Source organism: Lissotriton helveticus, chromosome 6 (genome assembly GCF_964261635.1).
Source record: "Lissotriton helveticus chromosome 6, aLisHel1.1, whole genome shotgun sequence".
In the NCBI taxonomy this organism is placed as follows: domain Eukaryota; kingdom Metazoa; phylum Chordata; class Amphibia; order Caudata; family Salamandridae; genus Lissotriton; species Lissotriton helveticus.
Genome location: NC_136067.1, coordinates 1,091,520,391 through 1,091,592,283, shown reverse-complemented (window position 1 = coordinate 1,091,592,283; position 71,893 = coordinate 1,091,520,391). Strand labels below are relative to the sequence as shown.

Genomic DNA, 71,893 nt, shown 5'->3' with positions numbered 1-71,893 from the left:
TTGGGGAGAAGGGACATTTTAACCGCATGAATCCTCCCCAGCAATGATATGAACATGGGCTTCCAGCGGTTCAAGTCGGCCTTGATCTTGGTTAATAATGGGGGGAAGTTGGCAGAGTAGAGTTTCTCCAGCGTGGGAGTCAGATGGATCCCCAGGTATAAATAGAGGAACTGGCCCATGGAAGGGGCGTCAGCGTCGTGAGACGGAGGACTTCATATTGGGGGAGCGTGAAGTTAAGCACGTAGGACTTATCATAGTTGACCTTGAATCCCGCAACCGCTTCAAAGCGCTCCAGTTCCGCCTGCGCATGGGGGAGGGATTGGGCCGGGTCAGAGAGGGAGAGTAGGACATCGTCCACGAAAAGAGTGATCTTATACGTCTCACCAGTAAAGGGTAGTCCGTGGATGTCGGGGTTAGCCCTCACCGCCAGTGCCATTGGTTCTATGCTTAGGGCAAAGAGCAGAGGCGAAAGGGGACACCCCTGTCTAGTGCCCCGTGAGTGTTCGAAGAAGGTGGACGTATGCCCATTCACCACCACTTTGGACCTGGGGGAGAGGTAATTCGCCCGGATCATTGTCAAAAATTTAGAGAAGAAGCCAAAGGCGGCCAGCGTCTGAAATAAAAAAAAACAATCCACCCTGTCAAATGCCTTCTCGGCGTCAAGCCCCACCAGGACCGTGGGTATTTTGAACCTATTGGCCTTTTCAATCAGGTGTATCACCCGTCTCGTGTTGTCGTGGGTCTGTCGTCCCTTGATGAACCCTTATTGGTCCGGATGTATGAGTGCCGGCATGAGGTCATTGAGCCGTTGGGCAATGATGGAGGAATAAAGTTTCGTGTCTAGATTTAGGAGGACAATCGGCCTATAAGAGGCGCACTTACTGGGGTCTTTCCCGGGTTTGGGTATGATAGATATCAGGGCTTTAGCCATCGTACCTGACGTCTCGCCTTCATCCCCCATGCTGTTAAACAATCGTACGGGTTGAGTTCAGAGGCAAAGGTTTTTATAGAAAATGGCCGTGTACCCATCCCCCCGGGGCCTTATGGGATTTCAGGGCCTTAATGGCCGCTGTAGGAGAGTGGGGTCTGCAATCCCATGGCCACCCCAGATTTTTGATTTTTGCTTCACTGGTTTACGACTTTCCCTGGCTGTGGGCCTGCTAATCAGACCCACAGCCTAGCTGTTCTCTCTCTAAATTGACAAGCATGTAACTTAGGTGCATTTACCAATTGGTACTGGGCCACCTTATCAGTCCCTGTACAGCATACCTTAGGTATCCAGGGCATAGGTGTACCCAGGGCCTACCAGGGGCTGCAGCATTTATTATGCCACCCCTGGCTGGCCACCCTCAGAGAGCCCTTGGGCTAGTCCTGTAGTTCTAGTGCCTAAACCTCACACCCAGGATGGTAAGAGAGAGATGAGGTTTTGCGTAGACTACAGGGGTCTCAATGCTGTCACTAAGACAGATGCCCATCCAATACCAAGAGCAGATGAACTCACTGACAGATTGGCTTCTGCCAAGTTCTTGAGTACATTTAACCTGACAGCTGGTTATTGGCAAATCAGGTTAGCTGAGGATGCCAAGGCCAAGACAGCATTTTCTACCCCAGGAGGCCATTACCAATTTGTGGTGATGCCCTTTGGTTTGAAAAATGCACCTGCCACTTTTCAAAGGTTGGTGAACCAAGTTCTCACTGGGTTGGATGACTTTTGTGCAGCATATCTAGATGATATTGCTGTCTTTAGCTCCACCTGGGAGGATCACCTGATCCACCTGAGGAAAGTTTTAGAGGCCCTGCAAAAGGCAGGCCTCACTATCAAGGCTACTAAGTGCCAGATAGGGCAGAGTCAAGTTGTGTACTTGGGCCACCTTGTAGGTGGAGGCCAAGTTCAACCTCTGGAGAGCAAGATACAGGCCATAAAGGACTGAGCTCCTCCAACCACCCAGACACAGGTCAGAGCTTTCTTGGGCCTGTCTGGTTATTACAGGAAATTTGTCAGAAATTATGGAACCATTGTGACTCCACTTAATGACCTGACAAGTAAGAAAATGCCAAAGAAAGTTCAGTGGACAGTTAGCTGTCAGAAGGCATTCGATGACCTAAAGCAGGCCATGTGCACTGCACCTATTCTCAAGAGTCCAGACTACTCCAAACCTTTCATTGTACAAACAGATGCTTCTGAGTTGGGTGTGGGAGCTGTTCTATCTCAGCTGAATATTGATGGTCATGACCAGCCCATTGCTTTTATAAGTAGAAGGCTGACCCCTAGAGAGAAACGTTGGTCAGCTATTGAGAGGGAGGCCTTTGCTGTGGTTTGGGCCCTGAAGAAGTTGAGGCCATACTTGTTTGGTACTCACTTCGAAGTTCAGACCGACCATAAGCCCCTCTTATGGCTAAATCAAATGAAGGGTGAAAACCCCAAACTTCTTAGGTGGTCCATTTCCCTACAGGGGATGGACTTTACAGTGGAGCACCGCCCAGGGGCTGACCATGGTAATGCAGATGGTCTCTCCAGGTACTTCCACTTAGAGCAAGAATACTCACCTGGTCAAGGTTAGTTTAATGTCCCTAAGTTTGGAGGGGGGGTTATGTAGGAGAGTGGGGTCTGCAATCCCATGGCCACCCCAGATTTTTGCGTTTTGCTTCACTGGTTTACGACTTTCCCTGGCTGTGGGCCTGCTAATCAGACCCACAGCCTAGCTGTTCTCTCTCTAAATTGACAAGCATGTACCTTAGATGCATTTACCAATTGGTACTGGGCCACCTTATCAGTCCCTGTACAGTATACCTTAGGTATCCAGGGCATAGGTGTACCCAGGGCCTACCAGGGGCTGCAGCATGCATTATGCCACCCCTGGCTGGCCACCCAAATCTGACACAACTGGCTGCACGACAGCTGGGGCAAGGTGGTGTAAACACCCTTTGCTTTAGATATAGTATTCCTATATCTAACCCTAAAATGGACACATAGATTCCTATCAGTCACTCCTATGGCAGGCCTTATCAATCCTGAAGGCAGAGTGCTTGGATTTATGTGAGATGGTGCTCTGGCATGAGCTGAGCCCATTTGCAGCTTGCGGAACCACGTCCTAATAGCTGTTCCATGATAACGCTATACCATATACTCTTAAGTGCATTATAATCCTCGCGGTTAAATGCTAACTTTGGCATAGCATTATCAAAACATGTCGAGTAAGGTGTCATACGAATTGGAATACTAACCCCTCGCCAATTCTGGCGACGGGGTTAGCATTCCACCCTTCTAGAGGGACACGACATGTAGGTAACTGTAAACCCCGGTTAAAGTTAACTCAAGCCTCAGCATCACAAAATGGATGCTGCCACCACAGACACAAGTCTGACCTCCTGCTGCTGGGAGTCCTTCCAGCGAGGGAGGCTCAGACAAAGGGTTTCCTGCCTTGGGAGGTGCTAGCACCACCCCAGACAGGATTTTGTGTATTGGGTAGGCTTAGGCTGAGAGGAATGAGACATGCCTGGGGCACATAAGGTGCCCTGTTTATACACCGGTTCCAACCCGTTGCTGGGGCACTCCAGCCCCAGCTCTGGCGGGAAACTGGACAAAGGAAAGGGGGTGTAACCACCCCCCTTCCTGGTCCCACCCAGGGGAGGGACCTAGTCGTAGTGCAGCCCCCTTTAGCCGGATAAAGGTAGGAGCTGCTCCCATTCCAAATTAGATTAATCTTGACAACCTTCCACGAAGAAACTCTTGACCTTCGACCTCCTGATCCATCAGAAGACTGAAGAATCTCCCCTATGGTCAGAGAGTGACCATCCTGCTTCGCAGGCACCATCAAGCTTCTGTGCGGTTTGCTGCAAAGTCCTTCCTTCCAGGAATCCGATGACCCAGCTCGACAAGACCCGGACCTCCAGACCTCTCTGACCTCTACCCACATCCCCAGCACAGCTGAGACCCGTGGGTGCGACGAGCAACTTGGAGATGGCCATCTTGAAGAAACCTGCACAGCGCTTCCAGCACGACCCTCGAGTGACCCTTGTGTAAGTGCATCAGGGTTTGAGAAGCCCTACACCGACGCGGCTCCTGCACCAAAGACCAGCCCCCCAGCATCCCCGTGATCTGCGTGGGGCCCTTTTGCCTGGTTGCTGCTTGTCCTGTTGTCTGGTCACTTGCCGGCTGGCTTGTGCCCTCTGAGACGACGACCCGAAGATTTCAACACTGCTAGTCTGGTCCCCCAGACTGGCCCTTGCTTCCTTGTAAAAGAGGAGCACCCCGGACCCTCCTGGTCCACTCAAGACGCCATCTTTGTTTCACCGCGTGGCTTGCATTAGCCAAGGCCTGTTGTCCAGATCGACGATCCGACACCGCCAACAGCAGCGGACTACGTGGGACAGCTCGTGCCTCCAGCCTGGTCGTGAAGAGCAGCTCCTGGTCCTCACAGCTACAGAGAGAAGCAACCCCTCCTTCACCTGAACTCGGCGACAGCTCCTCGTTCCCTCCTGGTTCCAGCACCGTCACTGGCTAGTGACCAAGACTCTGTCCCTTTCCTTTTCAGGACTTCCATCTTCTTAGTTCCATCCTTGGAACCACCGGACTCCTCCATCTGGCTGCCTGCCAGCAACTTCTTGTTTCAGGCATCACCGGGATCAACAGCAAACCCGACGCAACTTCAACCCTATGCACCCGCAGCCTGTGGGTTAGGTAACTAAAGCTTCTAGGTGCTGAAGTCTGGGTCCACTAGCCTAGTGTCCAGGTCCACTGTTGTTTTCCCTCCATCCAGCCGGGTTCGTCCGGAATCCGTAACTTTGTAAACTGTTGCATCCATAGACGTTTGTACGCATCCCGCGTGAGAGTTCCCACTCTGCACGTGAGTCCCGTGGGCCTCCTGCTCCTTACTTACCTAGTTTGTAGTGTAGTCCCAGCGATCCTCCAGCCTCTGGATCTCCTAACAGTATTTTCCTTCCTCGCATTCCATTGTTTTGAGTATATGGTTTGTCGTGCCCCTAAGGCACTTGTGTAAATATTGTGCGAACTCGTATTTCCTCTTTAGTATTGTCATGTGCTTAGCCCTCTGATCTCATAAAGAGTTCAGAGGTGTTGTTATTAATAAATAGACTGTTTATTTTCATAACAACCTGTGTGGTGTCCTTTCATTTGGTATTCAAGGGGTTATACTATGGTAAAACAGCTGGCTTCACATGCCAAAAGAGATTAGCCTAAAAGACTGCTTTTGTCCACGCTACTAGGATAGCTGGTCTATACGGTTGACTTTACAACCAATCACCATAAGGGTTGTTTGGACTGATACAAGGTGATCACTAGAACTAGTGAGCATCATATATCAGGCCAACTTCTCACATTGGTGTGCAGCGGTTGGGATTTGAGCTTGCTGTTGTTTTACCACGTATAATCTTGAAAATATCATTTGAAAAATCACAAAGGTACCTAGGTACATATAACAAGATTAGAAATACTCTGAGTTCTACTGAACCAGCTGTTGTAGTGTAACAGGGCTTAGCACACCCTGACTACAACTCTTAGCAAGGGATCAGTAGGTAAACCCATAGTGTAAGTAGGTGCATCACTTACACCACACTAGAAGCATGTCTACCCATGGAGAGTCTTCAGAGACTCCCCTTGTGGTTGTTGACCCTCCACAGGTCACTTCCAGATATGCAGCCCTCAGTTTCCAGGAGATGAGACAATTGTGTACCTCCAGGAAATTGAAACAGGGTTCTAACCCTACGACTCCTTTTCTGTTAGGTCTCTTAGAGACATATGATGCTAGAAAAGCTACTCATACAGATGGGAGCATGCCAGCCTTAGAAGGTACCCTTGGTGATCCTGACCTCCCTGAAACTGAGGAAGTAGAGGAGGAAGAGGATGAAGAGGTTATTTCTGGGGATGAGGCAGACAATGGTCCTGAGCTAGTCAGCAGACTTACTAGGGCCAACTTAGACCTACATAGGGAAGGATCTGGGGGACCCCCAGTACTGACCCTAAGCGGGCCTAACTTTGGAGTTAGAAGAGATAGGTCTCATTCTAGGGACTCCAATAGATCTGTGCACTCTCATGCCTCTGCTCAGAGGAGAATGACTTCTCCCCAGAGGAGAATGACTTCCCCTCAGAGGAGAGAACATGAAGCAAGGATGAAACAGGCTAATCTGAGGATTCAGAGGGAAGAACTTGCCCTTGCCAAGGAGAAGCTTGCCTTTGCTAGAGAGCAACAGTTGAGTGGGGCAGTCCCCACTGGTGGCAGCAATATCCCTAAGGATAAAGACAGGAGTTTTGATACTAGACACCTGAGTAAAATAGTGCCCCCCTTTAAACAAGGGGATGACATCCACAAGTGGGTGACTGCTTTGGAGAGGGCCTGCACTGTCCAGTGCATCCCCCAGAGTCAGTGGGCAGCTATATTGTGGCTCTCCTTTGAAGGTAAAGGTAGAGATAAGCTCCTCACCACTAGAGCTGAGGATGCTAACAATTACCAAGTCTTGAAGAATACACTGATTGATGGGTTTGGCTTAACCACTGAACAGTACAGGTTGCTGTTCAGAGACACCCAGAAAATTCAGTCTCAAGATTGGGCTGACTTTGTTGATTGTGCCACTAAGGCTTTTGAAGGCTGGTTACTGGGAAGTAAAGTTACTGATTACACAGGATTGTATAATCTAATTATGAGAGAACAAATCTTAAGTAATTGTCAGAATCAGTTGTTGCATCAGCACCTTATTGACTCAGATCTGACCTCTCCCCAAGATTTGGGAAAGAAGGCAGACAGATGGGTCACGACAAGGGTCAAGCAGCAGAACCAGAACCAGGGTGGTGGCCAGAAGAAAGCAGATCCCAAGGGTAATGAGAATAAGCAAAATGACCAGAAGTCTTCAACAGGGCCCCAACAATCTAAAGAGGGTGGGTCCCAGAATTCCCAGAATTCCCAAAAGAAGAAGAATAATGGTCAGAAGAAACCATGGTGCCAGTACTGCAAAAGTAATACTCACTGGTTTAGTGAGTGTACCAAGAAAGGCCCAACTCCTACCACTACTGCCCCTAAGGCACCTGCACCCCCTAGTACAGTTAGTAGTGGTAGTAATCCTCCTAAGGCTATAGTGGGGTTAACCCTGGGAACTGAGGCGGGCTCTGACTTAGTCAGAACACCTACTCAGGCTGTTCTTGTTTGTACTGGGGACATGGATATGACCCCTACAATAAGTCCCAGTACTCTGGGCAAGTACAGGCAAACGCCTTTGATTAATGGAAAAATGGCTCAGGCCTACAGGGACACTTGTGCCAGTGTCACTATGGTGACACCAAACTTTGTGGACCCTGACCAGGTAATACTGGGTTCAGACTACCTGGTGACCAATGCTAGCAATGCCACTACCTCCCATAGTATGGCACTTGTTAATTTCTCCTGGGGAGGGGTAAATGGCCTCAAAAGGGTTGTTGTTAGTTCAGACCTCCCAGTGGACTGTCTTTTGGGCAATGATTTGGAATCCTCCTTATGGTCAGATGTGGAGTATAGGACTCATGTAGAAATGTTAGGTTTGTCAGCACATGTCCTTGCTGTGACTAGGCCACAGGCCAAGAAATGCCCAGCTGAACTAGTGCTGGATCCTGGAAGAATGGACCAGACACTAACCAAGAGAAAGAGCAGTAGGGGTAAGGTTGACTCTTCCCCCCTGCCTCAGGTGGAGGATCAGCTCTCTCAGGAGACTGATCCCAAGACCCCAGAAGGAACTGTCCTAGAAGAGCTTGAGCCTGAACAGGTTGAGTTTCTTGGGACAGGGGGACCTTCCAGGGAAGACTTGAGGCAGGCACAGTTAGACTGCCCATCTCTTGAACCCCTCAGACAGCAGGCTGCTGCTGAGGCTGCAGGGAATGCTACAGGTGCCCATAAGGTATATTGGGACGATGGACTCCTATACTCTGAGGCAAGAGACCCCAAGCCTGGTGCTACCAGGAGGATGGTCATCCCCTTGTCTCTTAGAGGTTTCCTTCTCACCTTAGCCCATGAAATTCCCCTTGCAGGTCACTTAGGCCAGAACAAGACTTGAGACAGGCTTGCCCCACACTTTCACTGGCCTCACATGTCTGAGGACACTAAGGACTTTTGTCGTTCATGTATCACCTGCCAAGCCAGTGGCAAATCAGATGGCACAACAAAGGCCCCCCTTATACCACTACCTGTGGTGGGGGTTCCCTTTGAGAGAGTGGGGATTGACATTGTTGGACAATGGACCCCCCAACAGCATCTGGGCACAGATTTATACTGGTGGTAGTGGATCATGCCACCAGGTATCCAGAAGCTATTCCCCTTAGAACCACTACAGCTCCTGTTGTGGCAAGGGCCCTGGTTGGAGTTTTCTCCAGAGTGGGGTTCCCTAAGGAGGTGATCTCTGACAGAGGTGCAAACTTCATGTCAGGATACTTGACTGCTATGTGGAAGGAATGTGGTGTCAATTACAAATTCACCACACCCTATCACCCACAATGCAATGGGCTTGTTGAAAGATTCAACAAGACCCTCTAAGGGATGATAAAAGGGTTACCAGAAAAGCTTAGGCGAAGATGGGACATCCTTTTACCCTGCCTTCTGTTTGCTTACAGAGAGGTCCCACAGAAGGGGGTTGGTTACAGCCCTTTTGAGCTTTTGTTTGGACATCCTGTAAGAGGACCCCTATGTCTTGTGAAGGAAGGATGGGAGTTACCTCTCAAAAAGCCTAAACTTGACATAGTGGACTATGTACTTGGTCTCCGCTCCAGGATGGCAGAGTACATGGAGAAGGCATCTAAAAACCTGGAGGCCAGCCAAGAACTTCAAAAAGCTTGGCATGACCAAAAGGCTGTCCTAACTGTTTACCATGCAGGACAGAAGGTGTGGGTGTTGGAGCCAGTGGCCCCAGCAGCTCTCCAAGACAAATGGTCTGGGCCCCACAGCATCATTGAGCAAAAGGGAGAAGTCACCTATTTGGTGGACATGGGAACTCCCAGGAGCCCTCACAGAGTACTTCATGTGAATAGGCTCAAAGCATTTGTTGACAGGGAGGACATGGGCTTGCTCATGGCCACAGATGAGGGACAGGAGGAAGAGAGTGACCCTCTCCCAGACCTGCTCACTCAGAACCCTGATGATGGGTCAGTAGATGGTGTAGTCTTTTCTGACAGCCTCTCTGAGCATCAGCAAAAGGATTGTAAGCAAGTCCTTCAATCCTTCAGACAAATGTTTTCTCTGACCCCCAGTCAGACAAACTGGTGCACACATGAGGTGGACACTGGAGACAGTCTGCCTATAAAGAGTAAAATCTACAGGCAACCTGACCACGTCAGGGACTGCATAAAAACTGAAGTACAAAAGATGTTGGAATTGGGAGTCATTGAACCCTCAGAGAGCCCTTGGGCTAGTCCTGTAGTTCTAGTGCCTAAACCTCACACCCAGGATGGTAAGAGAGAGATGAGGTTTTGCGTAGACTACAGGGGTCTCAATGCTGTCACTAAGACAGATGCCCATCCAATACCAAGAGCAGATTAACTCATTGACAGATTGCCTTCTGCCAAGTTCTTGAGTACATTTAACCTGACAGCTGGTTATTGGCAAATCAGGTTAGCTGAGGATGCCAAGGCCAAGACAGCATTTTCTACCCCAGGAGGCCATTACCAATTTGTGGTGATGCCCTTTGGTTTGAAAAATGCACCTGCCACTTTTCAAAGGTTGGTGAACCAAGTTCTCACTGGGTTGGATGACTTTTGTGCAGCATATCTAGATGATATTGCTGTCTTTAGCTCCACCTGGGAGGATCACCTGATCCACCTGAGGAAAGTTTTAGAGGCCCTGCAAAAGGCAGGCCTCACTATCAAGGCTACTAAGTGCCAGATAGGGCAGAGTCAAGTCGTGTACTTGGGCCACCTTGTAGGTGGAGGCCAAGTTCAACCTCTGGAGAGCAAGATACAGGCCATAAAGGACTGGGCTCCTCCAACCACCCAGACACAGGTCAGAGCTTTCTTGGGCCTGTCTGGTTATTACAGGAAATTTGTCAGAAATTATGGAACCATTGTGACTCCACTTAATGACCTGACAAGTAAGAAAATGCCAAAGAAAGTTCAGTGGACAGTTAGCTGTCAGAAGGCATTCGATGACCTAAAGCAGGCCATGTGCACTGCACCTATTCTCAAGAGTCCAGACTACTCCAAACCTTTCATTGTCCAAACAGATGCTTCTGAGTTGGGTGTGGGAGCTGTTCTATCTCAGCTGAATATTGATGGTCATGACCAGCCCATTGCTTTTATAAGTAGAAGGCTGACCCCTAGAGAGAAACGTTGGTCAGCTATTGAGAGGGAGGCCTTTGCTGTGGTTTGGGCCCTGAAGAAGTTGATGCCATACTTGTTTGGTACTCACTTCAAAGTTCAGACCGACCATAAGCCCCTCTTATGGCTAAATCAAATGAAGGGTGAAAACCCCAAACTTCTTAGGTGGTCCATTTCCCTACAGGGGATGGACTTTACAGTGGAGCACCGCCCAGGGACTGACCATGGTAATGCAGATGGTCTCTGATTTTGGAAAAGGGGGGTGGTGATGGACAGAGTTTCTGAATGATGCAGAATACTCTTACCAAGTCAATAGATCATGGTTTTAATCCATCACCGTTTTTTAGCTCACTGCACCATCCCAGCTCAGAACCTGGCTATATGCAAATTAGTCTGTTCCTGTCCCAGTGCATGATGGGAACAGGGCAAACCAAACTACCAAGCCAATTCTTATACTGGGAAGGAAACAAGCTTCCGGGTCCGGTTTCTGGCATCACAGCCTTCTTCGGCCCGGCTTGCTTGAATCCTGATGGTGCAATGAGCAAGGGACTCACATCTGAGTATACCCTCCCACACATAGTGTGGATAAAACCGATTTTGGAAAAGGGGGGTGGTGATGGACAGAGTTTCTGAATGATGCAGAATACTCTTACCAAGTCAATAGATCATGGTTTTAATCCATCACCGTTTTTTAGCTCACTGCACCATCCCAGCTCAGAACCTGGCTATATGCAAATTAGTCTGTTCCTGTCCCAGTGCATGATGGGAACAGGGCAAACCAAACTACCAAGCCAATTCTTATACTGGGAAGGAAACAAGCTTCCGGGGACCGGTTTCTGGCATCACAGCCTTCTTCGGCCCGGCTTGCTTCAATCCTGATGGTGCAATGAGCAAGGGACTCACGTCTGAGTATACCCTCCCACACATAGGGGCAGATTTATGAGTTCTGGCGCATCTCTGCAAATCAGCAGGGATGCGCCAGAACTGATGCGTCACGCATTTCCCTCCTTGCGGCACCACAGATGCGCCGCATTTACAATGCGGCGCACCATGGTGCAAGGAAGGGCAGATGCGTGACGCATCTTGTGGTGTACGGGCGGCGCATTGCTGGAGTAGCGTCGCAAGTGCGACGCAACTCCTGCAATGTACAGAGGCCACCCATACATAACGTGGTGCGTCACTCCTTAAGCCTGCTTCAAGCAGGCGTAAGGATTTGACCCAGCAGCGTCGTAAGACTGACTCAGTGAAATCTTGTAGATTTCACTGCGTCAGTTTTATGGGGCTTTCCTACGAGGGAACACCCACCCTGCGACAGAACGCCCACATGAAACCTGACGCAGGTTTCATGTGGCGCAGGGCTTTACAACGTGACGCATCTGCCTAGATGCGTCACGTTGTAAATAGGTCGCAGGGATGCGCCACGTTTCCTCGCCGTTGCGTGACGCAACGGCGGCGTAAACGTGGCGCAAGCCCGACATAAATCTGCCCCATAGTGTGGATAAAACCGATTTTGGAAAAGGGGGGTGGTGATGGACAGAGTTTCTGAATGATGCAGAATACTCTTACCAAGTCAATAGATCATGGTCTCTCCAGGTACTTCCACTTAGAGCAAGAAGACTCACCTGGTCAAGGTTAGTTTAATGTCCCTAAGTTTGGAGGGGGGGTTATGTAGGAGAGTGGGGTCTGCAATCCCATGGCCACCCCAGATTTTTGCGTTTTGCTTCACTGGTTTACGACTTTCCCTGGCTGTGGGCCTGCTAATCAGACCCACAGCCTAGCTGTTCTCTCTCTAAATTGACAAGCATGTACCTTAGATGCATTTACCAATTGGTACTGGGCCACCTTATCAGTCCCTGTACAGTATACCTTAGGTATCCAGGGCATAGGTGTACCCAGGGCCTACCAGGGGCTGCAGCATGCATTATGCCACCCCTGGCTGGCCACCCAAATCTGACACAACTGGCTGCACGACAGCTGGGGCAAGGTGGTGTAAACACCCTTTGCTTTAGATATAGTATTCCTATATCTAACCCTAAAATGGACACATAGATTCCTATCAGTCACTCCTATGGCAGGCCTTATCAATCCTGAAGGCAGAGTGCTTGGATTTATGTGAGATGGTGCTCTGGCATGAGCTGAGCCCATTTGCAGCTTGCGGAACCACGTCCTAATAGCTGTTCCATGATAACGCTATACCATATACTCTTAAATGCATTATAATCCTCGCGGTTAAATGCTAACTTTGGCATAGCATTATCAAAAAAGGTCGAGTAAGGTGTCATACGAATTGGAATACTAACCCCTCGCCAATTCTGGTGACAGGGTTAGCATTCCACCCTTCTAGAGGGACACGACATGTAGGTAACTGTAAACCCCGGTTAAAGTTAACTCAAGCCTCAGCATCACAAAATGGATGCTGCCACCACAGACACAAGTCTGACCTCCTGCTGCTGGGAGTCCTTCCAGCGAGGGAGGCTCAGACAAAGGGTTTCCTGCCTTGGGAGGTGCTAGCACCACCCCATACAGGATTTTGTGTATTGGGTAGGCTCAGGCTGAAAGGAATGAGACATGCCTGGGGCACATAAGGTGCCCTGTGCATACACCGGTTCCAACCAGTTGCTGGGGCACTCCAGCCCCAGCTCTGGCGGGAAACTGGACAAAGGAAAGGGGGTGTAACCACCCCCCTTCCTGGTCCCACCCAGGGGAGGGACCTAGTCGTAGTGCAGCCCCCTTTAGCCGGATAAAGGTAGGAGCTGCTCCCATTCCAAATTAGATTAATCTTGACAACCTTCCACGAAGAAACTCTTGACCTTCGACCTCCTGATCCATCAGAAGACTGAAGAATCTCCCCTATGGTCAGGGAGTGACCATCCTGCTTCGCAGGCACCATCAAGCTTCTGTGCGGTTTGCTGCAAAGTCCTTCCTTCCAGGAATCCGACGACCCAGCTCGACAAGACCCAGACCTCCAGACCTCTCTGACCTCTACCCACATCCCCAGCACAGCTGAGACCCGTGGGTGCGACGAGCAACGTGGAGACGGCCATCTTGAAGAAACCTGCACAGCGCTTCCAGCACGACCCTCGAGTGACCCTCGTGTAAGTGCATCAGGGTTTGAGAAGCCCTACACCGACGCGGCTCCTGCACCAAAGACCAGCCCCCCAGCATCCCCGTGATCTGCGTGGGGCCCTTTTGCCTGGTTGCTGCTTGTCCTGTTGTCTGGTCACTTGCCGGCTGGCTTGTGCCCTCTGAGACGACGACCCGAAGATTTCAACACTGCTAGTCTGGTCCCCCAGACTGGCCCTTGCTTCCTTGTAAAAGAGGAGCACCCCGGACCCTCCTGGTCCACTCAAGACGCCATCTTTGTTTCACCGCGTGGCTTGCATTAGCCAAGGCCTGTTGTCCAGATCGACGATCCGACACCGCCAACAGCAGCAGAGTACGTGGGACAGCTCGTGCCTCCAGCCTGGTCGTGAAGAGCAGCTCCTGGTCCTCGCAGCTACAGAGAGAAGCGACCCCTCCTTCACCAGAACTCGGCGACAGCTCCTGGTTCCCTCCTGGTTCCAGCACCGTCACTGGCTAGTGACCAAGACTCTGTCCCTTTCCTTTTCAGGACTTCCATCTTCTTAGCTCCATCCTTGGAACCACCGGACTCCTCCATCTGGCTGCCTGCCAGCAACTTCTTGTTTCAGGCATCACCGGGATCAACAGCAAACCCGACGCAACTTCAACCCTATGCACCCGCAGCCTGTGGGTTAGGTAACTAAAGCTTCTAGGTGCTGAAGTCTGGGTCCACTCTCCTAGTGTCCAGGTCCACTGTTGTTTTCCCTCCATCCAGCCGGGTTCGTCCGGAATCCGTAACTTTGTAAACTGTTGCATCCATAGACGTTTGTACGCATCCCGCGTGAGAGTTCCCACTCTGCACGTGAGTCCCGTGGGCCTCCTGCTCCTTACTTACCTAGTTTGTAGCGTAGTCCCAGCGATCCTCCAGCCTCTGGATCTCCCAACAGTATTTTCCTTCCTCGCATTCCATTGTTTTGAGTATATGGTTTGTCGTGCCCCTAGTATTGTCATGTGCTTAGCCCTCTGATCTCATAAAGAGTTCAGAGGTGTTGTTATTAATAAATAGACTGTTTATTTTCATAACAACCTGTGTGGTGTCCTTTCATTTGGTATTCAAGGGGTTATACTATGGTAAAACAGCTAGCTTCACATGCCAAAAGAGATTAGCCTAAAAGACTGCTTTAGGCCACGCTACTAGGATAGCTGGTCTATACGGTTGACTTTACAACCAATCACCATAAGGGTTGTTTGGACTGATACAAGGTGATCACTAGAACTAGTGAGCATCATATATCAGGCCAACTTCTCACAGCCGCCATCACGTTGTCTCTAGTGATGGGAGCAGAGAGCGTCTCATTCCACTCCGCTGACACCTGGGGCAACGGTAATGCCTGCAGATACTCTTTTTGCGCGGCATCATCAAGAGAATCCCCTGAGAGTTTGGTAGAAGGAACCAAAAAGCTCGGCTTTAGAGTCGTCTTGGTGTGTCAGCACCACCTGCGTGTCCTGAATCCCCCCAATGTATTCCCGTTCTCTCTTGTCCCAGAGCTGCCTGGCAAGATGCTTCCCCACCTTGTTGCCCTGGGAGTAGGACAGACGCCGTAATTTTAGCAGAGTATATTCTGCCCTGTTATTGTAATGCGCCCGAAGCTTACCCCTAATTGCCGTGAGCTGTCGCAATGCGCGCCTGGAGGGGGTTCGCCTTGTGTGCTTCCTCCAAAGTGGAGAGTTCCTCCTCTAATTGCTCCCTTTCCCGACCTCGCTGTCTATTAAGCGCAGCATTCAGGGCCATGCACTGCCCTTGAATACAGGCTTTAAGGGCGTCCCAGGTGTTGAAGACCGAAGTGTCCCCCGTGTCATTAAGTGCAAAAAACTCCTTTATAGCTCCCTGCAAAGTGTTACAGGAGGTTTTGTCCCGGACCAAGGATGTCGGGAAGTACCACCTAGGGCTAGTCTTTTTTTTATTTTTTTAAAATTTTAAAACCTTTATTTGCAAGAGACAAATAGAAACAAAGATGTGCCTACAACCCTCCGGGCCGGCCGGTGCAGCATCTCAAAACAACGTTAAGGTACACAGCTCATCAGCCGACAACCAGGGGTCCGGCAGCCATGGTGCATGACATCGATCAATCACAAAACGACAGGATATAAAGAGGTTTTATTTTTTAAAACAGCTAAACAAACGAAGAAGAAAAAGACAAGGCTATGCCCGAATTGTTACGTCCGTTTCATAAGATGCGAGGCGAGTCAGACCTAGAACAATACGGAAAGACAGGAGAATCTTCAGAGGATAAAAGAAAAAGGGAGGGGGGGAGAGGGGGGACCCAGCGCCAGTGGTCTAAGAAAAATACAGCACGGGAAAGAGCCGAAACACACAGCGAAGGGGAACAAGGAGTATCAGGGGGATCAGTGAAAGGGGGGTCGCAGACATCCCCACGGAACGAGTTCCATTGGCCCCATATCCTACCCCATTTTTGGGGCCTGCCACGGGAGACATACACAATCTTTTCCTTGAACATGCACCAGTCCATACTATCTTCCCACCCGGAGACCGATGGAGCCCTCTGAGATCCCCACAATTGTGCAATGTCCCTCTTTGCAACCATGTTCCCCAGCGTCACCCATTGAGTCTGAGCAACAGTACAATCAGTCGGCTCCCATACATTCAAAAGACAACGCCGGGCTTCAGGCAGCAACTGAACATGCGTAACTTCACTCATCACCGCATACACTCCATTCCAAAAAGATACAACCTCCGGACACTCCCATATAATGTGGAGGAAGGTAGCAAGCATACCACAGCCCCGCCGACACAATCCATCCTCTGAAAAACCCATATGCATCAGTCTGGGACCCGTGACATAGACCCGGTGTAGAATTTTCAGCTGAACGAGTCGCAGACGCGCCGGAATCGCAACCTCCTTAGGAGAGGATATAGCGGCCTGCCAATCCTCATCATCCAGCTCCAGTCCGTCATCAGTCCAGGAAGTATGCAGATGAAGAAGCAAATCAGACCGAGTATTAATAAGTTTCTTATATATAAGAGAGATAGTGCTGTCCGGCACATGTCCGTCCAGCACCCTGTCTTCCAGGGGGGAGCTCTCCAGGATGTCAGACCCAGCCGGAAAAACCGACCCAATGGCATGACGAACCTGAAGGTACCGGAAAAACTCCGAATCAGTCAAACCATATTCCTGTTGCAGTTCAGCAAAGGACTTAACCCTGTCCTTAACCCAGAGGTCATCCAGCTTACTGATCCCGATGAGATCCCATCTATCAAACCCTTTTGAGGTCCACAACTCACCCAGCCTCTCCGCGGCAAATAGAGGGGTCGCTCTGGTCAGCCTATCTGTCCATCCGGTAGCCGCGGTCGCGCTGCCCCATACCCGCACCGCCACTCCAGTGGGTCCCGTCAAGTTCTTCCTAGCACCCTGAGAATAGAACGCCCTGTAATAGTTTCCCCCGGGCAAGAGCCACCGGTCCATTTCGTAAGCAGGATTCGGAACTGGACCATACATAGCATGATTCACAGCACTCAGTTGAGATGCCCAATAATACCGTCGTATATCAGGTAACGCAATGCCCCCATCGTACCAGGGTAGCGTGAGCTTAGCCAACGCAATACGAGGCCGGCCAGCCCATACCAGCTTCCTTTGGAGGCCCTCAATTTCGCGGAAATAGCTAGCCGGCACTAGATCAAGTGTATTTTGCAGAGCATATAAGAACCGGGGAAGAGACATCATTTTAAACAGGGCCGCCCGTCCCAGGGGGGATAAGGGCAGATTACACCAAGCCGCGACGTCCGACCGAAGTCGGGCGAGTGGAGGCAACAGATTCCGATCATAGCGCAACACAGGGTCAAGTGAAACATAGATACCCAAATATTTAAAACCCTCGGTTCGGACCGGGATCGGGCACACTCGGGGCAAAGAGAGAGGGTCACCGGTAAGCGGGAAAATACAGGATTTGGACCAATTGATAACCAACCCGGAGTTGCGTCCAAAGGAACGCAGGACATCAAAGAGGACTCCCAATGACTTACGGGGGGACGTCAAATACAACAAAATGTCGTCGGCATATAATGAAACACGATCTTCAAAATCAGGGGACCACCGAATACCCTTCAAGGAGGGTTCCCACCGGAGCCAGGCGGCCAGCGGCTCGAGCGCGAGGGCGAACAACAGCGGTGACAAAGGACATCCCTGCCTCGTGCCTCGCCCAAGAGTGAAGGGCCTTGAAGCTCTACCATTTACCACCACCTGCGCCAACGGTTGCTCATACAGGAGTTTAACCCATGCAATACATTTCGGGCCAAAACCAAACTTGGCGAGAGTAGCCCACAAATATGGCCACTCAACCGTATCAAAAGCCATCGAAGCATCAAGAGAAACCAAGATGGCCGGCTCACCAAGAGATCACGCCCTCGCTATGACGCCATGCAGTCGACGAAGATTGAGTGCAGTATTACGCCGGGGGATAAAACCGGACTGATCAGGGTGAACCAGTCCGCTAATCACCGTGGCTAGTCGGTTTGCCAGTAGTTTCGCCAATATCTTGGGTTCCGCGTTCAAAAGCGAAATTGGGCGATACGAGGAACAGCACTCACGGGGTTTGCCGTCTTTATGAATGACCACAATAGAGGCCAGCCTCTGGTCTCTAGGAAAACAGCCGAGGTCACGCGACGCCGCAAACATACGCAGCAGATACGGCGCCATTTTATCCGGGCATAGCTTATACAGCTCGACCGGTATGCCGTTAGGGCCCGAAGCCTTTCCTGAACGAAGAGAGCGAATAGCGAGCGCGACCTCATCGATGGAGAAATCAGCCTCCATTAAAACCCTGTCTGATTCCGAGAGACTGGGCAGCTCAAGATCACGAAGTAGCAAGCGCGAGTCCTCCTCCGGCAAGCCCGAAACCGGCGCATACACAACCCGAAAGTGCTGGGCAAACACCTCAACTATCTCAACCGGGTCCACGACTCGCACTCCATCAACTCTCTCAACCACAGGCACCACACGATTCAGTCTGTCTCGCTCATCCAGCCATGCGATCAACTTCCCCGCTTTGTCACCCACGTCGTACAGACGCCCCTGTTGCATACGATGCAGTGCCTCAGCCGAGGTAGTAACCAAGGCTCTGTAATCAGATTGCTTAAGAGCCAAAACATGCAGCGTCTCAGGCGTAACCTCAGCTTCCAACCGCTCCTCCAACACAGTAATCTCAGACTCCAATCTCACCACCTCTTCTTGTGTGCGCCGCTTCTTGTCAGCAATTAGGGATAAAGTCTGACCATGGATAACAGTTTTATAGGCCTCCCATAAGGAGACTGGGGAAGACACTGATCCCTCATTTTCAGCAAAATAAAAATTCATGCATTTGACCACCTCTGCTCTGATCTTAGGGTCCTGAAAATGCCATGGATTTATCAGGGCAATTCGGCCCCCATTCCCCAAACAGATATCCAAGTGGAGCCATATCGGGGAGTGGTCTGAGATCCCTCTAGCCAAGTGTTTAATTTCACGCACAGAGAGCAACTGCACCACCGGCACGAGGAAATAGTCAATTCTCGAGAGACTGCCATGAGCCCCCGAGTGGAAAGTGTACTGAAGCCGGCCAGGGTGCAGCTGCCTCCAGCAGTCGGCCAAACCAAAGGCATCCAAGAATTTCCCCAACCATAACTGCGAGGCAGGGAGGAGCCTGGGGGGGCTACGATCGCTCTCTCCATTCGCCACAGAGTTAAAGTCCCCACCCAACACCAGTAAGCCATCGGGCAAACCAAGGACAACCTCACCCAAGTCAGTGAATGTGGTAGATTGCAGCCCAGGCGGGACATAAATAGACAGTATGGAAATCAATTTCCCCTCCCATCTCCCCGTAATGCCAGCATAGCGGCCCCTGTCATCCAGCACCGTACTATCTATCTCCAGGGTAAGGGAATTCCTGACCAGGATACCAACCCCTCTTGATCCCGAAGTAAAGCCGGAATGTGCCACCAAACGATAGCCTCTTCTGTCCAATGCATGACATGTATTGCCCACCAAATGGGTCTCCTGAAGCAAGACCACATCTGGGGTGTGCCTCTTCAAATATTGTAGCACAATCCCACGTTTTATCCTGTCCCCAAGACCGTTAACATTCCAGCTCAACACCCTGAGTCCCCTACCCCCCATCCCGGAAGAAGACCGACCGCCCCTCCCATCCCGAAACAGACACATGAAAGCAATTGTAAAGCAAAGCACAGCCTCGAAACCAACAAAGAGAAAAGAACCCCACCACCACCCCCAAGGAACCCATCAAATTCAAACCCCCCTCCCTGCACCCCTGCGGTAGACCTAATAGCCACCCCAACTTGCAGTGTGCCTGTCGCCCTGTAGTGTAGTTCCTATTATCCCAATAGGCTCTGCGCATTGGAATAATAGGAACTACACTACATGGCGCCCCACGTTGGGCGCCATGTAGTGTAGTTCCTATTATCCCAATAGGCTCTGCGCATTGGAATAATACCTTCAATAGTATAGGCCTAGACCAGACGTTAACTAGGTCTACTACTGTCGATATTAGACTTAAAGTTTTGGGTTTGCCAGCTAGCTCAGAGTTCACTAGAAACTTTCTCGAATAGGCAAGGAGGAGTTGAACCTCCCTGGATAGACAAGAAGGGATTTAGTTTCTGACAACCATAGAACATGACAACTTTGCTCTCCCCTAATCAAGAGTGTATCTCTAGAGTCTTGTGAAAACAAAAGGCAATTTATTTTACTCAGTCAGTACGTGCATTCTTAGTCTCATCAGATTGTAGAGAAAAGGAAGAGACGGGCGTGTTCAATAAAAGATGTTATTTATTGATCAGTCTCTTTTCTCGTACAAGAGAAATGGATCGATATTATTGCCATACTTATGGTTAAGTAAAGTGCATACATTAAAAGCAGAAGTATAAAATAATACTGTAAAAACATTGATATGGTGTCTAGGCCATATGAAGGTTTAAAATGAATAAGATATATTACATACACATATACATTTGACTAATCGTACTCAACTGGTGTTTCTAACTACGCCTACCCCGTGTACCTGACCTAAGTCTAATGCGTGGGCGGGAATAGAAAGTTACAGTTTAAGTTAAGTTTGTTTTGCCAAGTGACTGACTAAAGAATTCTCTGCAAGGGGTTATTCAGTTCTGTACCTGGAATCTAGGATGGATGAGGGATGGTATCTCTCGTCTCTGGTCTCGATATTCCAGGCTGCCTGCGAGGGCTACCCGGAAGCGCCGGAGCTGGATTTCTCGGCAGGAGAAAAACGGCTTCTCGTTCTCAGCGCGTCAGGAAGGCGGGGCTACGCCAGCGGGGTCTGCTCTGCTCTGGGCTTCGGCAAGTCTGGCTGCTCCGTCCTCGTCACCACCGCGTGTGTTTGCATAGGGCAATATCGGTAATATTTATACCTTTAAGGTGCCGAGATTGACGTAAGGATGGACATAGATACGTCAATAAGGATGTCATACGACCAGGTCGTTAGCACATTCTTTTGCTGAAGTTCTCGGTGAAATCAAAACAATGGCCGCAGGGTTTTTCCCAAGGTGTCATAGGTTTGATTTGTTTTGAGAACTCCGTATGCCTTATCAGGGGCTGGAGGAATATCGCTTGTCTAATTAGATGGCAAGCGTTATGACCTAATCAGATAACACGCTCCTGTGCCGTAGTGTGGCTTTATCAGATAACGGTTCCTGCATCATGGGGGTTTTCTGCCTCATGGGATGGCTGCTAGTTAACTTGTTAGTTTGTTAACCAGAATAGGGTCAGGAATAGGGGGATCGATACAGAACCTATAGGAATACATCACAGCCCCATTGAACTAACCTACAGAAAGAGAGAAAAAGTCCCCAGAGGAGGAAGATCCCCGAACCCCCCCCACCCCCGGGCATTCACACAATGCTTGAAACAAAGTCTCTAAGCCACTGCAGCGGATGATGGCTCGCCGATGTAGACTCACTGCTCCTGGCCCTCCACGCCTCCCTCAGCGCCTCTCGAGTCCTCCGGCCCTCATGATGCGTCGACAAAGTGTCTAACCAGTCACTAACCGCCTCAGGGCGGTCAAAGAAGAATGCACGATCAGCATGTTCGATTCTCAGGCGGGCCGGGAAGAGCATAGCATATTTCAGTCCCAGGTCCCTGAGTCGTCTTTTCACACCCGTAAAGCCCATCCTCTGTTTCTGAACTGCCTGAGTAAAGTCAGGGTAAAAACTAATTGAAACGTTCTCAAATTTAGTGGGCCCATTGGTGCGCGAAGCTTGCAGGATAGCGTCCCTATCACGAAAGTTGAAAAGTCTAGCAATTATGGGCCGCGGAGCGGCTCCCGACTTTGGCTTGCCACCCGGAACACGGTGGGCGCGCTCCACAGCGAAGAATTTACTGAGGCCTTTCGGCACCAGATGCTTCAACACGAGGTCCTCCACCAGGATATCAACAGGCATGTCGGCAGAATTCTCCGGGACACCCACAATGCGGACGTTATTGCGCCTGGCCCGGCCCTCGAAATCTTCCAACCGATTGGCAAACAGGTCACAAGTAGTCCTAAGATGGCGGACCGTGGTCTGAAGGTCCGAGACATCCGTGGTCAAACTAGCAGTCTTGAGATCGAGAGATTTGACACGTTCATTCGTTTTCCCAAGGTCCGCTCTGATAAGGGTGACATCAATCGCCACCGTATCAATCTTAGCCGCTAGTGTTTCATATTGCTGACCCATGGCGGATTGGACACTCGCAATAGCGCCCATAACGTCCTTCAACGTTGGCTCCTCGTCATCAGGAGCACCATCCCCAGCTTCTTCCAGGGCACCACTCAATCCGCCCGGGGAGCCCCGTGGTCGAGTAAATCGATCAATGGTCTGAGATTGGGTGACCCCCCCTCGGGACGAGCCTCTATTGCCGCGCCTCTCAACGACGGTTCTGCCCGTCATGTCGTGGAAGGAGCTCCAACGGGAATTGTAGAATCAAGGCAAAGCGAACTTCGTCGTGGCAGGCTCTGAACTGCGAATGGATAAGGGCGCAGCATAAGCAGCAGGCTGGCAGCGATAGCAGAGTCGGAACTCGGATCTGGAAGTGAGCGTTCACAACAAAGAGAAGAAACGAAACCGAAAGTACACCAGGGGCAGCGGGCGTGGCTTATCCGCCGTTGTTGTTCGATTGCCACCTGGGTACCTCGGGGACTCAAGCCCCCGGCTGGCATACGATATAGGCCTCAAAGTTCAAAGCGCAGCAAATCCAGTATCCGACGGCCAAATCGATTTCTGAAAAGAACGCTGGCATCAGCAGGGCTTCAATAAAGAGCACCCAACATCAAAATCAGGATCTTGCACAGGATAGTCGCGGGAGGCGGAAGGGGTATCGGGAGCCCTTAGCTCACGCGTCCATCTTGGAATCGCGCGAAGCTCCTCCTCCACCTAGGGCTAGTCTTGCTCTTCACCCCCCATTGGAGGCACACTGCGAGCAAGCTATGATCGGACACGGATAATGGGAAAATCTTGGCCTCGCGAAGGTCGCCCCGGAGAGACTGACTCAGGAAGAAGTGATCAAGTCGGGAGTAAGAGCGATGAACGTGTGAGAAAAAGGTGTAGTCGCTAGATTGGGGGTGCAGAGACCGCCATGCATCGAAGAGGCCCATATCCAGGACCTTCTGCTGCAAATCGGGGGAAAACGAGCCCATGTCGGATCTCTGTGAATGAGTACTATCCAAATCCCTCTGCCAAACCAAATTAAAGTCCCCCATAAGAAGTAGTGGCCCCTCAGCAAAATCTATGACCTTTCCCAAGAGAGTGTGGAGGAAGCCATTCTGACCGGTGTTGGGTGCATACAGTATGACAAAGGTGCATAGTCTACCCCGCAAGAGGCCCTTCACCATGACCCAGCGCCCCTCTTTATCACTTTGTACTCCCGTAGGCTGAAAGTGCAAGGCCGAGCGGAACATAAGGGCCACTCCCCTATGTTTTGTGGAGGCCGAAGACCTATAAATAAGTGGGAATTGTTTGTGCTTAAGGCGTGAGTCTTCCGATTTAGTCAGGTGGGTCTCTTGAAGGCCCACGACATCCAGCTGATGGTCAATGATATATTTCCAAATCTTTTGACGCTTCTGGGGAGAGTTCAGCCCTTTAACATACCACGTCCCTAGAGTTAGCGGCATCATCTAGTGTGTGAGGACCCCTGTACTAGCGCTGTACCATCAAGTATCGGACCCCTGCTACCACCACTACCCCCCTTCCCCCCACCCCATAAACACCCAAGGATGCCAGTGCTCAACATCCTGAAACCGTTGTGCAGCCCCCCACCCCCTGCCCCCCGCCCCTTCCCATCCCTCCCCCTCAACACAAAACCCCCTGAAGAACATCAACCCCAACAGTGTGTCCAGAACCCCCAGCAGAATTAAAGGAGGGGGTGAACGATAGGCGGTCGAACCGGCCTTAAGGGCAGGGGAACGTGGCGTCGGCCCCCCCAGACTCCGAGTCCTGATGCAGGATAACCCCCCAAGTAAGGACTTGGAAACATTACCCAACTGGATCCTGCGGACAGTCTCCTCCGGCACCAGTTATCGGCCCGCAGGGGCCAAGCAAATGTCTCAATCATCAAGCGTCCACTGGAGCTTCTGTCACCCGAGCCACGGAAGCCCCTGCCGCTCCTCGCTCTCGCAGGCTTACAGTTAGGTCAGGTCTCTTTGTGGCTGCCGGTCTGGCCATCTTCTGCCACTCTGAGGATTGGTGCCGTTGTCTGGTAGGGGAGTCGCCTGCGTCCATCAGAGTAGTGGGGCGATCCAGGCCCAGGAGTTCCCGGGCAGCTTCAAGCGAGCGGACCTGGATCAGCTTGGTCTTCCATTTGAAAATAAGACGGAACGGGTGTCCCCATGAATAGGGGACTCCGTGGACCTTCAAAAAGTTAGTGATGGGCCGGAAACCTCTCCGCTTGGCCAAGGTGGAGGCTGCAAGATCTTGACACAACACCGGCCGGTGATCTCGGAACTCAAGGGGGGTATGATCGCGTGCCTTCCTCAAAATCCTTTCCTTGAGCTGAAAATCGTGGACACATACCAGAATGTCTGGAGGAGGGAGGGGCCTTGGGACCCCGCGGTAGGCCAACTCGATGCACCCTGTCCATTCGAATCTTTTGTAGATCTTCCTCACTCAAGACGTGCCGAAAGAGGGCCTCCACGTATTCCCGCAAGTCCACCCCCTCGCCCTTCCACGGCACTGCTCTTATCCGTATATTGTTGCGGCGCGATCTGTTCTCTAAATCCTCAGTGTGCGCCTGTAAATCTAGATTCTTCTCCATGAGGCGCAAAACATCTTGCTGGAGCCGGTGCACATCCTCTGCAGTCCCCAGATCATGTTCCTCCGACGCCAGCTGGGAGCGCAAGTACATGATGTCCTCCTTTATCGTCTTAGGCCTATTCGCCGCCATCTTGTCTCCTACTGGTAGCAAGGATGGCACGGCGTCCCCCGCTCGGTCCCCTCTGCCTGCGGCGCTGCCTCACCGAGCGCGCCCCAGATAGCGCTCAGTCGGTTACCCCTCGCACGTGGCAGACCACCTCTCACCTTCTCAAGGGCGATGGAGCCTTCCAGGCCGCTCCGGTTAGCTGACAGGTGCAGAAAGGAAAGGAGTAGCCCCCATCAGCCGGGACCCAGGTTACCAGAGTCTTTCTATGGCCGCATTACTAGGCCTCACCAGCGCTGCTCCGGCTGTAACTGCCGATATGGTGCAGGATCTCCAAGGTCGGGTCTCACATAGGTCGCCAGGTGCCTCGGAAGCCCCCCTGACGCCTCCCGGTGGTAGGCACTGCTGCACAGAAGGCGAAGGGAGGCCGCCGAGCCTCTGCAGCACCCGCCGGCCTCCGCCTGTCGCTCCACTGTAGGCCGCCTCCGAGACCTGCACGTAAGTGCTAGGGGCCCGAGACCCCCCCTCGGCCTTAAAGGAGCTGCCGGCCCCCAGCACGAGTCCCCCGCAGGGCGCAGCGCTGTCCACCGAACTGCGGACCGTTGTGCAAGGCTCTCACTTGCTGCTCGTTGCTCGGCTCACCGTCACGGTTCCGCCGCCACTGGCTGCGGGGCTAAACACCGCCTCCTCGTAGCGGAACTCCCGGAGTTCTTCTACTCTGCTGGGCCGCCTTGCCGCGGTGTCACTGTGGGGCCACCGGGTTCCCTCAATCCTGTGTTCTGGTGTGCGGGATACGCCGCCGGCGACAGGCGTTCAGTAGCACCGGCCCCGGTACCTTCCACCGCCGTTACTCTGGACGCCCAACCGGGAGCGCAGCAGGCCCGGACTGCTATCCACGCGACTCCCCGGTCTCGCAGCGTGTGCAGGCCGCACCTTGGCGCGTCTCCGTTACTGCGCGCCTCTTGAAGAAACAACGCTGCTGGGACCTGCTGGACAGCCCTAGGGCACTGGACACCACGTCTGGGCCGTGGATGGGTACCCTGCAGGGAGATATACAAGGCTATATAACAACCGGCGCCGGAGGGACTGAGAAGCACGTCCTACTCCGCCGCCATCTTAGCCACGCCCAGAAGAATGTTTCCTAAGTAGTACAGTAGGGGGAAAACAATTGGTGTTTACCATTTCGATCACTTCAGGTACTCCGAAAATAAACGAGTGGTGAAAAATGCAACAGGGGAAGAAAGGAAAAAAATATATATATATATACATATATATTTATGTGTAAGAGAAGGAAAAATCATTTTCTATGTATTGTCAACAAGATAATGACGTATGTTATGCCCAGAAGGGTGAGGTTCTCTTCAACAGTTCTCAGTTTAACTGTATTGCATATGGAAACTGGATGCTGTCTAATCTCGGGAAATATGGTCATACATTGACATGAATAAGATAATTAACCTGAGAATAGTATCAGAGAATATCTGCTGTTTGAATGATGCTCTGAGGAGGCAGAAGGTGGCCCAAGGGCTACGTTCGCTGGGGGCTGACATAGTTAGCCTCCAGGAAACCCATATCGAGGGATCACAGAAAGATTCTGAATGCATTGGGGTATAGAGTATTTGGGGGGACATCTCAAGGAGCACGGGTAAAAGGAGTAGGGATTCTGGTACAAAAGAATTGTCCACTTAAAAATACATGGGTGAAATCTGACTCCCTGGAAAGGTGGGTCATAACAGAATGCAGTTTATCACCTGACTTTTCATTTACTCTATGTTCCATTTATGTTATGTTATGTTATGTTATGTTATGTTAAGCTACATTTATAAAGCGCACTGACACCGGAGGTTTCCTGGCGCTGAGATTGGGATTGTGGCTGATGACAGAGGGCAAGTGGGAGTTCGAGAAGAGCCAGGTCTTTAAGCTCTTTCTGAAGCTCAGCAGGGTGCCGGAGGTTTTGATTTGTAAGGGGAGGGAGTTCCACAGTTTGGGTGCCAGATAGCTGAATCTGCGGCCACCCAGTTTCTTTAGTTTAACCACCGGAGTGGTGAGGAGGTGGAGATGGGCAGAATGGAGGTTACGGGCCGGGCAGTGCGAGTTGATGAGGGATTTCAAAAGGCCGGGCACTTGGTCTGCCGGGCCTTGTAAGTTAGGCAGCCGATTTTAAAAGCCGCCCTTTGTTCGATGGGCAGCCAGTGCAGCTTGGACAGAAGGGGTCTAGCAGATTGCCATTTAGGGGCTTTGCAGATGAGCCTTGCTGCCTGGTTCTGCACCATCTGGAGACGATGGAGCAGGGACTTGGGTAGACCCCAGTGAAGAGAGTTGGAGAAGTCAAGGTGGGAGAGAACAAGGGAAATGACAATTTGCACCAATGCTTCATGGTAGAGCAGGTGGGAGATTTTACAAATTTTTCGTAACTGGAACATACTGGCTGAGATGATGGCTCCGACATGGGTTTTAAGAGAGAGGTCGGTATCGATGGTAACGCCCAGGCTTTTTACCGAGCTCGACGGGCTAGGAGGTGTACCTAGTTCATTTGGCCAGAAGTGTGGGCCCCAATATGCCGGGCTTGTGCCAGGCAAGATGAGTTCCGTTTTTTCGGGGTTTAATTTGGGCTGGTTGGAAATCATCCATTGTTGGATGTGGATCATCACTGCCTGAAAATCAGATGCAAGGAGATAGGTCCTAGGGAGTAAGGACAGCTGGACCCTATATAAATTCTTCGAGAAAAAATTGCTGACCATACAAAAATTATACTGACTCCGTATTTAGAGTAACAAATCAACTTTAGTTAAAGATTTGTTTGGTATTGTTTATTTATACCTTTTACTTCATTTGTTTTCGAATTAGAAAATAGTTTAGACAAAAAGACATACCTTATACATACAATTATTCAAAAAAAGAGGGGGATGAAAAAGAAGAACAAACTTCAAATGACTGTACTAAATCACAAGAACATTTACAAAAACATAAATCCACATCTATATACAATTGCACAACTCTTTGTATACCAACACAAATACTCATTTACATTTGGTTTTCAAATTCCAAACATCAAGAAAAATCAAAGAAAAATCAGATGGAGAAAAGATAAATCAATATCATGCACAGTGTAGGTAAGGCTGAAATGCTTAATCAAAAACTTTCAGTCATTCAGGGAACAAATTAATCCCAGATCTTTAAACGGTGCTTGTCTCCATTAGGCCGACGCGTTTCGAACTCGCTAATTTAATTTGCGTGTTCTCATCAGGGCTTTTTGAATTTTCCTGCAGGTTTGTGTGCAAAAAATAAATAAAAAACGAAAATTTGTGTCACTTCCTCTAAAATAGTAAATAGCCTCATTTTGTAGCTCCATATATACATTAAGAGCAAGGGATTTACCTTACAGGTGTAGTCGCAGTTAGCTGGGGTTCAAATGATTTTATGACGTTACCGCCGTGTTGTCTGGAAGAGGAAAGGCCTCATCAATACAATGTTCCATTAGAGCGGGTTATCTGATGCCAAAATAATGTGCACCCCTACCTTAAATCTTGTCTGTGAGTTCCCTTCTTAAGGTCCAAGCTCGATCGACATTCAATGTGATTTAATGTGAGATTCCCAAATGCCCAGGGTTCCCGTTTGTGAGCCTAGAAGAATTAGTAAAGGAGAGCTCAAACTTCTCCTCATTTTGTAATACAAAAATGATGCCATTCTTAGCTGCCGGTAATATGTACCTTTAACTCCGGGGCTTAGTGGAAAAAAATCCTCGCTGCTTCAGGCGGCGTCAAACTGAGACGACTCGGTACAGATTAGAGCGGTCCCGGTGCTGAAACACAGATGAGCGCTCGGTTATTCGCTGCTTGCCATCTGTGACTCTATTCAAATTCAGCGCGACCGGGGGAGAGGTCACTTACCCGTTCTCTTCGGTTTTAGGCTGTGATTCCAACTCCTAGCGACCTCGCATCAAAGCGCCATGTTAGAAAAGAGGCGGTGATATCTTATCAGCTCACATGACATTAGGGAATTGTGGGATATGTAGTCCCCTGAAACACATATACTCGTAATACTTTGTGTGAATTGCCTATTTAGCTCTGAATCCTATTTTTGCGTGGTTCTTACAGCCTAGATATCTCAGACATGGAATTTAGCCCAGTCTGGAAGCTATTAAATCTCAGTATCAGGTAGGCTTCCTTTTTCAGAAGGACATCATCAACATCTTGTACTCGTTTATTATACCCAATTGTGTACAAAACAGTCCATCTAAAGTCCATTTCTGAATGGCCTTGTTCAATAAAATGTTGGACCATGGGAGCAGATACAACTTTATTTTTGATGCGTGATCTGTGTTGTGTAACACGGGTATTAATTTGCTGGTTCGTTTTGCCTATGTACAATTTATTGCAACTGCACGTGATTGCGTAAACCACATTTTTGGTTCTGCAGTTGCTAAAATTCTCATTCTTCCATCTTATGTTCCTGTGTAGGAATTCACTGCCCTCAATTGTTGAGTCACAGGACACGCAGTTCCCACATCTGTGGTGGCCCGTGATCTGTTTTAGACCCCATGCTGATAGTAAGTCATGTTTAGGTTTCTCTATCTTTAGATCAGCACGGACAATTTGTTGGCCTATGCTTCTGTTTTTTTAAAAGCAAAAATAGGTTTGGGAAATGGGCATTCAAGTTCTTCCAACAAATGCCAATTTTTAAGAATGGTTTGCCGTATCTGATGGGCATTGGGGCCAAATGTTGTGACGCAAACCAACTTGTCTAGTTCCTGTTTGATTTTCCGCTCGAAAAGGCATTCAGATAGAGAAACCTAAACATGACTTACTATCAGCATGGGGTCTAAAGCAGATCACGGGCCACCACAGATGTGGGAACTGCGTGTCCTATGACTCAACAATTGAGGGCAGTGAATTCCTACACAGGAACATAAGATGGAAGAATGAGAATTTTAGCAACTGCAGAACCAAAAATGTGGTTTACGCAATCACGTGCAGTTGCAATAAATTGTACATAGGCAAAACGAACCAGCAAATTAATACCCGTGTTACACAACACAGATCACGCATCAAAAATAAAGTTGTATCTGCTCCCATGGTCCAACATTTTATTGAACAAGGCCATTCAGAAATGGACTTTAGATGGACTGTTTTGTACACAATTGGGTATAATAAACGAGTACAAGATGTTGATGATGTCCTTCTGAAAAAGGAAGCCTACCTGATACTGAGATTTAATAGCTTCCAGACTGGGCTAAATTCCATGTCTGAGATATCTAGGCTGTAAGAACCACGCAAAAATAGGATTCAGAGCTAAATAGGCATTTCACACAAAGTATTACGAGTATATGTGTTTCAGGGGACTACATATCCCACAATTCCCTAATGTCATGTGAGCTGATAAGATATCACCGCCTCTTTTCTAACATGGCGCTTTGATGCGAGGTCGCTAGGAGTTGGAATCACAGCCTAAAACCGAAGAGAACGGGTAAGTGACCTCTCCCCCGGTCGCGCTGAATTTGAATAGAGTCACAGATGGCAAGCAGCGAATAACCGAGCGCTCATCTGTGTTTCAGCACCGGGACCGCTCTAATCTGTACCGAGTCGTCTCAGTTTGACGCCGCCTGAAGCAGCGAGGATTTTTTTCCACTAAGCCCCGGAGTTAAAGGTACATATTACCGGCAGCTAAGAATGGCATCATTTTTGTATTATAAAATGAGGAGAAGTTTGAGCTCTCCTTTACTAATTCTTCTAGGCTCACAAACGGGAACCCTGGGCATTTGGGAATCTCACATTAAATCACATTGAATGTCGATCGAGCTTGGACCTTAAGAAGGGAACTCACAGACAAGATTTAAGGTAGGGGTGCACATTATTTTGGCATCAGATAACCCGCTCTAATGGAACATTGTATTGATGAGGCCTTTCCTCTTCCAGACAACACGGCGGTAACGTCATAAAATCATTTGAACCCCAGCTAACTGCGACTACACCAGTAAGGTAATTCCCTTGCTCTTAATGTATATATGGAGCTACAAAATGAGGCTATTTACTATTTTAGAGGAAGTGACACAAATTTTCGTTTTTTTATTTATTTTTTGCACACAAACCTGCAGGAAAATTCAAAAAGCCCTGATGAGAACACGCAAATTAAATTAGCGAGTTCGAAACGCGTCGGCCTAATGGAGACAAGCACCGTTTAAAGATCTGGGTTTAATTTGTTCCCTGAATGACTGAAAGTTTTTGATTAAGCATTTCAGCCTTACCTACACTGTGCATGATATTGATTTATCTTTTCTCCATCTGATTTTTCTTTGATTTTTCTTGATGTTTGGAATTTGAAAACCAAATGTAAATGAGTATTTGTGTTGGTACACAAAGAGTTGTGCAATTGTATATAGATGTGGATTTATGTTTTTGTAAATGTTCTTGTGATTTAGTACAGTCATTTGAAGTTTGTTCTTCTTTTTCATCCCCCTCTTTTTTTGAATAATTGTATGTATAAGGTATGTCTTTTTGTCTAAACTATTTTCTAATTCGAAAACAAATGAAGTAAAAGGTATAAATAAACAATACCAAACAAATCTTTAACTAAAGTTGATTTGTTACTCTAAATACGGAGTCAGTATAATTTTTGTATGGTCAGCAATTTTTTCTCGAAGGATGAAAATCAGATGCAGCATCAGGGGTGTCTAAGGGGAAAATAATCTGCATGTCATCTGCATAGTTAAGGACAGTGCATTTCCAGTTTCTCGGTGAATGGATTAATGGCCGAAGGTATAGGTTAAACAGTAATGGTGAGAAGGAGGAACCCTGAGGGACTCCGCAGGCAGTGGGAACCTGGGTTGCTGTAAAAGGGCCCAGGTGGACTGTTTGCACTCTGCCCGAAAGAAAGGACTTGATCCATTCCCGGGCAGGGCCCTGGATGCCCGCCTGTCCGACACGGTGGAGAAGGATCTCATGGTCCACCGTGTCAAACGCGGCCGATAAATCCAGGAGAACCAGTGCCTGTGGAGACCCTCTGTCGGCATTCTCCCGGAGAGTGTCGAGGACTTTTAGAATGACTGCTTCAGTAGAGTGTGCTGGTCTGAAGCCGGCTTGGTTAGGTTCCAAGAAACCAGAGCTCTCTATAAATGCCGACAGGCAGGTGGTCACATAGGCCTCCAGGAGTTTAGAGGTGTAAGGCAAAAGGGAGATGGGCCTGTAGTTGGCAGGGTTGGCGGGGTCAGCTCCTGCTTTTTTCAGGAGGGGAACTAGTATGGCCTCCTTGAACGCGCTGGGGACCATGCCAGTGCTCAAGGAGGTGTTCAGAAGGGGGAGAATACTGTCAGGTAAAGCTGAAAAGACCGCCCTGAGGACTGGAGGAGGACAGCAGTCCCTAGGAGATCCTGATTTGATACGGGTGGTGAGCTCAGACAGAATACTGGAAGTGATGGCTGGGAACTGGGTGAGGGAACAGGGGTTGAGAGGGAAGGAGTCTAATGGGCTGACAGGGATGGAGGGAGAGATAGCATTCTTGATATCTGCGATTTTCTGGATGAAGTAAGTGTTAAGCGCATTGCAGGTTTCTTGGGTTGGGGCCTGAGTGGGGAGTACTCTGTGATCAGATGAAAAATCATTCATGATTTTGAAGATTTCTTTGGATTTGTTGCGGGCTGAGTCAATTCTTTCAGAGATATGTGAGGCCTTTGCTTTGGTGATTGCGTTTTTATATTCATTGCGGGCCCTCACAAACTCAACGCGGTCCTCCTTAGAGTAGCCCCGTCTCCAGTTACGTTCTAAATGACGTAGCTTGGATTTTAGTGCTTTGAGTTCCTCGGAAAACCAACAATAGGAGTTGCCGTGTCTAGTATGTGCAAATTTAGTGAGAGGGGCAAATCTGTCACTAGCTGATTGCAGCCAGGTGGTTACCCCGTCCTCCATAGAGTCAATGCCTGATTCCGGGTTAATAGTGGGGCAGGTGTTGGCCACAAAATCAAGGAACCCCTGGGAGTCATAGGAGTTCCATTTGCGGCACAGTCCACCGGGAAGGGTAGGGGCCTTGATCCTCCCTTTAAACATGATGATGACCTCTATCAAGTGATGGTCTGAACAGAGACAAGGGGAGATAATTGGACGAGACAGGGCAAGGTTGTGAGTCCAGATATGGTCAAGGATATGACCCTTAATATGGGTGGGTGAAGTAATGTGTTGTGTCAAGTTAAGACTGGTCAGAATTTCAAAAAGTTCAGTAGCATAAGGCCCAGCTTGGTCGTTGTCAAACCAATAATTAAAGTCGCCAAATATGGCGATTCTAGTGTGGTGGGTAAGCAGGTCAGCTACTTGTTCGCTCAGAGACAGGGGGAACGATCGCATCGACTGAGGGGGGCGATAGAGTAGTGCAAGAGCGAGGGCGCCACCTTCAGTTTCCAAACTGATGACTATATTATCTACCCCAGGTAATGTGAGCGAGGCAGTGGTGAGGAATCTAATGTTTTTATGTATAATGGCCCCTACTCCTCCTCCGGGGTGGTTCAAAGGTCGATTTACGTTAAGAATGTAGTAGTCCGGGGGGAGGGCCGCCAGAACATCCGGGTGGGAGTCCGGGGTGAGCCACGTCTCAGTTAGTAGCAAGACATCAGGTTTATCCGTGGTGAGTAGGAGGAATAGGTCTAGCTGGTGTTTCACCATGGAGCGAGTGTTAAGGTAGAGTACTCAAAGTTGTGTTTCATTGCTTACTACATGTAGGGGTGCCTTTGGGCGGGGGGGGGTGGTATCATGATCAGTCCGGGTACATGGGCCCGGTAAGTTTCTGGAAATCTCCAGGTGTGCAATGCGCTCAGGCACACCTGGCGGTAATGGAGGGTTTGAGAACTGCAGCTCTCTAAGTACCTTTGCTGGATAGGTGGTGAATTGACCAGGGTTCCTGGCCCCTGGGCCCGGATGGGCCCGGATGGGCGCGGACGGGCGAAGACGGGCTTGCCTTTTGGCAAGCCTTTGGCGCGCCCGCTGCGCCCGTCCGCTGCGCCTCCGGGATGAGGGCTCCATTTTGGAGTGACCGAGGGCGGGAGGGCGGGAGGGGCCTAGCACTAGACTGCTACCCCTCTTCCAGCTCCTCACCTAAGATGGCGGTCCCCCAGGCAGCGACCAATCGGCTGCAGGAGGTATGATCAGCCAGGGATCAACAGCCAGATGAGCCCAAGTATTTCTTAAACTAGTCCGTTTTCGGGGAGCAATAGAACCGCTAAGGTCCGGCGGTATTTGAGGCAGGAGAGTGACGAATTATGAGTATATCCTGACAAGTGTTCAAAAAGTGATTTAAAATCCGGCGATTATAAAATAACAGTCAAGTACACTCAGTAAGTCCCGGCTTTCCGCCTCAGGATGATTTAACTAGCATCCCACACACACAATCGCAATCATTGGAGTGTGGTTCCAAGGGCTTTTTGTAGTGACCGAGGGCGGGAGGGCGGGAGGGGCCTAGCACTAGACTGCTATCCCTCTTCCAGCTCCTCACCTAAGATGGCGGTCCCCCAGGCAGCGACCAATCGGCTGCAGGAGGTATAATCAGCCAGGGATCAACAGCCAGATGAGCCCAAGTATTTCTTAAACTAGTCCGTTTTCGGGGAGCAATAGAACCGCTAAGGTCCGGCGGTATTTTAGGCAGGTGAGTGACGAATTATGAGTATATCCTGACAAGTGTTCAAAAGGTGATTTAAAATCCGGCGATTATAAAATACCAGTCAAGTACACTCAGTAAGTCCCAGCTTTCCGCCTCAGGACAATTTAACTAGCATCCCACACACACAATCGCAATCGTTTTTGTAATTTATGTAAGCAATGCGGATGTTCCTGGGGTTAAAGACTGAATCTCAGGAGAATTAGCCCATTGGCCTATCCCAGTTAGGATCTGTGGTGATTTTAATATCAGTTTACCTAGCAATTGGAGAGCTAGTAGTCAGTGGAAATATACCAGTAGGAAGCCAAAAGTGTATCAGGCCTTAACCAACTTAATGCATACTCATGGGCTTAGCGATGTGTGGGCTAATCTAAAACCGAATCAACCAAAATATACGTATTATTCAGCCCTGCACCTCTCCCTCGCAAGGTTGGATTATTTTTTGGCTTCTTCATCTCTGATTCGGTACTGTACCATCGATACAGCCTCGTGATTCATGTCGGACCGTAATCCACTGATTTTAAACATAAAAGGGTTGGGCTCCAGTGGAGAAATCTCGTCCTGAAGTTTTGAAAGAGCGCTCTTGTATGACATCGGATATCAGTCGTATATGAAAGACTGGATCCAGGAGTTCCTCGAGACAAACATAGGGTCTGCACCTGTTATGGTGGTATGGGACAAACTCAAAGCATGTATCCGAGATGAGACTTTACGGTATTTCATAAGGAAAAATAAACAAGAAGAAGCGCAGATTTCGAAACTACAGGACAAAACGGCTAAGGCTGAAGGAAAACTAACTAAGGCTGTTCAGTTGAGGGTGGAAATTGAAGCAACACAGCTTGAAGTGGTAGCCATTAAAGCCAAAATTGGGTTGATATTTGCAGAGAAGGTTGTTGCAAAATGGGCTTCTGCTCTGGAAAAAACCTACGAATTTAGTGAACTCATCAGTCATCAATTGTCCATTCGTACCAAACAACAGGTCTCCTCTAAGGAAATACTCTCGATACAAGTCTCTTCTGGGAAGACTACTAACGACCTTATTAAAATCCAAGGGTCATTTCGAGAGTTCTATAAAAGCTTATATACAGAGGAGAATACTAGCTCACCAGATTTTAGAGAGGCAGAGATTTCCGACTATCTGAACACAGTTGCGCTTACACAACTTAGCGAGGAAGAACATGATCAATTAGTAGATCCACCTTCATCGGAAGAGATTGCCCTAGCTTTAGCAAATCTGCCAGAAGGTAAAGCTGCTGGTTCTGATTGCATTCCTGTGGAATTCTACAAAATCTTTTCCTCTCAAATAAAAGATCTGTTTACCACACTGGTAGTTTTCATCTTCAATGGGGCCCCTCCACCAGATTCATGGTAGTCTGCTAAGATTGTAATCTTTCCATAGAAAGATAAGCCACCGCTAGTTATGGGCTCATATAGAATGATCACGCTCATTAATTGTGATTCTAAAATCCACTAAAAAATCTTTGCGTCTAGAATATCTTCCAGAATTGAACACCTTGTGGCCAAGTGGCAACATCGTTCATTCCTAAAAAAGGGACTACCGAACATGTTTGGCGGACCATCACCTTGTTTGATACCGCTCAAGTGTCAGAAGACTCGATCACGCTAATATTACTGGATGCTGAAAAAGCATTCGATCGGGTCTCCTGGCAATTTCTCTGGGCATCATGAGGAGGATGCATTTTGGCTCTAAAGGGATTCAAGCTGTGCAGGCCCTGCACCTAAATCTCACAGCCAGAATCTCAATGAATGGGAAATGAACTGAACGGATTGAGATATCACGGGGTACCCAGCAGGGCTGGCCTTGCTCTCCATTGCTATTTGCGATATATATAGACACATTCATCAAGAAAATAGAAAACAACCAAGAAATTCAGGGCGTGAGTAGACATGGTCTGAACATTAAAATCATGGCCAATGCGATGATCTTGCATTGGTTATTCTGGACCCTGAGACAGCCATATTAGTTATAGAACAGGAGGCTCAAGAATTTGGTAAGATCTCCGAATATGCACTCAACAAAGAAAAGACACAGATCATCGTAAATAGAGAAATTTTATGGGTAGATAGTAGGGTTGTTCAAAAGGCTAAATATTTAGGGGTAAACATCGTGGCTGATATTGAGCTAATCTTTAGCAAGAACTTGAACCCGCTGGCAGCTGAAACCAAGAAAGCACATAACCGGATCAATAATTTGCACCTGACCATAGTGGGGCGGTGCAACGTCCTTAAGATGATTTATTTTCCCAAGTTGCTTTATTTCTTTGGGGCCCTCCCCTTGGAATTCAGTAAGACAATGCTTATGAGATATGAACAACTTGTTTCTCAATTTGTTCGAGCATACACTCAGCCGAGGAGGTCTTTTAAGTTTTTATCCCTTCCTCGGGGTGAGGGGGATGGGCGCTTCCCAACCTGAAGTTATATTACTGGGCCACTCTCCTGCAGAACAACATTGTTTTACTGAATGAACAACTACCCTCTACAACAACAGGGCTCCCGTCTCCCTTTGAATTAATACTTGGGGCTGAAGCTTGAGGCTGCCTATGGTGACAGTTAGAATATGGATATTGGGGGCGTGGCTTGAGGCGTCAAGACAGCGGTCACACTCTAAGAGTGCTCTGGAACCCCTCTGTCATCCGCCTCGCATCCTGCAATCTCTGGCACCTAACTGTTGTAGCCCCTGGTGTGTGTGGGGCATCCTCTGAGACCATTTGTGGACTGAGTCGGCCTCTGGGGCGGCCGGCCATCTGCTGCAACTCCAAGGCCCTTGATTGCGAAATGGCGGCTCTCGTCACGCCGATTGGCCAGATGCTCCTGTCCTGGGGGTGGCGCTTGAGATTGCGGATCTTCCTTGAACCTGCAGCGGACTCCCGGGCCTCCCGGATTTTGCTCGGCCTCTGGCTGCCCGCCGGCCACCAGGGCCACTCCATACTCGGAAGGTGTGAGGTGGCAGTGCCTAGTGTCCTGGACGGGCTGTCTCCTTTCCCGCAGTGAGGGCCTTCTGTGCGGGTGCAGAACGGGCATCTGCTGTGGTGCTCTTGTGAGCTCCGAGCCCACGAAAGAGGCGGGGCGGCCAGTGGTGGCGCTGCATCGGCTCGGCTCTGGGGCCCGCCCGCTGCCAATGAGGTGAGTCGCGAGGAGCGGATCGTCAAAGTGGCGCTACCAAATGGGGTAGCGGGGTGTGCGATTGATGTGCGGCCCTACCGGGCCCCCTCTTCATCCTCCTTTAGACGATTTCCACTGTTTGTGGCGGGAGACCCTTTGGCAGCGGGTGTCGAGCTGCGGGCCCCTCTTCCTCCCTACGCTTTTCCCGCAAGAGGTGGTCTCCTTCCTGGAGGTGCTGCTGCCCGGGCCTACATCGTCTCCCGGGCAGAGTGATTCCTTGTGGCTGGGCGACCCGCAAGGTCTGCGGGCCGAGCTTTCATCTTTGCTGGTGAGTGGGGGGTGGGTCCGGGGTTCAGCTGCATTATCGTGCAGCTGGTTTGGGAGGTCAGCGTTGGGCCTTCCCGTGGGTGACGCCCCTCCGGATGTGAGGCTTTGGGGAGCTCTGCCGGCACTGTGACTTGGTTGGAAAGGTCCCCTCCTCCATGGTGATCTGGATCCAGTGGACTTGGCACTTGAAGTCCTGCGAGGGGGTGGGGCCTGGAGCTGCGCTGCCCCCCCCCCAGACTTTTTCACCATCGCCCGGGTCTGTGAGGCCTACTCCAGCCTTCTCCTTCTATCCGCTGCCATTTTGGGTGGCGGGGTGCAGCTGGTTGGCTCCGCCCCCCCCCCTCGGGTGTTCCCGCTTCCTCCTTCCTGGATGAAGACTGACTGGGGGCTCACCGGTGAGGGCGCTTGTGGCCTTCGCCTTCCACCTTGCTAGTCATACCGCCAGACTGCTCTCTTACATGCCAACTGGGGGGCCCGGGGCTGCCCCTTTTGATCTCTTGACCCGTGGAACTCCTCCTGTCCCAGTGGCGGTCCTGTGATGATTCCCACGCCAACTATCGGGACCTTAGGCTGGGGTCTGTGTACCTTTTCCGACCCCTGCGATTCCTGTGGCCCTGCCCAGCCGACGATCATGGGCAAAGACAGGATATCCAAAGCAGCGGTCACCCCCACACAAACTAAAATGGACCGCTTCACCACCCTTGGGCACGAGCCACCAGGGCAGGCAGGGGGGCACACCCCCTGTACTGGGCACAGACCTAGCGACCATCTTGCAGGCCATAAGTAACTTGCAAGCCTCGGTGGAGGAAAAGATAGAAGAGGTCAAGGTGGATGTGTCTCTCCTCCGGCAGGACCTCCGCAATGCTACGGCCTGAATATGAATCCCAAATCTCGACTGCTGAAGATGATATCCGTCATCTCAAAGAGCTGGTGGCCAATCTAAGCTCCCACACCAAGGAACTCCACCGGCACGCAGAAGACGCTGAAAATTGCACGCACCGCAACAACCTACGGCTGGTGGGATTTCTGGAGGGGGCAGAGAAGAATCAGTCGGCTGCCTTTGTGGAGGCTTGGTTCACCTCCTGCATGCCGAAGGACTCCCTCTCAGCCTGGTTCGCGGTAGAGAGGGCACACCGGTCCCTTGCCCCCAAACCACCAGTCGGGCCGCCCCTCATCCTATTATCCTGAAGATTCTCATCTTCAATGACTGGGATGCCATCCTGCGCGAGGCGAGCTCTCTGGGTCCCCTAAAATTCCAAAACCACGTCATCATGGTGTTTCCGGACTACACCAGGTAAGTGCAGGATCAGCGTCGATCATACACCAAGGACAAGAAGAGATTACGCTCCCTGGGCTTCCAACACCAACTGCAGTTTCCGGCACGCCTGCGGGTTGTTTTCCAGAACTAGACGCACTTCTTTCAGTCTCCTCAAGCAGTCTGGACTTGGTTAATGGAAGAACCTGCGTAGTCAGACCCCGGGCTGCCGAGTGCCCTGCACTCGCAGCCCCGGTTGCTGGGGCGCCAGCGCTGGCGTCGCATGCACTCCCGCAGGAGGCTCCGGTCTCTAGAGGTGTCCCTGAGATCCTCAGGCCTCACAGCACAGAGAACCCGAGATTCTTCGGGCTCCTCCACCTCCCCTCACCGTCTCAAGCTGCATTCTTCCGAAGGCTCATCTGTGGAATTTCCACTATCGACCCGCCGGGAGTCCCCAAGGCGACTACCGCAGCCCGACCCTCTGATGGACTGGCGGGTCCTGATGCTTCTGTAGGCGCTTAGGGGCATGCCCCGACCTGCTGGGGGTCTGGAGCTATGGCAGACTGTTTGCTCTGAATCTTCGCCTTTTTGTAGAGACACTACACATCCGCTCATATGGAGGGGTCCATCCACGCATCTCAACCCGAGCATTTTAGTTTGGTTTCTACTTATTTGGGGGCTGACAGATGCTTCTGTTCTCGAAGTATAGGGTGGGGGGTGGGGCAGGGGAGGGGGTTGGGATTTTTTTTCCCACAGTTTGTTCTTGGTTTTGTTTTTTGTTGTTTTGTCGCACTGTAGTATGGTTTAGGGTCTACTTTTGCATGCATGTTATGTTAGCATGGCTTATTAGAATTTTAAACGCCATTTTACCTTTTGCTGCTTTTGCACACGACACTGCATAGCTGTTTTTGTACGTTAGCCTTCACGAACATCTACACATGAGAAAAGGTTTGTTTTTCGACATCTCTAGACATACATCGTGCCCCTTGTCTGAACAATGAATGCTGAGCCGCAAAGGTTATCATAACATGTGAGCCTGTTTATCGGCATGTCCGTGTAACACATTCTAGACACAACATTTTAGCAGCTGTGAGCCAAGTAAGATTCTGGCGCCTTTATCATAGAACACTTGCCATGATTTCACACACTTGGAAGATTCCGGGGATGCAGAGAGCCTTGCTGATCCAGATGTAATTTACTCTTACTGAGCGGAAAGGTAATGGGGTCCACCAAAACAAACAAGCCCAAGAGACCTTCTTTAGTTTATAATACATAGCTCCTATATAGGGAGGGTGTTAAAACTAGGCGCTATATAACCTGTTTGCACTATCATTGTAATATGATTCCTACTTTTGTATTTTATGGAATTGTAACCATGCTGACCATATTATTCTTAATCATATGTCTGCTTATATTGACTAAAATACTGTGCATGAGATCACGTCGTTAAAATAAGTATTTTAACCTTACTGTGTTTCTTATTTACTCCTGTTGTGGACTGGTATGAGAGTTTAACAAAAGAGTGTTCTCACTTCCCACCATTCCTGAGATGGTCCTAAGTCGCATGTTCTAGGTTGTCTACTCATTGGTTACTTTGCTATAGGACGAAGAGCTAATGATTCACTGATGCTAGCTGGTTGGGGTTTTCTAGGTACTGAGGTGAGTTTCTGGTACACCACAATTCACTAATGTCCTAGGTCTCTGTGCATAGTTCTGTGTATGAGCACCAGTTCTCACACAACACCCTGCCACAATTCCCTAATGGTCACTTCAAGTTTCATCCTGACACCTGGTCTGACGTGCTAGCGACCCCTCCCGTGACCATGACCGAGATGGAAGGAAGCCTCATCGAGAATGAGGCTGCCTTCCATCGTTACAACCACCTACCGCCATGACTGATACACCGGTACCAAGGGCTTCCCTTCACCTAATGTCCTGGACCGTGAATGGCCTTCTGGACCACTTCAAATGCATGGCTGTACTGCGGTATGCACAGCGCCTTGGGGTAGAGGTTCTCCCACTACAGGAAATGCACTTGATGGGGAATCATTGTCCCTTTCTGGCATGGTACGTATTTAATCGGGTTTGGAACTCTGGGTTTACCAACAGTTCCCGTGGGGTCGCAATCCTGTTGAAGCATTTGTGACTTTAAAGGTCATTCACGACCCGCAGGGCACGTCTGTGGCCCTTTGCGGCTCTTTGAAGGGTAACCCTCTGAACTTAGTATCCATATATTCACCCCCTTCATTGCTTGCAGTGACCCTGGCCAACTCTATTGACCTCATGACCTCACTGCTCTTGGGGCCCACTTTCATTGGAGGGGACTTTAATGCGGTTTCCTCCCCGGATCTGGACACGTCCACCCCCCGTCCTCCAGGACAAGGAGTTCCGGAAGGTAGTGGGGCAAGAACCCAAGCAGTACTTTTTGGCCAACGACGGGTCTGTGTCCTCTCCGGGTACCCTATGGGAGGCGAGCAATGCCACAATCCGTGGTGTCGCTAAGGCCCAGCTTAAGCGTCAGTGGCAGGAGCAACTGCAACAGATTTCCTCACGTGAGGCGCTTGCGCTGCGCCTTGAACAAAACTTGTCGGTAGCTGCGGACTTCTTGCTCACCTCAGCGCTGAGATTAGCCAACTTTCTAAGGATGTTGCTAAACTTCTCTGACGCTCGTCGGTCACCAGGGTATATGGATGGGGTGACAAGAACGTCTCCCTCCTTCACAGGTTGGCCACCTATCCCAGGGCGAATCGCATTATTCCCGAAATAGTTGATACGGACAGCTCGGTGTACCGCTCCCCTATGGAGATCGCCTGCGCCTTCTCCTCCTACTACCGCCAACTATACACGGCCAAATCCCCAACACTTTCACTCACAGGCTTGCTAGAAGCTGGGAGTGCTCACCTTCCATGATTAGATCCCGCGGTCCAGGCGGATCTCGACTATCCTATCACTCATGAAGAGATCGGCGAGGCAATAACCTTTACCGCCTCCGGCAAGATGCCAGGTCCAGACGAATTCCCACAAGAATTCTATGCTCTATATCGGAAGACCCTCATTTCATACCGTGCTGGATTGTTTGAGGAGGCGGATGACAAGGGTTCCTTCCCACCCGAGACTGACCTGGCCACCATTGTGGTTCTTCCCAAATCCCAGCCACCCCCTTCTAGGTGTGCGGACTACCGCCCCATCTCCCTTATCAATACAGATCTAAAACTTTTTGCCACAATCCTGGCTCAATGGCTCCAGCCACACCTGACCGTCCTCGTTCACCCGGACCAGTGCAGGTTTATGCCCTCCCGTGGCACCCGACACTGTCTCCGACGACTGCACCTGGCCCTGGCCCACCGTAACTTGCTCACCCAATATTTGGCGGTTTTCCTGGTGGATTTTGAGAAAGCCTTCAACTCTGTAGATTGGGGGTTTCTGGGCGCCGTTCTCACCACGATGGGCTTCGGTCCACACTTCCGGAGCCTGGTCCGGGTCCTTTACGCCCACCCCAGAGCTTGTGTTTTAGTCAATGGGGTCCTGTCGGAGCCCTTTCCTGTCTGCCGAGGAATGCGACAGGGGTGCCCTCTCTCTCCGCTACGCTTCGCCCTAGTGATGGAACCCTTAGCTGCTTTAATAAGGTCCGAGAGGAGTGTGCAGGGTTGGGCCTGGCCCAATGCAGAGGCTGACAAGATCGCCCTCTATGTGGACGATGTTCTTATCTATCTGGCGGACCCGGCCCGGTCCGGGCCTCACTGCCTCCTGATTCTCCAGTCCTTCTAACGGGCTTCCGGCCTCCAGGTGAACCCTGGCAAGTCAGTCCTGGTACCTCTACACCTATCCAGGGAATGTTATGACTGGCAGTCCAACATACTAATCTGGCGCCAGTCATTTAAATACCTAGGGGTATGGATTACCCTGCTCCCCGAATTGGATTGGGCTCTTAACGTCACTCCTTTGGTTAAGAAAGCCAAATTGGACCTCCAGAAATGGCAGACGCTACCTCTGAACCCAATGGGGAGAATCGCCTTGTTTAAAATGATGATTCTTCCCAGGTTGCTCTACGTCCTTCAAAATACCCCCTCTGCTTCCCTAGGAACTGGTTCCAAGAGCTAGAAAGTATTGTCTCTAAATTCCTATGGGAGAAGGAGAGGGCTCTCCTGGCCCTAAACACTGGCAAGATACCATCATTTGACGGGGTCTGGGGATGACTCACTTATATCTTTATTACCTGGCAACACGCTTACTCTCCTTACATGATTGGTTTAATGGGGGGTGGTCTGACCTGGCCTACAGGCTTGAGCTGCACACGCTGTCACTGACTGACTTCCAATCCATTGTTTATGGGGACCCCATTCCACCCCGAGTGCCGGACGTGACGCGCTCAGTGCTCCTTGCCTGGCGGCTGGCGCTGCAGCTTACTCAGTGGACACACAAGTTGATCCGGTGCACCCCCCTCTGGTACCACACCTGCCTTAAGGAGGTGAGTGGCCTACAGGGCTTTTGCCCCAGGGATCTTATCGGGATCTCTCAACTGGGCGACGTGTGGGCAAGTGACCATATGCGTTCCTTTGCGGACCTACAGTCCCGGTATTGCCTGCACCAGTCCCAATTCTACAAATATTTGCAGCTGCATCACGCCCTCCATGTACACCTCTCTGAGGACACACAGATCCCTGAGTACAACCCGCCTGAGGCGCAGATCATGCTTGGGGACCAGGGGAAGGGGGGAGTCTCCCTCATCTACCGCACACTAATTAATAATACCGCGACCACGCTCGACCGACTCCGATATCAATGGGAGCAATGGGTGGGAACTCTGGACGAGGTGATGCCCTGATGGCCCCCAGGACTATCACTGCTTCTGCCAGACTTCGCTTGGTCCAGCTTTACTATTTGCACGCCGCCTACATGACCCCAGCCCGCCTTCATGGGGCTGGACTCCGCCCCTCCCCTGCATGCACCAGGTGCGCCCATGATCCCACTGACTTCTTCCACATGGTGAGGGCTTGTCCCAAATTGACGTGGTTCTGGGATGACATTGAAGAAGAGCTCACAAAGGTGCTGGGTTGGGTGGTCCCCCATGATCCTTGACACGCATTTCTGTGGCTTACGGATGGGCTGGACGGGTCCAGGAATGGAAAACTGTTTGTCACAACTGCATTAACTGTGGCTGAAAGGGACATAGCTGCCTCTTGGATATGTCCGGATTCTCTGAGTGTTGGACAATGGCGGAGCGGGGTTGACTGGTGCGCCTCGCAGAAGAAAATATTGTATGAAGCACGTGGCTGTCCTAAGAAATATCGCAGGGTGTGGGGGAAGTGGTTGGGGGGACTGATTTAGAGTTATGGAAATGTTTACTTATACTATTTTGTAACCTGCCAGATTCGTACATCGGGAAAGTCTTAACTTTTGTATATACCTATTCTTTTATGCAGTGCAATATGTGGCTGAATCTGTGTGTGAAAACAATAAAAAGTTGTTTATCAAAAAAGAATATGGATACTACAAGTCAGATTCAAGACTTTGATGGGTGCTTACAGGGTCTTTTCTAACATACGCAAACTTGTAGGTTAGGAGAGATTGATCTTTTATACCCCTTTAAATAATAATGTTAATCTACCTGCAATTTTTGGGAGATCATACTGCCCAAACCGGCACAAAGCGGGCATATTAAAACTAGGAGATCTGATACCTATCAATGGAATTCGGCCCTTCAACGATCTCAGGATACAATTCAATCTGAGCCATAGTGAGGCCTTCATGTACCTTGCCATAAGAGACTTTTTGGTGCGCAAGGTTGGTGGGCCCGCAGGCTTTGCCCCTAGTGCCCTTATTGACAAGTTAATTGATCGTAATTTGCCGCACATAGGGCGTATATACAATGCACTGAATAGCCGAATGCCTGATGACGTGGTCAAGATTGCAAGTAAATGACAACAAAAACTGGAGATCTCCAATAATACTTTCTATCTTGCCATGCGAGGGGCCCAGAGAGACATGCTATCTGCTAAACTGCAGGCACAGTTTTACAAAACTAGCTTCTTTTTATATATCACACCTAGCAGAATCGCAAAATGGAGGCATGCAAAGGAACTCTCTGCCCTAGAAGCGCGAAATTTAGTGCTGACTCGGTCCATATGTTCTCCACCTGTATAAAACTTGAGCAATTACTTAACAAAATACAGAATTTCCTAAGGGTAGTCTTATCTTGTGACATCTTGTTAACCCCCACTGTTATCTTACTGGGCATACAGGATGGGATTGATAGGAAGAGCAGTGGGGCATTAATTTTTGTGTCAATGCCCATCCTTAGGATCTGTATCACTTCAGTCTGGATAGACCTAAATCCTCATCTGTTCCCCCAATGGCTGGCCCGATTGGTAGCTATGTGCAATCTGGAGAAGGCTATCTATGCTAAAAAAAAAGGCATCGGGCCAAAAGAAGGGACTAGACATATGGGAACCTTTATCCAGGTGGCTCAATCAGACGAACTCTTAGGGGCTTTTATCGTTATCAATTTTGACATACTGCACCTTATGTGTTCAAATTACTTTTTTTATTATGATCTTCACTTGATTTCTTTACTATGTCTGCAATGTTTGCACAAGAAGCTTGAGGCACTTTATCTTTTAGCAACGGTACAATCATACTTATAGACTGGAAAATGTATGCACTGCACCTTACCTTGTTCAAATCACTTTATTATTATTGTCTTCTCATCTCTTGTCTTTGTTACTATGTCTGCAATGTTTGCACAAGAATCGCGAGGCACTTTATCAGTAATAGCCTTTTAGCAATGGTACAATCATACGCTTAGACTGGAAAACCTATGCACTGGCACTTTATACTGTCAGCACTTTTCGTTATAACAGTTGGTATGATGTTTGCACAATAATTTGCCTTTTCTTCCGTGTGCTCTTGTACGTGGATGTCAAGTTGGGATTTTTTGTTCTAAGATAATGTGGTTCTCCCTGCTGCGGTAGAAACCTGTTGTTTTAGATTAGAGGGTGTGGGGTTACGCTGTATTGAATTATTCCACGTTTTGTTTTTGTATTGCATAATAAAAATAAATAAAAAATGAAGTCACCAAGGCTTGAACAATTGGTTTTCTGGTGTTCACCAGTAAAATTGTAATGATTTGAATAGTGATTTTAAAAGTTTAAAGTATAGTCCAGTGATATCCCGAAGGTGAGATTCAAAGGAAAGATCTGTGTCAAATTTTATGTTAAGGTTCTTAACCAACTGCGCAGGCAGTGGGAAAGCACTCCAAGTTTGTGGCCAAAGACAGCCCAAATGAAAAGGAGACGCCTGCCAAAAACCAATACCTCTGATTTGTCACTGTTGAGCTTCAGGCAATATAACTGCATCCAATTTGCTTCCACATTCAGGCAGCTTTGAAAATGCTCTTCCACTGATCTGTGATCTTGCTGAAAAGAGAATAATAATTGTGAGTTATCAGCATACAATGCAACCTTTAAGCCCCATGGTTCAACCACTCCCGCCAGAAGGGCCATATAGATGTTGACTAAAGTAGGGCAGAACACCAAATCTTACATCATTGAAGCCAATGTAAAAGAGGAGAGATGAACAGCTTGTCCTCATTCTGAGAGTAAAGATTTTAACCATCTGAAAAATTCTATTAAAATATTGTGGGATGCAATGTACAGATGTACAGAAAAGACAGTGGCGTAACGAAACTTGAGGGTACCCCCCCCCCCGCAAAGTACATGCAAGGTGGCCCCACAATCCGGACACAGTGTGAAGCTCTCTGACCAGTGCTAGAGGGGGGCCCTGGAGTTCGGGGGCCCCCGCAATGCTTGGGCTGCAGGGCGTTGGTTATGCCACTGAGAAAAAGGCTAAAAATACAGGTTTTAGGGGATTTTGCTTATTTGTATCAGCCAGGACTTTTAAATACCAGTGGTGCCAGTAAAAATCCAGCCTGCAGTACATCATGGATTCTGCCCAAAAAAAATACAACACCTGTATATTATATGGTACAATATTTATGAAGCGTACACAAACCCGAATGAGGCACTAAAGCACTTAGATGCAGTTGAGTAATATAAAGAGCTTCACTGAACACGTTGTATGTGTCTATGTCCTATTTGAACCTGTCAAGGTAAAAATAAAGGATACAAGTTTAATTAGACAAGAGAAGTTGTCAAATTTGGAGATTTAATCGTTGATGAATGATATTGTGTTTTTTGCTTAGATAGGTTCAAATGTGATATCACTCACTGAGTGCTTCTCCCATTTTCGTTTGTTAGTCTGGAGGAGTATTTATGCATAAAGTGTATGCGAGTGAGAAATAGTATCTCAGGTTGCTTATACCTCCTTTTACATCTTGTTACCTTCACCTGATGGACCAATTGATAGAAAGCAGTTACCTCTTTTTTACTTTTTGGTGTTCCAGAGCTTGAGATTTTTCTGAAATTGACCAAATATTGGAGTTATGTCCTTTCTTCAAAGGATTCTACACTGGTGAATTTTAAATTATCCATTGGTCAAGTCCAGAGACCGCTAGAGGTTACCGATCACCTTAAAAAACAAGTTAAAGATGTGTGCCCCCCTATGGCGAGTGAGAGGGTAATTGGAATCAAATCAAAGCACACATTAAGCACCTGGTGGCTTATACACAGCATTTGCTTGCCTAGGGATGTGTTGCATGTCAGCGCAAGCAACCTTGGCTGTGGTGCACAGACATCCTTCTTTGCCACACAAAGAGGAACAAAATTAGAGGGAACATTGCTAATGATGCTTCAGCTGTTGAGCTTTATGAAGGCCGATGCGAAGACCTCAAAGATGCTGTTTCACAAGTTGTTATAAAACCAACCACAGCTAAACCTTTGATTGGTCTAGTACTTCAATTAGATCAATATCATACAAAAGATGAAGCAAGAGAAATTATGAAACAAAAAAAACAGCATTACCCCTCACGTCCCATTGGATTCCTCGGGTGGAGCCTTCCAGAGAGAACCAGTATTAACAGGAAGAAGAGTAAGAAAGAAGGAGAATGACAACAGCAGAAAGAGAACAAAGATGATAAGAGAACTTATGTTTTTTTTGTAGTACTGGAGCACATTTTGTTAAATAATGTCCTCATCGGCCTGGAAACAGAAACACTGGGTTCTGAGAGGTAGGTGAGAACAGATGGATATGGACTGTGGGCCTCATTTATGAGAAATGACGCATCGCTGCGTGAAAGCAGCGATGCGTCACATCTCAGTGCGCACTCCTTGCCACATACCTGATGCGTCATATTTAATGTATGACGCATCATGTCGCAAGGAGTTACAGATACGTCAGTATTTCTGATGTATCTGTAAGCGCAAAAGTGACGCATTGCTGGAGTGTGTCACAAAGGTGACGCAACTCCAGCAATGCGTCCTTTCACATGGGGCAAGCCCCATGTAAAAGGGTCTGCGTCAGTCGTACGCCTGCTGTGAGGCAGGCGCAAGATTGTGACGCAACGGCGTCCTAGAAGTGAAGCAGTGAAATCTCATAGATTTCACTGCGTCACTTCTACGAGGCTTTTTGCGGGGGAACGCCCCCCTGCATACATTATACCTGACACAGGTATAATGTAGCGCAGGGGTTTACAAAGTGACGCATCTGCTAGATGCGTCACTTTGTAAATAGTGCGCAACAAGAGCCATGTTTTACGCCGCCGATGCGTCACAAAAAGTGACGCATCGGAAGCGCAAAACTGACACAAGGCCTCATAAATGAGGCCCTGTATGTCTACAGCTGATGCTGAGCATTTTTTCATACCAATGGTTCTTTCTTTACCCGATTGTCCATTGAACATACCCGGTTTTGTGGATTCAAGTGCATCAAGTGTATTTGTGGATGCCACGTTTCCTGCAACTCATAATGTACCTCTCTAACTCAAAAAGATTGCAGCTGATGGAAAACTTATGATGTCAGGGGATGTTAAAGAAGCGACAAACCTTAACTCTTGCAGCCTTCTCTGGTCATGCAGATAGAAGAATTTGCATCATTATTGGTGCACCTAAATAATACTGGGTATAGCCCGGTGACAGGAACAAAGCCCTCTCATAAGACTAGGCAAACAACAATACCTCTTACAATTTCTCCTGTTTTCAAACAAATGTTCTCCAAGTCGAACATGCCGCCTTTCTCTCAGGAACCAACGAGTATTCAATCTGAACTAGAACTGCCGCCAGACCCACAGTCTTCCCTATTCCCAAATGATCAGCAAAGAGCTTAGTACTGTGCTGAAACATAGAGCTCTCAGACTCACCAATAATAAATGTTTGGGGTGTCTGTTCATTTTGTATCTGTAACAGGAGATTCCTCTTCAGAGTAGAAGAAACCAGTACCACCTCATCCACTACAGTGATGTAAATAGTGGAGGGTCTTTATACTAAGGCTGGAACACCACTGAGCACTGATAGGTAGGGACAGTGCCAGGAGATTACATTGAAGCAATGGATAAGGTGAGAGAGGGAGAACTGATTTTGGCTTTCTTTCTCTTAAACGAAACCGATGATGAGAAAACAGCTCCCGCGTGGTGTCCATACTTTTCAATATTTGTTTCTAACTGTGCCAAAAAATGTACATATGCGTCCTGTGTTTGAGGTAAAATGCTGTCGGATAGAAAGTGATTTGGGCACTTCCCAATAATAGAAGTATATTTGATAATAACTGTTTTGCATCATTATAAATTTTGTTTTCTAGTTGTCTGTTTGGTGATTTTTGTCTGGTTGTCAGTGTTCACTCTAGACAATACACAAGTCATGCAGCAAAAAGTTTGGACTCTCGTGCAAGATATCAAAACATTCTACTCATAGTTCTCATGTCAACCAACAATCTTTCGAGCATGCACAATTAAGGTTACCAGCTTACTAGTAATTCACCAGCATTGCTGTTTTTTTAGGTCACAGTCAGTAAATACATCTTGAAATGCAGCAAAGCTGGTATATTCTCTCCTTCAAAACCTAAACTTATGGCCTGATTAGTAGTAAGTCCTGTTGAATGTGATAATTATTGCATCCAATAAATTTCGACACAGCGGAGTTCGAAATTTATCAGATATGATAATTATTGCATATAGTTGGAGGTGGAGTCCAGCTCAGCTGGTGGCAGCCACATTCAGGTATCTAGTGCTGACAGCATAGTGCGCACACCTAGAGATATGGCACCTGACTTGGGGGTTAACATACACCAGGAGGTTCAAGGGCATGAGAGAGCTCCAGTAGTGCGCAGCATCCCTGAAGGGAAGAGGGTAGCTGGCGTAGGAGTTCATGGTCCTAGTGGTGGGAGGGATTCCCCATGGTTGAGGTCCTGGTGGGTGAGTGTAAAGACCGCCCAGAAGAGTATGGGTTGTGTGACAGAGACAGTCCGCTACTGTCTGGCCAATCTCAGGAGAATGGTGTAGAGTATGTGTGTGAGGCGCTGGATGGAGAGGTGAAGGATAGTTTGGTTAACCCTGCTAGGGGGCTGTGTGATCCAATTGTGGGAGAGCATATTGTAAGTCCCAGTTTTCCATAGCTATGCCAACACCTGTTTGAGAGTGAGTTCTCCGACCCCAGGGAGCTCACATTGGAGGCTGGCCCTTTGGCGGATTCCAGAGGGTCTGAAGCAGCATTGGGGAGTGATTCCAACAAGAGTGGCTCAGGTAACTTCCAGTCCTGTGTGATGGAAGAGGTTCAGTGTAGCCCAGCTAGGTCTCAGTGTGGTGGGAAGGGTGTAGGGGATCACGTCCTGCCTCAGAGGAGGAGGAGTGAGTGTGGGTTCTGTCCCAAGGTACCCGAAACCCAGTCTCAGGGCCTGGATGGTTTCTTAAGGGAACATCAGGTCGAGGGCCTAGTCTGTACTTGCAGGCCATTTGAGGAAGATCTCCCAGGGGCTAGAGAACGTATCTGGCAGTACCGCTCCAGTTGGGAGGGTGCAGAGGTCAAGATGGAGGGGCGAGAGGGGGAAAGAGTCCCCAGTGGAAGAACCAGTGGGTCAGGGGCCAGCCAGCAGGGCTGCGTCCCCAGTGAATGACCATGTGGACACCACTTCTGTCCTGGGGGATCTTCCCGCACTGTCAGAGGGACAGGGGTTGGGAGGTCTGCGCCAGGCAGACTGTCGCACGACACATGAGCTATGTGCCACCCTCAGGCGGGGCATGCATGCTCCCCGGGAAGTCCTGGTGCGCCAGGCAATTGTTCAACTGCAGGGCTGGGTCCCTGAGTTGGAGAGCCAGGTTCAGGTGTTGTCTGACCTGGAGGGCGGGACCACTGTAATCAGTGTCCAGACCCATGTCACTTCTAGGGGTACCACTCCAGTGGAGAGTGGGCAGTACTCTGGAAGGGGGTGCAGAGGGAGGGAGTCCTCGCCTCTGACACCGGTGCAGTTTGAGGGTTTAGACTCTAGGATAGAGGGCCAGGTGCAGGGTGTCCCCCCTGACCTGGTACCCCAGTTGCAGGATAGCACCCCTGAAATGGTGGGCGAATTGTGCAGGTCACCTGCCACAGGTGCCCTGACAATTCTGGAAGGGGGTACCACTCCAGGTGGGAGGGTACAGAGCCCCAAGGAGGAGGACCGGGTGTGGGAGAGGCCACCCCAGTCTTTGGTCCAGCCGCCAGGTACAGGCCTGGGGCTGGTGGGTCAGTGCCAGGATGTCATACCTGGACTGACAGAAGAGAGAATGGACAAGAGGTGCCAAGCACCTGGGGCTACTGCCCCCCACTCTCTCAGGCCACAGAGTTTTGGGAGCACTGAGAGGCATGAGGCCTGGGTCTCAGCCCTGACTACTGTCAGTGGCCACTGTGATTTGATGACTATCTGTTGGGACACACCTGTGAGCAAGTTAAGGTTAGATGCTGCACAGGTGGTGTCCACAGAGGAAGAGAAGGGTGCCCCATGGATTAGCTGGGTGGACCCTGAGAGTATGGACAGAGGATTTGAATTAGGCTCAGATTGGCATAGAACTGGAATGTGCCCCTGCTGTTGCGGGCCAGGTCCATGTTCTATTGCCCAAAGCCGGGAAGTCCATCACAGTGGTGATTGGTCTACCCTGCGTTTTGGCTGGAAGGGTATTGTGTTGGACTTGGCCCTCTTGGCAGGGCCATCCCTGAACTTTTTGCCTTCCTCCAATATTCTCTCTGACCTGTTTTTGTTGGTTTAATGACTCTGGGCACTTTACCACTGCTGACCAGTGCTAAAGTGCATATGTTCTCCCTACTGTAAAGTGTACATGTGATTGAATTCCATGATTGGCTTATTTGGTTTACTATCAGTCCCCAGTAAAGTGCACCAGGAGTGCCAGGGATTGTAAATACAAATGTAAATGTAAATGTAAATGTACAGGAATTTATATAGCGCAAATCACCAAGCGGTTTCTAAGCGCTTGCTTAGGGAACCCGTCCTGGTATTCCCCTGTGAGATAACCCCGGCAGGGTATCTGCAAGGTGAAAGCCAGGCATCCCGCCGCGAGGGGCCGTTGTGGAGATTAAGCAAGCTATTGCCCAGAGTCGCAGAGTGTGAACCCTTGAATCGAGTAGGCACCGGAGCGAGAATTGTCGAGTCCATGGACATTTTAGGACTCAAGACCCCGCCGAGCCGGGAATTGAACCCTGGTCCCGGGCTGACCTCTGCTTCCAGGTCTGCCTCCTCTAACCAGTGAGCCACACTTCTCCAGATACTGCTAGTGGGCCTGCAGCGCTGGTTGCGCCACCCCCAGAAGCAGCCTTTTAAAATGTGTCTAGGTCTGCCACTGCAGAACCTGCGTGCAGTCTGGTACTGCCATGCTGGCTGGGCAAGTGCACACACTTGCCAGCCTCTAAACCTTCCCTTTGCTTCATATTAGTCACCCCTATGGTAGGCCCAAGGGCAGGGTGCATTGTAAGTGTAAGGTAGGACATGCCCTGATGTGTGTGGCATGTCCTAATAGTGAATTACAGTCAATTTCGTTTTCACTATTGTAAGGCTACCTGTTCTCTTAGGCCAAGATGGGCTGCTGGAATTATTACACCCTATAATCCCAGCAGGCTCAGGGAACATGGTAGGATATAAAGTTTAGTATGCCTGAACTCAGTATAATAAAATACTTCTTTTAGTAAAGTTTATTTTACTATCATGTGTTTGCAAATGCTGCTTTTAGAAAGCTTGCCTAACCATTTCAGCCGCCTCTGCTAGCATGTGTATCTGCTGTCTGGGTTGTGTGAGTGACAGGGCTGGGAGATGACAGGTGGTAAATGCAAGGATTACACCTTGGTGGGAGGTAGGAGTGCCCCTGGACTCTGAATAGGGCTGTGCTCTGCCACCACAATGCTGGCTCCACCTCCTGGGGAGTGACTGATGACTCAGCCCGACACCTGGCCCAGGAAGGGGGAAGCCTCCTGGCTGCCCCTGTCCACACAATGCTGGCTCCACCTCCTGTGGAGCGTCTGATGTGCCATCCCTGCTCCCTGAAAGGAGAGACCCAAGTTTCCCCAACACAGTGCTCAAGGACTGAAAGAAGTTCTGCAGTGGCCCCCCTGGCCTGTCAGAACAAAAGAAAAGCTGTATAAAAGTAGGAGCCCTGCTCCTAACAAACTAGATCCTGTTTCCCACAACGAACCTCTGCCCAACTAGAAGGAAGAAGCTGAAGGACTGATCTGCTGTCTGCCTTGCTGAGGAAGGAGAGGAGAAGACCTACAAAGGACTTTGCAGAATTGTGCTTGAGACTTTCTCCAAGGGCTTGTTTGAGCTTGCCTCCTGAACGGAACCCCAGGGCCAGTGGGTTTCTTGTGCCTTCACTCGCCTTGTACTGCGAGTCATGTGTGTGTGCCTCTTGCTGGAGCTGAGACTGCGCCCCCATCGCCCCCTCCTAGGGCTGTGGCACTCGGGAGCTTGCCTGCCCTTTACCCGTGAGAGCCTTGCACTGTTGGAGTCGCTCTCTGTCCCCGGGTCAGGCTGCCTGCTCCTCTGCCCCTGCCTGCCATTAGGAGCGCGCTGAAGCGCCCACTCGCCCCTCCCGCTGGAATTCTTCCGAGGCTGGTGATCGACGCTGGGACAGCCGCCCGCACGTAGGAACATGCCCTGCTGCCCAGCTTCACCCCCCCTTTGAGACTTTACAGGCCGCGCCGCCCCCTTTGGGAGACCCCAGTACAATCGGTACTGAGGTCGTGGGCCGCGCCTGCCTGAGCGCACGCACCCGCTGCAGTGAAGGTCCGAAGTCACCCCAAGCGCACTAGACTCCTACGAGCCGTCCCCCTGCCCGAAGGACGACTAATCCACGAAGTCACCGCCAAGAAAACGAGTCGCACTCACTGTGTACGACTCGTCCCAGAAAGAGAACTGAGGTCTTAAGGTACGTCGCTGGCACAACGGGCTCGGGGGCCCGCAACGCTTTATTTCCCCGTAAATTTAACTGTGCGGGTCGGATTGCCTTAGGAGAAATTATACGCTACAACGAGTACGCCTCGCTGTGCGCCTGGAACTTGTGCGCCTCGTTCTGCTGCCCATCCAAGGCTGGTACGCCTCGCTGTGTGCCTGGAACTTGTGCGCTTCGTTCTACCGATCATCAGAGTCTGGTATGCCTCGTACTCCTGGGCGCCCATTGACCCCCACGTACGCCGGCTCACGCGAGATTTAGTGGGGCACTTCCTTACAAGCCGAACGAGGCGTAGAAGGACGCTACAAAGCGCCCAGAGGCGCTTGGGAGCACCATACCTTCAAGGAACTGGGCAGAACGCCCCAAATATTGCATATCAAGAACTGTGGCATCATCATTGTGTTGTAAGAGTAACTAGAACTGTTTTTAAGAATACCTCAAACCTCAAGAAGAAGTATTTTTAAAGGATCAACACCCTTGCCAAGTAAACTAAACCTGTTTTGAGAATTGTTCTAAGGGAATCTTTATTTGGAAATCTGGTGGCCCCAAAGCAAAAGTAACGTGTTATAAGGTCTTGTGATAATCTCTCTACCTGCATATATTTTTATATAAAGATTACGTATTTTTACAGACCCAAAGCCTGGTGTCCATTTGTGGGGGGTCTCAGTGGGTTTTACTGTGAAAGGTCATAAATGCTTAACTCTAGTGCCCCGAAGTTTAGCCTTGTCTGCTCGCGCCACGCAACCTAAAGGGTGAGCAGGGGTCATTCTGAGGAGTAGTTCCCTGGCCCTGATTATAGTGGTGATTTCTGCCTGGCTTTGTTGCCAACCTCAGCCAGCCAGGAATCCCATTTCTAACATTGATGCTTATTGTACCAAAATCTGCATGTCCTGGTAAATACCGGTACCTTTCCTTGTAAAATTCAAGCAGGTTTGATCAGCCGAAATTTGACGATGAGTGCGATTTTTATTGCACCTGGTAATTTATTGGTGCGATAAACATCCCACCATTTGTAATTTGCACGGGGAATACAATGTAATGGGTCCTTGCACTCAAGCCCTTAAAAGAGCAAATGTAAGATGTCATGTCAAAAGTATTTTAGAGTTGCTCAAACCATTCCTAAATTACTATTAAAGCAAACAGATGCATAATTGCCCTACTGAAAAAATTTGCAAAGATTTTACTCAGATCCTGGCCCTTCCATAATCTCAAAACAGGTACAAACTGGAGGTAGTTTTTTATGGAAAAAAGGGACAGACCCCTGTAATGCATGCCGACATTAACTAATCTGTCGGGAGACTCCTGATTTTTCAAGCCGAAAAAAGTGCTTTATTTTAGCTCTTTCCAATCTACCAATTTTAGTAATTTGAGCACTGCTTGACATCTTCCTTCACTAGCTGCTAAAACGATAACTTTTCCTGCTTTTTAATCTGCTCTGTCATATTAACTTTTGTTGTGTTGGAATTTTAAAATTGGGAATTTGAATCTGGAGGGAGGGGGAATTGAATCGTTTTTTTGAGCTCCGTGACCGCTGGCCGCCATTTTTCCACTTCGGCACGGTCTAGTGGTTGGATGCTGGCCGTTTCAAAACGGGACACTGCGCGAGCCTCCCAGTCTCAGTAATTTGAGCACTGCCTGACATCTTGTTTCACTCGCTGATAAAACGATAACTTTCTGCACTTTACCTGCTTTTTAATCCCTCTGTCATATTAACTTTTGTTGTGTGGGATTTTTAAAATTGGGAATTTGAATCTGGAGGGAGGGGGAATTGAACCGGTCTTTTGAGCTCCGTGACTGCTAGCCGCCATTTTTCCACTTCGGCACGGTCTAGTGGTTGGATGCTGGCCGTTTCAAAACGGGACACTGCGCGAGCCTCCCAGTCTCAGTAATTTGAGCACTGCCTGACATCTTGTTTCACTCGCTGATAAAACGATAACTTTCTGCACTTTACCTGCTTTTTAATCCCTCTGTCATATTAACTTTTGTTGTGTGGGATTTTTAAAATTGGGAATTCGAATCTGGAGGGAGGGGGAATTGAACCGGTCTTTTGAGCTCTGTGACCGCTAGCTGACATATTTTCACTTCGGCGCGGTCTAGTGGTTGGATGCCGGCCCCTTCAAAACGGGACGCTGCGTGAACGCGCCGCTGGCACGAAAAAGGTGCGCCAAAGGCAAGCCCGTCTGCGCCCGTCAGCGTCCCGGAAGGGTGCGGGGCCAGCCATGCTGCCAGTTCTGCTCTGGAGCCGCTCATGGTAATTACCTATGACAGAAACCACTTGTTTGCCTTGACAAGGGTTCGGCATGTAGACCCCATTCAGTTATTCTGAGGAACAATTTTTCCGAGAGGTGTAAAGACTGTAACTGGTTAGCATGGCCTTCTCCTAGAGAGCATAAAGTTAAAAGGGTTATGATAGCCCCGATTAGGGGACGCGAGGTTCCAGATAAATGTTGGAAGGCTTCTTTATTGAATGTTCGCTTCCTGAAAAAACATGAACTTGAAATTTACGATTTTCTAACCGACTCATCCCCCGACTTGTTGTTTCTCACAGAAACTTGGCTAACGGATGCTTCAAATCCTATTTTTGCCAGTGCGATTCCTCAGGGCTATAAGATTCTGAGGAAGGACCGTCCTTTGGGGAGAGGCGGTGGGCTAGCTATCGTATATAGGAGCTCCTTCACTTGTACTCCCTTAGCGAATGTGGAGATAGAGGGGGCGGAAAGTTTGGGTTTTCTCCTGACACTCATGGCTCAGCAATCTATGGCAGGTGTAGTAATCCACCGCCCACCTGGTCTGGCGAAGAACTTCCTGGACTCTATCAGCCATTCCATTTCCCCCATTGCAGCTAAATATAGCCATTGTACGGTCCTGGGTGATTTTAATATCCACATCGATAAATCTTTGGAGCCTGACCCTCTAAGACTGTATGAATCCTTGGATATTCTTAATTTAACCCCTTTTGTAGGTCTTCCCATGCACGACAAAGGCCATATACTGGATCAGGTTTTTTCTTCTAACCAGATTTATATGGATGCTCCTTTAGCCTTAACCTGGTCCGACCATTATTTGATCAATTTTAAAATCTGCAGAGATGCTGCTAGGCCCCAACCCCTGGATACAGCCAAGGCGAATCACTGCTCTAGGCCATTTCACTTGATGACATCTGAGGCCATTCAGCGTGCGCTGCGACAGCAGCCGATTCTCTTAAGTGGCGTCCTGGAACAAGATGTGAAGACTTTCGAAGATTGGTTACAGCAACAAGCCACTGAACTGCCCCCCTCCCCCCCCCCCCCTGTGTGAGGCCTGTCAAATCCTCTCGAGCTTCGGCCCCTTGGTTTTCTGAGGCCTTAAGGGATAGTAAAAAGGCCTGTAAACATCTTTAAAGAGAATGGCGGAGGAATTATAATCCCTCAGACAAACTGATCTACAAACGGGCACTGAAAAACTATTACAAGAGTATTTGTGAGGGAAAGAAACTCTTTTTGTCTACAAAAATAGATATGGCTGCTAATAAGAGTAAACCCCTTTTTAATGTTGTAAAAAGTTTCTCCTCCCTGCCTCCATAAGCCAACCGTTTGTTCCCACAAGCGATTGGACGGAACAAATGGCCCTATTTTTTAATGAATAAATCAAATTGATCCAGGATTCCTTCGAAGCTCAATCACTGGATCGGGAGGGCGCTGAGGGCTCCCACCTAGCTGCTTTCTCCTGCTCCAGTGCCTCCCTTAGGGATTTCACAGAGATCACTTTAGAGCAATCTTTGGTGTTTATGAAAACTTTGAAATCTAGCTCCCCCACTGATCCCTGCCCAGCAAAGGTTTTGTCTTCATTAGCAGATGTGATCAACCCCTGTGTGAATTCTATTTTGAACACCGCTTTACGGGAGGGGCTGATGCCACAAATGTGGAAACATGCCAAAATCCTCCCGCTACTGAAGAAACCATCGGCAGACCCTGAGGCAGCATGTAATTATAGAACCATATCGCTTTTTCCTTTCTTTTCGAAGGATCTGGAAAAATGTGTTAACAAAGTCTTAACGAACTATGTGGAGACCAATGATTTGTTGCACCCTAGCCAGTCAGGCTTTAGAGCCAATGTCAGTACTGAAACGGCTCTATTGGAAGTTGCAGAAACTATTAAAGCTACATTGGACAGAGGAGGTAATGCCGTTTTGGTTCTACTGGACCTCTCCGCAGCTTTCAACACCGTGCCTCATTCGAGATTACTGAAAAGACTCAGTGATAGCGGTATTGGAGGCACGGTCTTGAGTTAGTTTGCATCCTTTCTCAATGACCGCTCTCAAACCATCTGGTCTCCTCCTTTCTCGTCGGGAATCCCTCTTCTGAACATGGGGGTGCCCCAGGGCTCTATTTTGAGCCCTACACTATTTAATCTGTACATGGCCCCCTGGCTCCCCTCGTTGAGAAATTTGGTGCCAAAATAGTGTCATACGCTGATGACACTCAGCTGCTGTTCACCTGCGAAAAAGGAGCCGAGTTTGATAGCAACTTAATTAACACCTGTCTTTCTAAAGTCTTCTCCTGGTTAAGTCACAATCATTTAAAATGTAACTCCGAGAAGTCTGAGATTATCTTCTTCGAGCCTCAGCCACCGGATATCTGGCATGAATGGTGGCCCCAGGATATGTCTCCCCCTGTGTCCGCCGTTTCCACAGTGAAAAATCTGGGAGTCAAGCTGGACTCTGTGGTAAATAATTTAATATTACCTTATCTTAGAATTTCTATATTAGTAAATACGTTTAAATTAAGTAAAGAGAGGAGTCCGTGGTGTTCGAGTAAAGAAGGGTTTATTCAATAACTCGAGTTAAGGGAGAGCTCCTTCACCAAGCGGGTTCAGGAGTGGTCTGATGTTTCATTCACATAGCAGAATATTTATACGGTTTCAGGCAGTAAGAAAAAGGAAGGAAAACAGAAGAAAAAAGGAAGTGACAAACAGTAATTTCCAACCAAATGTGTCAAGGTATGGGCGTTTATTGTGTCTCGTGAGGGTGCATGAAATGTGTCGAAATGTGCTCCTTTCAGTTGAAGGTCTTTCCTCAGCCGGATGTTTATCTCTGGGTTAGAGTCAAGAACAGGAACTATCTTTTTCTTTTTTAGAAAAAAACCAGGAACTAGCCCGTTGGTTCTCGGAATTGGCAGAGCCACAAGAATGTGTGGTTAATTAATGGAGGGGCTAGGTGCAGGATGTCTTGCTCGTAGGTCTGAAGACAAAATGGATGTCACACGCAAAAATGGGTGCTGTCTGAATCAAAATGGCAGACGAGGCGGAGAAGGGAAACGATGGGGCACAACTGCCAATTTTATTTCCTCATTCCCTCCTTGCCCCAGAGTGTACCTGTACCTATATCTCAATTCGCAAGAGATTGTCTATGCATTCCTGTACCATAATTGTTTTGTTTTCTTTCTGCTGGATATGTGGTTTAGGAATGCAGCTTGTAGCGCATAGCCCGCACAGGGCAGGGCCACATTGGATGCAAAGCAACATCCAGTTATTATCAGGAATATTATGCCTGCTGCTGACAGCAGTTTCCATCCCCAGGATGATATTATTGTCCAAAACCAGTCAGACAATGTCCAAGTGCCAGGTTCTTGATGTAGGCTGGCGGCTATCTTGTGTAATTTTGTTATAGCCGTATATACAGACGTAGAGTTATCAGGGATGAAAATACAGCAGCTGGAGCCGATAATTTTACAGGCTCCGCCCCTGTCAGCCAGGATGACGTCAAGGACAAGGCGGTTTTGGAGGGCAACCAATCTTATGGCAGACTGTTCCTGGGTCAAGTTCCCCAGGGCAGACGCCGTCTGATTTACAACAACCTCCAAGGTCCTTGTCAACTTGCGTATGAGCTTACTGTTCTGCACAGGGCCGATAAAGAAAAAGAATCCTTTATTGAAGTCTGTATATTGTTCCAATGTAGTTTCCGTGTGATCAATCCCGGAGATATCGCTCATTCTTTTATGTCTAACATGGGGCACTAGTGGGTCTCGGTGGTAAGTGGATGGGGCCACAAAGACAGGAGGTAGCAGAAATGCTATATAGCACGTTCCCCCCCAGTTCAAGGGCAGTTGCACATAGGCTGTTTGCCCGCAGATGAAGTAAGTATGGCGGGATGCTAGAAATGATGATTTTCCGTAGTCTTCAAAACTTACAGTGGTATGGCAGTCACTGTGTCCTAATGGGACAGAGCCCTTTTTCCGGACGCACAGGTGCCCTTTCACTGTTGAGACCGAGATAGAAGGGGGGCCAGCATTCTTTTTAGGTTTGGTATTTAATATCCTGTAGGACATGCTCATGTTCCCCTGCTTGTATTCTTCGCTTTCTAGGACCGTGCCTGTCGCCTGAGGATCTCCATCCTCATTCGGGTAGCAGACAGCATTAAGGACCTTATTTAAGTCCCCCCAAGGCCACCTATTCTTGCATGACCTATTTCCATCAGGGCAGGAGGTACGGGTAGTCCTGTCGGCTGTTATTAGGGCGAACCAGGCCTCGCAAGTTCCATTATAAGAAAACGGAAAGGGGAAGAGAGGCATCCCTCCCTCCTTCTGATGTGGTGGGAGGCGGCCACATATCCAGCAATCTGTGATATTGCTGGCCTGATGCGTATAGTGTAGCATCTGTATGAAGGTATTGTTTCGGAGAGCTAGCCTATGGGCTTTCTCATGAGGAGGTAAGTCGTGGTGCGTGTGCTCTTGAGTAGTGTTAGGTGCAGGAGAGGAATGTGGTGCTGGCGGGAAAGCAATGTGGAGGGCCTAACCGAGACACGTCATGATTGTCATCAAGAAAAACAGTATGATCAAACATATGATAGGGCCGCTATGCAACTTCTTAACATTCTTCTTTAGGCGCCTCATTTTCTCTTTTTTCCACATAGTCAGGGTGTCTGAGTCTGCCCCCATGCTCTGACCGCTTCACCACGAGACCTGTGTCCATGGGCTTAATCAGCCAGAATCCTGGTGGCGGACCTCAGTTTTGATTTATATTCCTGTTGTGGGGTCTGTTCCAAGGGCAATGAGGACTGTTCAGTTACAGTGTCACTGGATGTGGCAATATCGCTGGCGACAGAGTCTATTTCTTCAAAGTATTTCTTACAATGACTGGCATGCAACCAGCCCTTTCTGCCTTCGATCTTCACCGCAGTCCGCGTAGTTAAAAGGACCAACTTCGGCTCCTTCCACCTGGGCTGGAGAGGATTTGTCCTGTCGAAATTCCGGACTGAGACCCAATCCCCGGGTCGTATGGTGTGTTCTTCCGGGTTGATTTTGTCTGGGAAGGCTGCAGCCACCTGTGAACGACAAGAGTGGAGTGCAGACATCAAGGAAGCCAGGTAATCAGTCAATATTCTGCTATCTACATCAGTAATAGATTTTGGTCTAGGGACTCCCCACATGTTTGGTGGCCTGCCAAAAACCATTTCGAATGGTGCTAATCCTATTTGGGAGTGTGGTACCATTCGCATATAGAAAAGGGCTACTGGTAAGGCAGTCATCCAATCTACGCCCTTTTCTGCTGTGATTTTGGCTAACTTAGTTTTAAGTGTTTGATTGTGTCTTTCTACCAATCCTGCTGCCTGGGGGTGTCTCACGCAATGAAATTTCCAAATATATCCTAATAGAAGGGAGACATGTTTCATTAGCTCGGAAGAGAAAGGTTGGCCATTGTCTGAATATATGACTCTTGGCAACCCATACCGTGGGAAGTACTCTCTTACTAGAACCTTAGCAGTCGTTGTGGCGGTATAGTCAGGGACGGGGTAAGCTTCAGTCCACCTTGTTAACGCGCACACCACCACCAGTACATACTTGTAACCTCTACACTTCTCCATCTGAATATAGTCCATCTGGAGAGCTTCGAATGGATGGTCAGGGGGTTGGAATCCACCCTGCTCCACCTTCGTGCCTTTACCTGGGTTGAACTGGTTACAAATCATGCAAGTTTTTACTTTTTGTTTGGCTGCAGCTCTCAAATGTTTGTTATGCCATATGTTCTGTATGCTATCTAACATTGCTTTTTCTCCCAGATGCGCTGGTCCATGTATGGTGTTTATTATAACCTGAACCATAGCATCCGGCAGTAGCCATACTGCTCTCGCAGGTGTCATCCAACCCTGGTCTGTAAGGACCCCTCCTTTTTCCTTACATTCTAGCAGTTCCTGTGGTGTGGTGTGACTTTGGATATCCTGGATGTCAGAAAGGGGTCTCGTTTTGTGTATTGGCGGTGTAGTGTATTCAATTCCGTGTTCGCCGCCATTTTGGCTGCATTGTCTGTGAAATCATTTCCTTTTGATATTTCATCTGTTCCTTTTGTGTGTGCCTTACATTTCAGCACCGCTATTTTGGTTGGTAATTGGCTAGCTTCCAAGAGGGCAGTGATGAGGGCAGCATGTTGTATTTTGGACCCATGTGATGTGAGAAATCCCCTCTCCCTCCATAATGTGCCGAAATTGTGTACAACCCCGAAAGCGTATTGTGAGTCAGTGTAGATGTTAACTGATTTTCCTTTTGCTAAGTGACATGCTCGTGTTAGTGCTACTAGTTCGGCTGCTTGTGCTGACAGTATCTCTATTTTATGTGCTTCCAAAGTGCTTATACCATTTGTGACGGCATAGGCTGCTGCCAATTCTCCAGTGGGGAGTATCATGCAAGACCCATCAACAAAGAGTGTCATCTCTGCCTCAGAAAGGGGTGTATCTTGTAAATCTGGTCTGGGTTTGGTCACTAAATAAATTGTATCAATACAATCGTGAAGTTTTTCAGCAGGGGAGGTAAGTGGCAACAGTGTTGCTGGGTTTAAAATGTTGCATCGTCGGATCTCAATGTGTGGCTGAAAAAGTGTCATCTCGTATCCTGTGAGTCTGGCTATTGTCAGATGTTGTGTTTGCGTTCTGTTTAGGAGAAGTTCAACAGCATGTGGAACCTGGACAACCAGATGGAGTCCTAGTACGATGGTGTCACTTTATCTAATGGCTTGTGCTGTGGCAGCGACTGATTTGAGGCATGCAGGGAGTGCTTGGGCCACCGGATCTAATGTACTGGAAAAATAACCACATGGTCTATGCCTGTCTGACTGAAGTTGGGTCATTACCGACAGGGCTGTACCTGAGCTTTCTGTTACAAATAAGGTAAAATCTTTGGTGTACTCAGGTGTTGCCAACACTGGGGCTTGACACATAGCCTGTTTAAGAGACTGAAAAGCTTGTGTGTGTTCATCCGTCCAGGGTAATTTTGGGGTAGCGCCAGCTTCAAGTGTTGTCAGCTGCACTAATGGTTTTGCAATGAGGGCAAATTGTGGGATCCACTGTCTACAATATGAGGTAAGGCCAACAAAAGCTCGGACTTGTTTCTGTGTTGTTGGCTGTGGCATTTGTTGTATAAGTTGGATGCGTTCCTGTGTAAGCTGCCTACCCTCCTTTGACAGCAAGTGCCCTAAGTATGCCACTTGCTGCAAGCAGAATTGGAGCTTACCAGGGGAAACTTTATGGCCATTTGCAGCTAGGAACTTTAGTACCAGCAATGATGCTTCAGCGCAGGCTGGGTCAGATCGGGCCGTAATGAGGATGTCATCAACATACTGCAATAATGCAGTGTCAGGGAGCATTTCAATAGTATCCAATTGTCTTTTTAACGCTGGGCTATATACACTTGGGCTTTCGGTGAAACCTTGGGGAGCTCTTGCAAATTGGAAGCTTCGTCCTTGTAAGGAGAAGCCGAAAAGGTATTGGCTGTCTGGGTGAATGGGTATACTGAAAAATGCGTTTTTTAAGTCAATTACAGTAAAGTGTGTTGCTTCTGCATCTATGGCTGTGAGTAACGTGGAGATGTCTGGTACCACGGGGTGTTGGGGAATGACACATTTATTAAGTTCTCTCAAATCCACCACTAGTCTATAGACAGGGGGTGTTCCCAGTTCCACTTTTTTATGAACTGCTAAAACTGGGGAATTACAAGTATTAGAAATCGTTTCTTTAACCACACCTGACTGTATTAGATCCTGAATAATTAACATTAACGCTTGTTCAGCTTGAGGTGGAATTTTGTATTGTCTTATGCGTGGCAGTTGGGCTCCCTCCTTCAGTGTAACCTTGTGAGGTGTTATTTCCATACACCATACTGTTGTGGAATCAGTGGCCCAAAGGGTGTGTGGCAAATCTTTCAAACGTTCGTCTAATTCTCTACTGGTGTAGTGACCTTTAAAATCTCGTTAGAATAATCTAACATCCTTAGGTGAGCAAACAATGACAGCTCCTAATTCCTTCAATGTCTTGATACCAAGTAAATTTTCTGGACATGATTTTGTCAATATAAGATCTGTGGTTGTCGTGAGGGGACGAACCTGTAAGGGCAGTGGTTTTGACGTGACGTTTGTCACAGGCTGTCCGAAGAAACCCACAGAAATACTTTTTGAACCCGAGAGAGGAGCCTCTGGGACCTCTTGATGGCTTATTGTTGTTTTACTGGCCCCAGTGTCTAGTAGAAACGTTCTATCCTCCCCAAGAAGTCGGACCTCTACAAATGGACCCTTCTGATCTACTGGGATGAGGATTAGGGGCAGTTTGTCATCTTCTCTCCCTGGGCAACATCATGAAATATCTTGGTAGTATTCAGTATAGTCATCATCTCCAATGTACATTTGGGTCAATGGTGTTGTCGGTGGAACTGAAGGTGCTGTAGTGCCTTGTGGGGCGTTCTGTTTTGGCTGATATGGGCGGGGTTGTGTCTTACCGGTGGCCAAATTGTGTTTTAAGACAGGACAGTCTTTAACGAAGTGTCCTGACTTTTTGCAATAATTGCAAGTACTCTTTGCGTTTGTCTGGCTACCTAGTGTCTGTTGGCGCTGGGGTGCAGTCTGGGCCACTAATGCTTTCATCTTTGTGTCTTTCATGCGCTTCTTATCATTTTCTTCTTCATCCCTAATGCGGTTTTGATGGTATTGTAGCATTTGTAGCACCTGTGGCGGCGTATGGGCTTGCCAGGTACTTTCTACCTTCAGTACTCTTTCCCTTATAGCTGGCAGAGCGTTGTCTACTAATTTGGAAACAAACAGATGTGGGTAAGCTTCGCTTGTCGGTGTAAGACCGCTATTTACCGCAAAACACTTTTCAAGTCTTGTATAATAATCTCCTATGTCTTCACCATGTTTCTGTTTGCAGGAGGAAATGGCATCCCAGTCCTCCTTTTTCACTGTCAATAACTGTGGTAACACCTTCAAAATAGTGCCAGGGAGTGCCTTGAGTTTGTCTCCTATACCTTGACCTGCTACCCTAGTATTTTCGTCATTCTGAAGTTCGGTCCATCTAATGTGCTTGCCCGCCACCTCCCAATCTTTCTCTCGTAGTTTGTCATATATTCCCGAGGGCAACAATAATTTTAGAATTGCTGTGATATCGGAAAGGGTATATGTTGACATCATTAATATGTCTCCTAATTCCTTGAAAAATCCTGCAGGGTCTTTTGAGTGAGGGGGAACCATCTCTTTCATTCTTAGTAATTCGAGTTTTGTCAAGGGGACATAAATAAAGACGCGTTGTAACGCGCCATTTGCGTCAGCTCTGGGGTAAACCTCCCTCATGGGGAACTGGCGTGTTTGAGGAAGTTTATTAACCGATCCACAAGTATCAGTGCAAAATCTATATTCAACCGCTTTCTGGTATTCCTGTCTAAAATCTATGAATCTGTTGAGAAAAACTGAGCCATTGTAGAAGAACATGTTATCAGCAAAGTCAGACAGAAAATCTTCTAGTCTTGGATCATGTTTTAAAAAAGTGTCATTGAGAGTGATGAGATGCTGTACCATGTAGAGACTCGCTAATCTTTGATGTGGGCATGGTAATGCTAAAAAAAGTTAGGCTATGAGATCACTGTCATATATCTTATACTGAGAGACACATAGGGTCGCAGTTCTGGCTATTTCCTTCTCCTCCGATGTAAGCGGAGGTTCCTGGCCTAGCCAGTCGTCTAATGCTACTACCGTGGCTTGAAACAGGTCATCTGGAGACGGCCTCTCTGGATGGCCCTGGAGGAATGGAAGGGGTGGGGGTCGTGACGTGGAAATGGAGCGTCTTACTGGTAGAGCCTTTACAACCGGTGGTGTTATGTTCTCCTCACCTTTGTTCCCTTCCTCCTCGGCCTGTACGTTTTGCCAAGTACGTGTCACCTTACGGGTGAACCTATCAAGTGCGTCATTTACCAAACCTACATCGGTATGGTCAGAGGTTGAGTCCAATAACTCATAAAATGATGTGGGTACATCTTTTCCTCCCACTCGTAAGTGTTTAATAAAACAACAAATAAGGAACCTATACATGTGTACCTTAATAGCGTAAAGTCTGCTTTTGGTTAATCTGTTAATAGCCTTAGAGTCTTCCCCAGTACGGAGAAACTCAGAAGCTGCCTCAAGGATTGGGCCTATAGCAGGTAAACCCTTGATCTCTATCCATGAGTCGTGAAGTATTTTTGTTATTCGGCCTGCCTCCCCAGTGGTACTTGGGGCTGGGTCATAGGGACACTCGGGAATCGTGTCCCCTGTGGCTAGTCCCTCTGCACCTTCGTTGTTTCCAGGCCGTGGTTGGACTTGTTCGGTATTCAAGGGCTGTTGTGGAGGTGCCTGAACTATTGGGGGGTCATATGGAGGCCGGGTGTCCAAGAGGAGGGTGGTGAAAGAATCCTCTGAAAATGGGGCAGTAGGTTGTGTCTTAGGTGGGACGGTCTCCATCTGCAAGGAAGTATTGGGTAATACAGGATAGAGACCGGTGGAAACGGCTAGTTGTTCCCTATTATTCCTTTCATTTTCTAGTTCTTGTCCTATTTCTTGTAATCGTTCATTCCGGACCTGTTCTGACATTCTCTTACTCTTTTTGACTTTGTTCAATGCTTTCTCCTGCCTCCTATGGGCCTCTTTTCTCCATAGTTCGACCGCGTCACTTTGTGACTGTCGGACCTTTCTTTTCCACAACTGTTCTTCTAGTTTCAGTACACATTCCATGTCAAAAGTCCCTGTCTCGGGCCACCTATATTTATATTCGAAATCTTTAGTGTAATCTACCCATAAATCACAATAAACAATTGCACCAATGCCATGTTTTGTATACATGAAATGTCCTGGAGTATCCCGGGGAGGGAGGGGAATCTCCTTCTCGAGAATACTTTTTCTAGTTCCCATCTTACGTATTTTCGAAAAAATAGGCATGATGGCAGACTTTCTATTAAAAAAAATAGAAATGAGAAACAACAAACATATATCTTTACCGTACCCACAAAAGTTGTGGGTCCGACTTTATACTTTCAGCTGTACTCACCAAGAAGCAAACTAGAAGGCCTGTTGATCTTGAAATGCGCGCAGCTTTTGAGACGGGGCTCACAAGACCTCGGACTCGTCTTCTTCACGGGTTGGGCTCTGGGTCTGGACGTTCCGCAATCTTCTTCACCGCCTCGTGTGGATGACGGGCCGCAGTCGTTCCCCCCTTCGTCTCGAGGGAGTTAGCAGGAATTCCCTGCGTCTGTGCACTTTGAAGTCCGCCGAAGGTCAGGAGGAGGCAGTACCGGGTCCAACATCGCCGGCGCGTGGGGGAGAGGGAACGTCCCTGTTCAGGCGCCAGAAATGTGGTAAATAATTTATTATTACCTTATCTTAGAATTTCTATATTAGTAAATACTTTTAAATTAAGTAAAGAGAGGAGTCCGTGGTGTTCGAGTAAAGAAGGGTTTGTTCAATAACTCGAGTTAAGGGAGAGCTCCTTCACCAAGCGGGTTCAGGAGTGGTCTGATGTTTTATTCACATAGCAGAATATTTATACGGTTTCAGGCAGTAAGAAAAAGGAAGGAAAACAGAAGAAAAAAGGAAGTGACAAACAGTAATTTCCAACCAAATGTGTCAAGGTATGGGCATTTCTTGTGTCTCGTGAGGGTGCATGAAATGTGTCGAAATGTGCTCCTTTCAGTTGAAGGTCTTTCCTCAGCCGGATGTTTATCTCTGGGTTAGAGTCAAGAACAGGAACTATCTTTTTCTTTTTTAGAAAAAAAACAGGAACTAGCCCGTTGGTTTTTGGAATTGGCCGAGCCACAAGAATGTGTGGTTAATTAACGGAGGGGCTAGGTGCAGGATGTCTTGCTCGTAGGTCTGGAGACAAAATGGATGTCACACGCAAAAATGGGTGGTGTCTGAATCAAAATGGCAGACGAGGCGGAGAAGGGAAAAGATGGGGCACAACTGCCAATTTTATTTCCTCAACTGCACTCTTTCTATGAAGGCCCAAGTACACTCGGTAGCCGGGGTTTGCTTTGGGTTGTTGAGAATGTTGAGAAATGTCCTCCCATTGCTCTCTATCACATATAGGAAGACAGTGGTCCGGGCGTTGATAATGTCTAGCTTGGACTATGTTACTTGTATCTCGGCCTTCCTGAATATCTTCAGAGCCGACTACAAGTGATCCCGAACTCAGCAGCCAGAGCCATTTTCTTGACAGGATCTAGAACCCATACCACCCAGCTCCTGTCTTCACTTCATTGGCTGCCGGTACGGAAAATAATTCAGTTTAAAGCCTTTGTTCTGGTTTTTAAAGCCTTCCATAAGATCGGAGCCCCTTATCTTAGTTTTACACTGTTCAGTCCTCAGGATCAGTTTGTTGCTCATAGAGGTCTACCTCTTGATATACCCAAGCCTAATAGCCGTAATGGCACAGGTCAGTGGGAGGATCAAGCGAGGGAAGGAAAGGAAGAGAACAGCAGGGAGGGAGACCTAAAAATACAAAGGATAATATAAGTACACTCATTCGCTACCACCTACCTTCTGATTGTAGGGACAGTGCTACTAGTTCAATCTCTAATACCTGTAAAGTAAAATAATGACCCTCGTAGATCAAGACACATCTGTCACCTAGCGAAGATGGGAAAGTATCTCTTTCGGTGTTTTGTGGCTGCAAACAGGGATACATGTAAGAAACATAAACATTCATAAGGTACTTCACATAACATTATCAGAATCTGCACATTAATCTCACTAGTGCATTACACAGGAAAAGCAGGTTCTAACAACCACCTACCCTTAATAGACTCCAGTATGCTTCACAGGGATAGAGTGTTGTCCTATACCACTCCAGCGTACCCCTGTTGAAATAGAGCCATAAGAACACACAAACAATGAATCTTGTCCCAACTCAAGGTATAGTTTCAAAAGCATAAACCAAAGATATCTTGTCTTAAAATCCAGGTTAATTCACCATAATTTTCAAATGATGCACACAAATAAACCCACAGATAATTCGTAGGTATAAGTAAACCAGTAACCCAGTTCTCGCATTCCCCTAGAATGCAGGGGTAATTAATTACCAATAGCGCTGAAATAATTAGTCTTCCAGGGTAGCGTAAAATGTCATGACCCTGAAGTACAGTGGTAAGGAGCAAAATAGAGCATTCCTGAAGGTGACAAGCGTTCAAAAAGGTGAGGCAAACCAAGAAGGAAAGTAACCAATATCCGGGAACCAGACCGGGAAAGATGTCGAGTTAAATGTCTGCAGGACCTCCCTTTCTCCGCACAAGCATTGACAGAGCTCACCATCGGAAGAGGGGACTATGGAAAACAAAATAGAGCAACTGAAGCAACCGGTGCATACCACCCTTACCGGACCTCCTAGCACACACGAAGCACGAACACCTTCTCGCGCTGGCCGACTGAGAATTTCCGACGCGCTGCATGAAATTACTTCCGTCTTTACAGAGTCTCGGCAATGTGACGTGCGTGCCGGCATTCTGTGTAATGTAGTTCATTGCTGGTCCGTACCGTTGTGCGGCGATTTAGAGCCTCTCACCGTCACAGCGCGCTCAAAGCCGGATCCTGTAACACTTAGGGACTGATTTCAGCCTTATCTCCCTCAGCGCACCCTGAGATCTTCATCTCAACTTTTGATCATTACTCTAAGGGTGCTACGGGCCCGGATAGGAGCTAGATATTTTCATGCAGCTGCCACACGGCTGTGGAACAGCCTTCCTTTCGCGATCAAACAGAGTCCTGATCTTCTTTCCTTCAGGAAAAGTCTTAAAACGTGGGTCTTCTAGTTGTGAGTCATTGGCAGTGGTTTGGTTTTGCTCTATGTTACGTGACGTTTGGATGTTTTTTTGCGCCAGGACACTCCAGGGAGTAGCTGTGCGCTCTATAAATATACGCTAACATAACATAACATTGCTTCCATTTCAAAGTCAGTTGAGAAAATTAATTTCTCAACCTAATTTGTTTTCAAAACCTCCCACTTTCCAAATGTTGACATATATGCTATGTACAAACGGCTAGGCATACTCAAGACCATCCATAAAGTGCTTAAGGACCTCGTCAAGGGGTAGAAAAGCGGTATACAGATGCGACCATACTATATATGTTTACAGTACTTACTTAAATAAGGAAAAACAATGGTTCGCCAAGGGCTCAATTAACAAGAAATGTCTATGCAGGGAAAAGCAAAACCATAACTATAGACAACAAATTTATAAATATAGCATAAACAGTAACCCAGCCTCTCAAGATAAGCAGAAATTGTTCTATTTATTTATACCTGACACAGGGAATTACTTTTAAAAACAGTCAGACGGCACAGAAAGAAGTACTCTGTGTTGCCAGTGATTTGTAACCATAAATAGAAGTGTGTATACACAAGAGGCTCACAGCTTATGTCTTATAGATTGGAGCTGAATAAGATCATTGTCACACTTTACCGCCTCTCACTGACAATAGGCATAGAATTACTAAGTCTGCTTGTTGTAGTGTTGATGGTGTTTCTACCTGCATAGTTATTAGAGAGGTCTCATCAGGACTATAACTGTGACGGACACCTACGTATTAAATAAAAATAACCCAATAAAAAGGATCAGTGAAACATTTGAATCAAGATGCTAGGGTGCAGCACACGTGAAAAGGTAAATAATTTTTTAAAGAAAAGGTAACAAAACTAAGGCGTGAATTATGATGTCGGTCGGAAAGACCGTCTGCGGCGGGTGCGGAAAAAGACCGTCCACGGCGGGTGCGGAAAAAGACCGTCCGCGGCGGGTGCGGAAAAAGACCGTCCGCGGCGGGTACGGAAAAAGACCGTCCGCGGCGGGTGCGGAAAAAGTCCGTCCACGGCGGGTGCGGAAAAAGTCCGTCCGCGGCGGGCGAGCGGTAAAGTTTGCCCGACGCATTTCTGCTGGCAGGCCATCGTTCTGATGGCCTGCCGGGCGGATCTCAGGCCTAATACGGTGGCCCATATCAGGATGCCTGCCTGGCTGAGAAGTCCATGGCCTGTCCCCAGCTTACGAACCCTAGCCATGCTGGGGAGAGCCTCCCTGGGCCTGTGGAGCCCGTCCCGGGTACTTTGCCATTCCGTCGGCCTGGAGGTGGGTGCCCCGGACGCCCGGGGGTCGACTGCCCAGGACGCATGGAGACCGTCCCGGGTACTTTGCCATGCCGTTGGCCTCCTGGAGATGGGAGCCCCGGACGCCCGG

General features: G+C 48.6%; 1 protein-coding gene across 1 annotated transcript; it reads right to left on the bottom strand.

The window, feature by feature from the left end:
• Positions 1–46,420: 46,420 nt before the first annotated feature.
• Positions 46,421–67,409, bottom strand: LOC144762619 (endogenous retrovirus group PABLB member 1 Env polyprotein-like). Its single transcript, XM_078647847.1, has 3 exons — positions 66,738–67,409; positions 60,013–61,180; positions 46,421–46,512 (listed from the first exon to the last, which is right to left on the bottom strand). Exons 1-3 carry the CDS (start codon positions 67,407–67,409, stop codon positions 46,421–46,423), a joined length of 1,932 nt encoding a protein of 643 aa, XP_078503973.1.
• Positions 67,410–71,893: the final 4,484 nt, after the last annotated feature.

Coding starts and splice junctions, on each gene's coding strand:
- LOC144762619 (XM_078647847.1), bottom strand. CDS start 67,409: ATGGAATGTGTACTGAAACTAGAAGAACAGTTGTGGAAAAGAAAGGTC. Junction 61,181..66,737: donor GCAGACTTTACGCTATTAAG/GTACACATGTAT, acceptor TGTCTCGGTTAG/GCCCTCCACATTGCTTTCCC. Junction 46,513..60,012: donor CAGCCTACATCAAGAACCTG/GCACTTGGACAT, acceptor TTCTCTTTTCAG/CAAGATCACAGATCAGTGGA.